This window comes from Dryobates pubescens, chromosome 2 (assembly GCF_014839835.1).
Source record: "Dryobates pubescens isolate bDryPub1 chromosome 2, bDryPub1.pri, whole genome shotgun sequence".
Lineage (NCBI taxonomy): Eukaryota > Metazoa > Chordata > Aves > Piciformes > Picidae > Dryobates > Dryobates pubescens.
Genome location: NC_071613.1, coordinates 14,762,553 through 14,823,500, shown reverse-complemented (window position 1 = coordinate 14,823,500; position 60,948 = coordinate 14,762,553). Strand labels below are relative to the sequence as shown.

Sequence of the window (60,948 nt, the reverse complement as noted above, 5' to 3'; positions counted from 1 at the left end):
TGAGGTCCCTCACAGGCACTCGCCCGTGGGGGGAAGCCCGCGCTGGGATGTGGAGCTGTGCTTGGCTGGGCGCTTCCCGCCCGGTGTGTATCGGCCCTGGACACAGTGTCCAGGAGGCGCTCTGGGCTCTCGTGTTGGTTCAGTTTTGGCGCTCATTTTGGACTGGCTCTGAATCCGTGGTGGCATTGGAGAGCTCAGCACTGGGACCTGGCTTCTTGCCAGGGGTCCTGCCCTGGGCTCCTGCTCCCTGCCTGCCGTGACCCTGCGGCTGTTGGCTGGCACCGGCTGGGGCTTCATGGTATGGAGGAGGTAGGTAGCTGGGCAGGCCTTGAGGCAGGGTGGCTGTGTGCTGGGCATGGAGGACAGGATTGGCTCTGGTTTGGTTTCTGCCCACCCATGGGATATAAGCACTGCAGCAGGGAGCAAAACCCCACCAGGCAGCAGGAGCTGATGGCTGTGGGCTGCAGTGACATGCAAGGGACCACGAAGTCCCAGTATAGCACAGGGAAATGTGCTCGAGGTTTACTCCCCACAGCCCACCATCACTCATGACAGCGTTGCAGAACTCTGAAGGTTTGAGTTTTTAAAGGCACAAGAGGCTGTGCCTTGCCCAGCAGGGCTGCAGGCACCCCAGGACAGCTGTAACCTGTCCTCTGTGAATGCCACCTGAGCTAGAAATGGGGTGAGGGCTGCAGCCATTGCTTCCCGAGGGGCTGGGAGGGGGAGCAGGAGATCTCTTGCACACAGGACAGTTAGTGTTAGGCAAGCTCCTTGTGAAAACCCATGTTTTAAAGGAGCCTCCAACAGAGGTGAGGCATCTAAGCAGGGCCAGGTGAAGCTTGGCAGCATGCAAACTGCCTGTGTGCCAGTGTTTGGGGATCCTTGATAGGAATGAGCAGGTGCTTAGAGACTGTAGAGACCTGCTTGTCTCAAATGACCAAAGTAAGCCTTGACAAGTCCAGCTGGGATCTCCCTTGTGTTTCTCCACTTGCAGTGACTCTGTGGAGGGAGCAGAGCAGTGGCACTTTGTGGCATTGTATGCTGCAGGAGAAGCAGAGAGCATGAAGTACGGATGGTGAGGATGTGTGGATGCATTTTGACAGGCTGTCAACCATTGCAGCAGAGCTGCCTTCCATGGGAAGTCTCCCCTGTGATGCCTCTGCCACCTCCCAAGGTCTGCTCCACTTGGGTGTGTGTGGCTGAGGCCTTGGCAGCACAGGGGCTGCTCTCACACAAGAAGCAAGGATCATGTGTCTGGAGTCATTTTAAAATGTTACAGCTGCAAAGAAAACCCAGGTGAGAAGGACTGCTGAGAGCCGTGTGCACAGGGGAATGGCAGGGTAGCTTTTCCCCCTCTCTTGTCCCCACTTCAGAGGTACAGATAAGGTTCTTCACCAGTCTTCTGTTCCCCTCTAAGGCTCTCAGTTGTTAATTCCTTAAGAAAGCTGTGCCCTGACCCCTGCTTCCTCCATCAGGTGATGTGGGTTGGTGTCTCCTGGATGATCTCCACCACCCAGCTTGTGGGAGGAGGAAGACCAATTTCAATCCAGTGCTGATGAGGGCTTCTCCAGGCTACAGAAAGAGACTGTGTTTCATTCCAGCTGTCCAGCAATAGAATATATTTAACTTTAAAAAAAAACCAAACAAAACACAAAAGATCCACAGTATCAAAACACAGCAAGTCACAATCCAACAATATAAACAGGCATACAAATGGTCACCTGTAACCTCCCAGTTTGGCATCATGAGAACAAAAGGTGGGCTCACCACTGGAGTGCAAATGGCATAGGTGGGCATGCACCCATTCCCCCCCTTCCTAGGGTGGAAAAACCTGATCTACCCAAGCATGGCCAAACCCAAGGAAAACATGGACCTGACCCAGCAGCAAACGACTTTTCCCCTCTCCTGGCCTGTGGAGCAGTGCCTGTGTCTTTGTGTGTGGCAGGTGGAAAGTGGGGATGTAGTTCAGGGTGGGATCGTTGGCATTTGGGAAGAGTGCTGCCATCACCTCCAAGAAGGATTGGTGGAGGCAAGCCTCTGTTTTGATCCCAGACTCAGCTGTGTCATTGCTTTTGACCTGCCTGCTGGAAGATGGATTGAGCTACTCTGATCTTGTCAGTCCTGGAGTCTATGTAATGCCTTCACATCACTGCACTATCTCAGTGGAAGTGGGGGGGGCAGTGTCACTTCCCACTGCCTGGGGGTGGTGCAAAAGAGCAGGGCTGAGTTTTAACCTGACTGTAGTTATGCATATGGATGACAAAAGGAAGGCTGGCTTGTGGATGGGATGGACTGCTGTGGGATTTGCTGGAGAGCTGGGCAGGGAGAAATTTAATGAAGTTCACCAAGGGCAAGTGTAGAGTCTTGCAGCTGGGAAAGAGCAACCCCATGGACCAGGATAGATTGAGGACTGACCTGCTGGAGAGCAGTGAAGGGGAAAAGCACCTGAGGGTCCTCATGGATGTGAGGTTGACCCTGAGCCAGCAATGTGCTCTTGTGGCCAAGAAGGCCAATGGTATCCTGGGGTGGATTAGAAGGGGTGTGGTTAGTAGGTCCAGAGGTTCTCCTCCCCCTCTACTCTGCACTGGTGAGGCTGCACTGGGATATTGTGTCCAGTTCTGGGCCCCTCAGTTTGAGAAGGACCTCAGGGAACTGCTTGAGAGAGTCTAGCACAGAGCCACAAAAATGATTAAGGGAGTGGAACATCTTCCTTATGAGGAGAGACTGAGGGAGCTGAGGCTCTTTAGCTTGGAGAGGAGGAGACTGAGAGGAGATCTCATTCATGTTTATAAACATGTAAAGGGTGAGTGCCAAGAGGCTGGAGCCAGGCTCTGCTCAGTGATGCCCAATGACAGGACAAGGGGCAGTGGGTGGAAGTTGAGTCATGGGAAGTTACATGGAAACAGGAGGAAGAATTATTTCCTTGAGGGTGACAGAATACTGGAACAGGCTGCCCAGGGGGGTTGTGGAGTCTTCTTCTCTGGAGATATTCAAGACCTGCCTGGATGAGTTCCCATGTGATCTGGCAGTGGGGTTGGATTAGATGATCTCTTGAGGTCCCTTCCAGCCCCTAACATTCTGTGATTCATCCTGGCTCAGGTAGTGCCACACTTGCCTAGGGTTGGTCCTCTGTGGGGATGGAAATGCTGAGTGCCAGTTTGGAAGATCAGTAGCAGTGCTGCCTGGAAAGTGCATCGTGTGTGCACGTGAAGTCAGCTAGAAAACACGGGGGTGTTAGCATGCTGCGGTTAGCAAGCACGTGGGAGAAGCCACTGCTTTGGACTGGGAGAAATGTCAGGTCTAGCCAAGCTTACAGCTCTTCTTGTGTCTGGGCTTTAAATGGAAATGAACTTCTGGTGGTGTCTCAAAGGATGCAGTTTGGGCTGGCTAGTAATAAAATGCACTCCAGATGGAGTGGATGGATGCATGTGAATCGTAGAATCAACCAGGCTGGAAAAGACCTCAAGAGATCATCAAGTCCAACCTATTACCTAATACCCAACACCTCTTGACAACTAAACCATGGCTCCAAGTGCCACATCCAAACCTTTTTTGAACCTCCAGGGACAGTGGCTCCACCACCTCCTTGGGCAGTATATTTCAGTGGCCAATTACTCTTTCTGTGAAGAACTTTCTCCTCACCTTGAGCCTAAACTTCCCCTGGTGCAGTTTGAGACTGTGTCCTCTTGTTCTGTTGCTGGTTGCCTCGGAGAACACTGCAGGGGCATCCCAAAACAAGCAGGAGGCAAAGCAAGGGGTGCTGGTGCTGGTCTCTTCTCACAGGTAATTAGTGATAGAACAAGAGGGAATGGCCTCAAGCTACAACTGGGTAGGTTTAGACTGGACATGAGGAAAAAATCTTTTCCCAGCAAGAGTGGTCAGGCATTGGAATGTGCTGCCCAGGGAGGTGGTTGAGTCACCCATCCTGGATGTGTTTGAAGGTTGTTTGGATGTGGTGCTTGGGGATATGGTTTGGGGGTGAACCTTATAGAGTAGGGTTGTTGGTTGGACTTGGTGATCCTGAGGGTCTTTTCCAACCTGAATGTTTTTGTGAGTCTCTGAAAGCCCTTTTTTGTTTGTTGTTGTTGTTGCTTTGTAAATACTGTGTTGCTGGCAGATGAGGGGGTGAAGCAATTGCATTTATTCTTCATTACTGTTGCTCTTTAGCTGCAAATCTTGCATCTAAAACATCTATTTTTATAAAGCAGATGCTGTTGGCATAGCCTGGTGCCATGAGCCTTCCAGCAGATCAAGTGTCCTCCAACTGCAGCAGCGAGGAGGCAGGGCTCTGTTTGCAGCAGCGGTGCAGCACGGCTCTCACAAGCAGAGGGGTGAGTTATCAATCCCTGGTGTCAGTGGGTGTCACAGAGTGGGGGGGTTTCCCTCTGTGGCACTCTGGAAAGAGGCATAAAAAAAAGAAAGCAGGGTGATAATTTGGCCCTAAAGAGAATGACAAGCATGGCTGAGGTTTGTGTGTGTGGGAAGCTCCAAATTACCGTTTGTTCCTTCACTGATGAAGTTCTTCTCACTGCTGTATGAACTGTGGGCACCTTGCACACAGCTCTGGTTTGTTGCCAGCTTCCCCACCACAGACTCCCCAGAGGGGATGGGCTTTGCCCAGCCTGTCCCTGACACAAAGCTCTGCTCTGAGAGGAGTTAAAACCAAGTTATGATGGGGGGGTGGGGGGGTGGGGGTGTGATATTAAAGATGGGCGTGAGCAGACTTCTTTCCTCACCCCACCTCTGCCTTGTGACCACTAAAATTTGAAATCCCATCTGTCATCTGCCCTGCAGCTCATCTTCTGAGCTCACTGCAGCACATTTTCATAGACCCATAGAATGGGTTGGGTTGGAAGGAATCTTAAAGATCACCTAGTTCCACCCTCCCCTGCCACAGGCAGGAATACCTTCCACTAGATCAGGTTGCTCGAGGCCTCATCCAGCCTGGCCATGAGCATCTATCTCCAGGGAGGGGGACACCCATGACCTCCCTGGGCAACCTGTTCCAGTGTCTCAACACCCTCACTGTAAAGAAGTTCTTCCTAATGTCCTCAAGCTTCAGTCTGTTCCTTCTTGTCCTATCACTTGTAAAAAGTCCCTCCACAGCTTTCTTGTATGTCCTCTTCAGGTACTGGAAGGCCACTATAAGGTCTCCTTGGAGCCTTCTCTTCTCCAGGCTGAAGAACCCCAACTCTCACAGTCTGTCCCTGTGGGGGAGGTGCTCCAGCCCTCTGATCATCTTTGTGGCCTCCTCTGGACTCACTGCAACAATTTGATATCCTTCTTGTGTTGGGGGCACCAGAACTGGATGCAGTACTCCAGGTACCACATTAGCTGCCACAGGGGACCCTGAAACCAGGCTCAGCAGTTCACCATTGCCCAAGAGCTTGCTGCTGTCCACTTCTGGGCTAGTGGGAGCTTGGAGGTGCTGGTTTTAATCAGGACTATTGGAAAAATCAGAGGCTTTTATCATTGTTACTATTACAGCAGGGTAATTTTGGAGGAAATACAGTTTGGTGCTTGTTCCCTCCTAGTACAACCTGTTGGGTGCTAATGAGAATCATTTAAGCACACATCAACAGGCAGAATGAAGCTCTTTTGGCCTGGGATGTCCAGTCGATGGATTCCAGAGCCTCCCAAGTGGTGCACTGGCTCTTTTCTTGGCTTCATCAAGTTGATAGGTCAAAAGTAAGAAGAAGAATTCTAAGGCAAAACCTGAATGCAAATGACAAATCCTGCACCTCTCTTGCATAGTGCTGCTGGTGCCAAACACATTCCACACAGACCTAACTGAAGTGATGCCCTTGGGAGCGGTCCTGGGGAGCACAGCGATTCCATACAAGCCTTTCCCCAGCTAATCCAATTCTGTCATCACAAGAGCACCGGGACAGATAGCACCAAATGTGGCCCAAAAGGCCAGCAAAACCCTGGTGATGCTGACAGCTATTCCCTATCACTTTTTGTTCCCAGGGGACTTTTTGTACGGGTGCTGGGTCTCTAGGATGGGGCATCTGCTACCAGTCTGACATCTGATGCCACAGCAGAGATGCCTTCTGGTAGTTTAGTGCCCAGTGGAAATGTCAGCTTCTTTAAACCTCCTCAGATTGAGACTTTCTGCACTGGCTGTCCACTGAGTGTTTAAATCAAACCATATCCTGGGCTGCATCAAAAGCAGTGTGACCAGCAGGACAAGGGAGGTGACTCTCCCTCTCTACTCTGCTCTTGTGAGACCCCACCTGAGTATTGTGTCCAGTTCTGAAGCCCTCAACATAAGAAGGACATGGAACTGTTGGAGTGGGTCCAAAGGAGACCACAACAATGAGAGAGGGCTGGAGCACCTCCCCCATGAGGACAGGCTGTGAGAGTTGGGGCTGTTCAGTCTGGAGAAGATAAGATTCTGGGGAGCCTTCCAGTACTTGAAGTGGGTGTACAAGAAAGCTGGGGAGGGACTTTTGACAAGGGCTTGTAGTGATAGGATGAGGGGGGATAGATTGAAGCTGGAAAAGGGGAGATTTAGACTGGATATTAGGAAGAAATTCTTTACACTGAGGGTGGTGAGACACTGGAACAGGTTGCCCAGGGAGGCTGTGGATGTCCCCTCTCAGGAGCTGTTCAAGGCCAGGCTGGACAGGGCCTTGAGCAACCTGATCTGGTGGAAGGTGTCCCTGCCCATGGACACCTTCCAAGTATTTAAAAGATGGGGGTTGGAACTAGGTATCTTTTAAGGTTCCTTCCAACCCAAACCATTCTATGATATTCACAGGCATCAGAACAAGTTGTTCTTCAGCCACACTTTGCTACTTTTCTTCCAGAGCTTCTGCATCCAAAAGCTTTGCCTGGTTCAAGACCTCTGCCAGGTGCAGTGAAACCTGTCAGTCATGTTGGCAGAGGCCACAGTGCAACCAGCTCACTGCTCAAACAGGATTTAGAGTTTGCAGTGGAATGAATTGGCTGTTCTGTTTTGGCAGATGTGAGGGGCCACCTTTGCTCTTTGTGACTGTACTCACTGCAGCTGAGCTGGTGACTTGGTTGGGTGACTTAATCATTAGTCAAACCTCTAAAAAGAGTCCCCACTGATCACAGAAGCAGCTTTTGAGGGCCTTTTCCAGCTGTGCTACTCATTCTGTGTTTGCTGCTAGTCAGAATGTTATTTACCCTTTACTTTCCCAGGTGGGAAATGAGGACACAGAGCTTCTCTAACAGTAAATGCTGAAGCTCAATTCTGTAACATCCACACAGTCCTGCAAGCCACTACAGCACAGGTCACTAAAAAGCCACCCTCTTAATTGATCTTTTTTGGTATAAACAGTTAATACACTTGAAATTGTTGAACATTATGAGCAGTAATCCTTGTGGTGTTTGCTGTGGCCAAAACATGAGGAATTTCTTTAAGGGTGATGGAGCACTGGAACAGGCTGCCCAGAAAGGTGGTGGAGTCTCCCATCTCTGGGCACATTCAAAATCCACCTGGATATGATCCTATGTGACCTTCTCTAGGTGAACCTGCCTTGGCAGGGAGGTTGGATTTGATCTCCAGAGGTCCCTTTCAATCCCTACCATTCTGTGTAATGGTAATCTGGAGGAGCTCATCCCTTGATTTGCATATAAGGTAGTTACTAAATACCCATGTCTGGCTGGCCACCACAGCATTGTGAGGCAAGAGAAATGCAGCCTGAGTTATTCCTGTGGTTCTGCCATGGGTTCTCTTTGGAGCCTGGTCATTTAACCTGTGTTCCTCAGCTGTACAGCAGGGATAGTGATGTCTGTCATCTTCAGGTATTTGGCCAGGACCTGTCAAATACAGTTTAAATTTAATCTGAAGGGTCTTCTCCAACTCCATTTCATGTTGATTTGTTTCACCTCCTCTTGCTAACCATGTGCCAGAGAGCCAGGTTAAACATGACTCCTCTAGACACTGCAGGACATGGGCTCTGCAGTTTTGCAGGTGTTTAGCTGAGCACTTTGGCTCTGGCACATCACACTCAAACTCCAGGCAGTATATTTACATGCACAGAGGGAAGGTCTGCTCTGGCCAAAGTCTGGCTTGGTAAAATATGAGTGTTACAAAGGTCCATCCTTAGTGTATGGGTTCCATATGCTCTATGGATGAAGGCTGCTGAGAATGGGGGAAGTGCTTGGGCCAGCAGCCTCCCAGCTTGCGGTGGAGACTGGTGCTCTCAAGTTTCCTAGCTCTCTGCCCTTTTCTTCTGTTTAGGTAGCCCAAAGCTTTTTCTAGTTCACAGCTGGAGATTAGGAAAAACTTCTTTTCTGCAGGAGTGGTCAGGCATTGGAACAGGCTGCCCAGGGAAGTGGTGGAGTCACCATCCCTGGAGGTGTTCAAGAAATGTGTGGACATGGCACTGTGGGATGTGGTTTAATGGCCATGGTGGTGTTAGGTTGACAGTTGGACTTAAGGGCCTTAGAGATCTTTTCCAACCAAAATAACTCTGATTCTTGGTGGTGTAAACACTAAAGGAGCTTCATACCCCATCTGCTCCCTGGGGGGATCACAGACAGTTGCCCTGCCCAGTGCAGGGCTGCTCTCCATCCTTGACAAGTGGCTGTCCTCCTCAGCATCCTCCTCCAGTGCCTCTGAGGGTTAAACACAAAGCACATGGAGAACAGGCAGGTGGTCTGCACTTTCTACCTGTAAATGACCAGGCAATGAGATAGGTATGCTCAAGGTCACTCACTGCTGTTTGACACTTCAGCTTTCTTTGCAGCAAGAGGTATTGGAACTGACAGGATCTGCTCTGTGTGACAGGTGAAAAGCTGCCTTACAGGTGAACCACTGTGCTAGGAGAGGCTGGGAGCTTGTAGAGCAGCAGGGTTTACTGCTGTCCCCTTGCCTCTCCACAGGAGCGATGAGCTGGAAGCAGGCTTCAGCTCTGTCACACTCCAGTGCCTCCCACTTTTGGCAGTAGGTTTGTGTGAAGCCCTTTTTGCTGGAAGGATCCTCCTGGGGTGAGAGCAGCAGCTGTTTTGCTCTCTTTTGGCAGGGCTCCTCCCACCACCTGGAAATGTGATGCCACCAGGTCCTTCATGGTGGAACTGATCTCACCCAGCTGTCACAGCAGCCAGGATCCGAGGGGTCACACTGCTTGGATGCCCAATTCAGCCAGAAAAACAAAGCCCTACCCCATTTGGCCATGGGCCTTCCAATCCTGACTGCTATCAAACATCTGGTTAGCATCAGGTCGCAATCCTCAAGCTTTAGGCACTTACCCTGGGGAAGTGGAGCAAGGATGCTGTTTCAGCCATGCTGTGCTGTAAGGGATCCGTTCCCAAAGCATGGACACACTGCTGGGAAGTCCTTATGGGGGAGGGGGGGAAGAAAAAGTCTCCTTTTAGGGTTGGGTATAGGGGAGGCTCTCCCAGCATTGTTTTACTCTCAAAGCTTTTGGCAGCACCACCCTAGAGGCAAGGTGCTGCAGGACACTGGTCCTTCGCTAGGTAAAGTCTCCCCAGGGTCCAGGGGGAGGTGTGGTCTTCACATGGTGCCAGCAGATGGATTCAGGGGACATCTCAAATCGGATCAGCAGTACAATACCATTCACAGCAAGCACGTTTCTAAAGACATCTGCAAGGACAGAGCTTCACTGAGCATCATGAACACAAACAGCAGAGCAGGCTGGGCTGAGCCCTCCACTACTGCAAAGCCATCAAGGATGGACCCTGGAGGTGGCTGGGCTGAGCCCTCCACTACTGCAAAGCCATTAAGGATGGACCCTGGAGGTGGCTGGGCTGAGCCCTCCACTACTGCAAAGCCATTAAGGATGGACCCTGGAGGTGGCTGGGCTGAGCCCTCCACTACTGCAAAGCCATCAAGGATGGACCCTGGAGGTGGCTGGGCTGAGCCCTCCACTACTGCAAAGCCATTAAGGATGGACCCTGGAGGTGGCTGGGCTGAGCCCTCCACTACTGCAAAGCCATCAAGGATGGACTCTGGAGGTGTGGGGAAGAAGAACCACTGGTTTGCTTTTACATACTGTACACATATCTATTGATAGCTCCTTGGCATTTGACCTTCATAGCTGGTTTCCTTTGACAGTGAGTGTAAAAAGGAAGCAAAATGTCTTCAGCTACTCCCCCCTGGGAGGAGAGAGAAAGCAGAATCTGCTCTCCTGGCTCAGCTGCCTTCCCAGGTGCCACCTTTGCCAGGGATGTCTCCTTCTCCTGGCTGCCCACCACATGCTGACCAGGGCCAGTCCTAAGCCACGCTGTGCTTGCCCCATCTCGGCTGCTCAGGGGGATCAGTGCAAGTCTCCGTCGGCGGCTCTGCACCTCCGCTCCGCTGGACCAGCAGGGGAACCAGGTTCAAACAGAAGGACACAAAACAAAAGGGAGAAGAAAGACAAAGGGTAATGAAAAGGTCCGTGGCCCACAGCTGCCAAAGGAAATCTCTCGCCGTGTGTCTCTGACCACACTTGTCCCAGCCACTACAGCTGCTGTGGGATCCCCTGTTCCTTGTAGCCTGTGAGGAGGGAGGGGAAGGGAACATGATTAGTGTTAATTCTTAATGAGGATCCCTAAGCGAGGCTCAAGCAAGCCATGAGCCTCATTTACCAGGAGTGCCAAACCACGTGGGAAGTGTGAGGACTGCCACATTGCCCTCTTTTTGCAGCCAGGCTGTGCTGGGGCAGGCTCAGCCCAGCATGCCACTCTGTCTTGCTTTTAGTCAACACAAGCCCAGTGCAACCCTGGGGTGCAGCCAGCTTCCTGGGCACGGTGATGTGGCTGCCTGGCACTTCAGTGCCTGTCTGCCACCAGCCCCAGTGTGGACACAGGCCATGTCTGCTTGAAGAGGTCATAAAGGCCTCTCTCTGCCTTGTTATGCACTTGCTTTACCCCAGACCAGAAGAATTCAGATGGTTTTGTTGGGGCACAGTAGCCTGGAGAAGATGGAGCTTTCCAGCAGCAAAACCAATTGCACTGGGAAACTGAAGGATCCCTCCTCCTCCACTCCTTCTCTTCTTTTCCTGGCCATGGGGCCCTAACCAAAGCAGCAAAGCCCCTGGGGGGGACTCTCTGTTGGCTCATGCTTGGCCCCAACTGACACCAGGGCCCTGTTGCATTGGAGCCACATGAGCACTGCAAGGCCAAAACAACTTTGAGCATCACAGTTCCTCAGGGGACTAGGGTCCTACTTCATTTGCCATCTTGTATGTAGTGGTTATGGGAAGTCTACAGATCCCATGGGGTAAGGCTCCTTTTCCCCAAGGGGTCTAGGGCAAGGAAGGAGAAGAACAATTGTAGCTCTTGTGCTGATAGAGGATAATGAGAAAAATACTGGATTTTAAAACACACTTTCCTAGGTTGTTGGAATAACTGTACCAGAAGCTTTCCCTGCTTTCTTTTGCAAGGAAGCTGGGATTGTCCTGATGACAGTATCAGTGCCAAAGATCTCCTTTTTAAAGCAGGAGCAAAACTGTCCTTACCTGCACTGTCTTCAGTAGTGAAGAGCTTTCAACTATAACACTCAAACATCTGGAGGTTTGGAGAGTTTTTTGTTTGTGTATTTGTTTTTTCTTTAATTAATGCAAGTAGCCTCTCACTTCTCTATTTTGAATGTCAAATGAGTCTGAAATTTCACATCTCAGAAGAATGATTAACTCTTCATGAAGTTCAACAAGGCCAAGTGCAAGGTCCTGCATCTGGCTCAGGGCAATCTCAAGCACAAATAAAGGCTGGGTGAGGAGTGGTTTCAGAGCACTCTGGAGGAGATAGACTTGGGGCTGTCAGATGATGAAAAACCCAATGTGAGCTGGCAGTGTGCACTGGCAGCCCAGAAGGCAACTGGGTGCTGGGCTGCATCAAAAGCAGTGCGACCACCAGGATGAGGGAGGTAGATTCTCCCTCTGTACTCTGCTCTCATGAGACCCCACCTGGAGTACTGTGTCCACTTCTGAGGCTCCCAACATAAGAAGTGTTGCAGTTTGAGCTGGGTGCCCCCCTGGTGGAGTGGGGCCAAAGGAGACCACAACAATGATAGAGGGCTGAAGCACCTCCTCCATGGAGACAGGCTGTGAGAGATGGGGGTGTTCAGTCTGGAGAACAGAAGGCTCTGGGGAGACTATAGCAGGCTTCTGCTGAATGGGGCCAACAAGAAAGCTGAGGAGGGACTTTCGACAAGGGCTTGTAGTGATAGGATGAGGGGGAAGGGACTGAAGCTTGAGGAGGGGAGATTTAAACTGGAGATTAGGAAGAACTTCTTCACACTGAGGGTGGTGAGACACTGGAACGGGTTGTCAGTGAAGTGCATGTCCCCTCCCTGGAGGTGTTCAAGGCCAGGGGCCCTGAGCAACCTGATCTAGTGAAAGGTGTCCCTGCTCATGGCAGGGGGTTGGAACTAGATGATTTTTCATATCCCTTTTCACCCAAACCATTCTGTGATTCTATGAAGATAAGCCAAAAGCTGACCTGCTTTATGCTAAGGACTTTAATAACTAACTTTATGAAATATTTTCTCCATGAAAACAGTTCCTGCATCTCTGGCACAAGAACAGCTTTTCTATAGGAAGCAGCTTTACATCAGTGTGCCTGCAACACAACTAAAATGCAGTTCTGCAGAGCAGACAGCTCTGGGATCAAGATTAAGGAGGTCTGAGTATTTGCACACAAAATCATTGATTTCCTCAAGCTTGCTTGAAACTGCATATAGAACTGAGGCAAAAAGAAACCAGTCTGCACAACTGCTCCCACCAGGACTGGGGTCATAGCAGAAGGTGGCCTCCCAGTGGTCTTCAGGTTGAAACCAGGCCCCTGCCCTGCTCTGAGGGCGTCCTTGGGGTAGTCCAAAGGGCATTTCAACACAGGGCAGAGAACATGTTCCCAGGGCTGTGCAGCCACAGAACAGACACACAGACAGGCAGACACACAAAGGTACAGGCACATGGTGGACTTGGGCTGGGAGTTGGCAGCACCAGCCAAAGTGAGTCCCAAATTTGGTTGTCCCAGCCAAGCACTCACTGCTGTCTGTGAGGAGCTGCCATGGGACATGAGGAGGAGGAGGAAGACAAACAGAAACAAACTTACCTTGTGAAACTTTGATGGTGAACAAAAGGAGGCAAAGGAACATGAAAGAAAGAGAGAGGGAGAAATGTAACTGTAGATGATATATCCAAAACACACAAAGAACCAGAAAAGAACAAGTAAGTTGGGTCTGCAGAGTAAACAGAGCACAGCTACTTCACCACCAGACATTCATACCAGGCCTAAACATTCTCCAACATCCTTCTACTTCAACTGGGTTGTTTCCTTTGGGGCTCTTAGGGGAATCCTCATCTGCTTTCCAGCTCACTGGCCTCAGTTATTAAACACTGGAACAGGCTTCCCCTGGAGGTGGTTGAATCTCCATCCCTGGAGGTGTTTTAAAAGGCTGAAGAGATGTGGTGCTGAGGGACAAGGTTTTAGCAGCAGAATTGGTAAAGTTAGAGAGTGGTTGGACTCAATGATCTTTGGTTAGATCTTTCATTACAGTACAGTTAAAGTGCAGGTAGATCATCATCATCATCAATCATCATCACCATGATGATGATGATCTACCTGCACTTTAACTTATTGCAGGGAGAACTACACCTGACAGCTTTTTTTTTTTCAGTTTTCTGTGAGCTTGTGCTCACAGGTCACTCACAACTGTGGTGTGCCTCAGCCTGCTGCAAACCCTGGGTATACTTAACATTTCTACAGTATTTTAAGAACTTACCCTGCTGCAGCATTTGCTAGGAAACTGCAAAATGCATAGTTGGGGGGACAGCTGTCTTTAGATTTTTTAAAAGCCATCACAGGTCTAGGTGGGCAATTTGTCCTCAAAAGTTTCTTCATCTCATGGAAGGTTACCAGCTGGTTTAGGGTAGTTTCTTCCAAGTCACTCAAGTGCTTTCTGGTCTCTTCTCCCTGGTATCAAGTGATAGGATGAGAGGAAATAGCCTGAAACTGTGCCAGGGGAGGTTTAGATTGGATATTAGGAAAAATTTCTTCACTGCAAGAGTGGGCAGGCTGTGGAACAGGCTGCCCAGGGAGGTGGTGGAGTCATCATCCCTGGAGGTGTGGCCGTGGCACTTTGGGACATGTTTTAATGGCCATGGTGGTGTTAGGTTGATGGTTGGACTTGATGATCTTAGAGGTCTTTTCCAACCACAACTATTCTATGATTCTGCTCTCTTCCCTTCTCAGGGCAAGCTGCACTACCTGTCCTAGAAGGGACCCTGCAGAGAAGAGAGGCTTTCCAAAGTCTGTCAGTGCCCAAGCATACAGTAACCTTGCAGTCATCTGCTGCTGCCTTTGGCACGGTCACGGTCTGAGCACTGTAATCAGCAAAGGAGTGACAAGTGGACAGTGTGATTACAGGCAATTTCTTATTACTGTCTGGTTATCAACCCCAGAGAGTCAGCTGCCCACTGCAGAAGCAGGGACTGCATCAGGAGTCCCCACCCTGTGAAACCACAAGTGATGGCTCCACTGCTTGTTCACAGGCACAGCCACCCAAGTTGCTAATTCAGAGGCCAGCAGCTGAGCAGAAGCTTCCTCCAGAAACAAGGCTTGGCTTCTTGGCTGCATTCATTAGAGGCAGAACAATGCCTGGACAAACAGTCCCTGGCTTCTGTCCCTTGTGCCACCTCAGTGTGACATTGCTATATTGATTAATTCTGCAAAGAAATGGCACACAACCTTTTACAGTGAACTCTGAGCAGCTGGGGAGTTCCTGGAAAGGCCATTCCTCTGCATTCATCCTGCACCATGCAGCTAATGAAGACGTGTGCTGTGTGGGCTGGGGACAAGGTGTGCCATTAGCAGAGGGAAACTTGCCCAGAATGCCTTAGGAGGCTCTTTTTCTGGTTGGCCTTGGCTAGCTAATTAGTTCTGGTTTGCCTCAGCTCCATGCCTCATCCCCTCAGTAGTGAGCAGGGGGTTGAGGAGAGCACAGCACAACAGTGCTGCCCAGCCAGCAGCTGGAGGACAGCTGGATGTTTGCAGCAGCAAGGGGTGAGACCAGATTATTTTTACTGCAAAAGGCATTAAGTGCTTCCTTTTACTCTGCCTTTGTCTTCAGACAGCAGGTAAATTGAGGGATGCTGGCTAAAGCCATATGGCTGCTTAAAGAAGGTATCTGTGGCTTTTAATGGAGCCAGATGGCAATTCATTTAAATTAGCAGAGAAAATGCCCCATGCCATTGTGCTGCCAAAAGTAATTAAGTGTGGCAGTAAAACTGCATTTAATTAATCATCCTTCTGGGATATATCCTACTAAAGGGCACCTTACAGGAATCCCTGAGGTCAATCAGTCTCTTCCCATGTTCCATCTTGTTCCTGACAGACATAGGTCTACCCACTCTTGGGAGCGTCCAGTGAGAGAGAAGCCAGATCTTGCCATTTACAGGACACCAGGCCTGCTGGCAACATATGGGATACACCTGTCTTGAAGGAGGAAAAGGATCCTAGCACAGGAGCTGGCAGGGCTCATGGATAGAGCTTTACACTAAATTTGAAAGGGGCAGGGCATAAAACTGGGCTTGCTAGAAAGCAATCCTGAGGGCAGCACACCAACATTTGAAGGATGGTGTGGTAGCAAGGTGTGTCAGCCTGCTGTGTCAGGGGAGGCAGGGAGTGGAGACCCACGGGGCAGCAAAGGGGCACTGATGAATTCGCAACCACAGGAGCATTTTTGAGCAGAGAGGCAGGAATTGGGACTTCTCCCTACAAAACGGTGGCAAGACCCTGAGACCAACTGAAGGGCATCTATACTAATGCACACAGCGTGGGCTCCATGCATTAGTGCACAATGGCTTCTAGTTCCTCCTGCTTATCAGGAAAATTATGTTGTAGTGGCTAGCACTGAAACATGGTGGGGTGCCTCACATGGCTGGAGTGCCACAATGAATGGCTACAAACACCTCAGAGAGGATAGGCAAGGAAGAAGAGGCAGTGGTGTGGTCCTGTGTGTCAGGAAGTGTTGATTGTATTGAGGTTAGCAATGGTGATGATGAGGTTGGTAATGGATAAGAATCAGGGGAAAGGCCATGGAGGCAGATATCCTGGTGGGAGTCTGTTGGAGACCTTAGCTATTAGCTATTAAACTTAAGACTTAGCTATTTAATTTAAACTTAAACCTTAGCTATTAAACTTAAACTGTAGCCATTTAACTTAAACTGAAACCTTAGCTATTTAATTTAAACCTTAGCTATTTAATTTAACCTGAAACCTTAGCTATTTAATGAGCTGGCAAGGAAATGCCAAGGGTTGCAACTTGTGAGATGATACCTAGTTGGTTAACATTAGAGACATGGACTTCTCTACTGCCACCAGAGAGGCCAGGATAAAATACTGTTGCTGTGGTCAGGGACCTATTGGTCTGAGAATCCCCACCCCATGTTGCTTGCCCACCCTCTGATTCCCAAGCTGGTGGAGTCCAACCTGGTGCAGGAACAGCTCTGGAGTGATTCTTCCAACATGGTTTTCCCCAGCAACCAAACTGGGAAACCTTCCCACCTTAATGAGTCTATGAAACCCAGAAAGACCCTCCTGAGCCCCAGCCTCTCCACCTGGAGGACAGACAGGAACAGGACTATGGATAAAAGCAAGCCAAGGTTTCAGCTCTTTATTTGCATAGATACTTACCTGCCTCTCCCCACAACTGCAGAACTGGGTCCTGCCAGCCAGCAAACTGCACAGAGGGATTGTCCAGCAGAGGCATATCATAGAATCATGTCATCATTTGGGTTGGAAAAGACCCCCTGGGATCATCAAGTCCAACCAAGCCCAACCAAGCAGGGACACCTCACACTACATCAGGTTGCTCAGAGCCACATTCAGCCTGGCCTTAAAAACCTCCAGGGATGAGGCTTCCACCACCTCCCTGGGCAACCTGTTCCAGTGTCTCAGCAGCCTCATAGGGAAGAAGAACTTCTTCCTAAAATCCAATCTGACTCTACCCTTTTCTAGTTTTGTTCCATTCCCCCCAGGCCTATCACTCCCTGACACCCTCAAAAGTCCCTCCCCAGCTTTCCTGTAGGCCCCCTTAAGATACTGGAAGGCCACAATAAGGTCTCCTTGGAGCCTTCTGTCCTCCAGACTGAACAGCCACAACTCCTTCAGTCTGTCTGCCTCTGATCATCCTTGTGGCTCTTCTCTGGACATGCTCCAGCACCTCCAGAGCCTTCCTGTAGTGGAGGCTCCAGAACTGGACACAGTACGCCAGGTGGGGTCTCACCAGTGCAGAGTAGAGGGGGAGAATCATCTCCCTTGACCTGCTGGCTCTCTATCTCCTTATCAAGATCATCAATAAAGATGTTAAACAGAAGTGGCCCCAATGCTGAGCCCTGAGGAACACCACTTGTGACCAGCTGCCAGCTGAATTGAACTCCACTGACCACCCCTAAGCCGAAGAGAGGGTGATTATGAACATGTAAATTATGAGATCACACACAAATTGGGCAGGTGCTTCAAGACGTGGCACATACACACTGATTCACACCTTATGCCCAGAAATAGCTTGAGCTACCACAGCTCTGCAGGTACATCTGAGAGCAAACTTGGTTTGCAGGGGGGAAAAAAAAAAAGTACTGCTGCTTTCATCCTGAGGAAAGCCTTTTTCCTCACTCATGTTCGGGTTTCTAATACCCAGCGTCTGCTGCATCTCTGTCTGGGGACTGCCCTGAATTCAGCCTGTAAATTGAAGCAGAGGGTTTGGTGGGAGGGTTTAGCCCATGGGTTTGGCAGCTGAAGGTGTGCACTGATTTCCTGCCCTTTTAAAACACTTCATCTTTAGGCAGGTTCCTGGCAATTTTCTGAGACTTTTTTTCTCTCCTCCTCTGCCTTGCAGCCACAGATATCATGAGATGACAAAGTGGAGACTTGTTTCCTAAGATTCTCTCCTCCTTTGCCACGCAGCCACAGATGTCATGAGATGACAAAGTAAAGCCCCGTCAGACTAAGAAGTAAAAGCTGCTGGTAAGACATTTCTCTGGGAGAAGCGTGTGCTTTGTGAACTGCCTGCCCTGCCAGCCTTAAGGATCTCGGTTCTGTTTGGTTTGGGGCAATACCTCCTGGCCTCTGTGAGCCTTTGGAAAGCGAGTGGGATCTTAGGGATGCAACCAGCACCCCGAGTTGTGGGCTGCTTCTAGCTTTGGAGGGCAGGTGAGGCGGTCCACTTCATTCACTGCAGTATGATATGATGCAGCTAGGTTACAACTTTTACATCAGTAAGAGTCTTTAACAGAAAAAATTACAGAGGCTGTATTCCAGACTGGTAAGATTTACCAACTGGGTGGTCTGATGCTTCTCTTCTTCCTCTAGCCTAATGTTTAGGAGGTTCCTTAAAAACTGTGTGGGAAATTCTTCTAGAAGTAGCTCAACAGCCCTGATCAGTCCAAGAACTTTCTCTGAAAAGTGAAAAAAAGCCTTTGGGTAAATATACTCTGGGAAGGGGAGAGCTCAAGAGAGTCCCCAGGGCTTTTGTGGTGACAGCTGGCTCTGCTCTCCTCTGGAGCACAACTGGTCTCACAGGAAGGTGTCACTAACCAGAGGGATGCAGCTGTTCCAAGAGAGAAAGGGCTTTCTTGATGTGACCAGGGCAGAAGGGGCTCCAGACCACTGTCTGCTGTGGAGCCTCACCCCTTCCTCCACTTTTCATTTTATAAAGGAGGAAGGAAGACCCTGGCCCACGTGATGGACTGGTAGACTCTTCCAAAAGTGTCATAAATCCATCCCAGGTGCCTCCCAGCAACTCCTCTCATGAACTCGCAGAGCCCATCTTGTGGCTCTTCTTCCCTACAGCACACTCCAGTGGCTTGCAGTGGTGTTAGCTGGGACCCGGCAACGAGGGGCCATGGAGGGGAGAAGTGGAGGGATGAGCATGCTGTACTTACTTGCAAGAATGACCATGTCCATCCCCCAAAATATACTCATAATCCAGCCAACCATCACAATCGCTGTCAGGATCTGAATCAGGGCAGCAGCAATGTTCAGCCAGAAGACACAACACATGTGCCTGTCGGGCAGGTCAGTCCGGGCTCCGCACAGCACCGTGAAAGCTGAGACAAATGTTCCTAGGGAGAGAGCAGCAACAAAGCACCCAGTAACAGCCACAGCTTTAGGCCAAGTTCAGCCCTTAGATCCATGCTGTCTCATAGCAGCCCACTTTCTGTGCTCCCACTGCGGTGCTGAAAAAGCTCCATTTTATCCAGGAGGATAAATGGAGGCACAGCCACGTCTCACTTGAGCAGGCTGCTGTATGCTGTTGAATAACACTGGGAAATATAATAATAACTGGGAAACCAGGACAGGAAAAACAGCCTTTGGGGTTGGGCACAGAATCACAGAATGCATCAGGCTGGAAGGGACCCTCAAAGGTTTTCTTGTCCAACCCCCCTGCAGTGAGCAGGAACATGTCCAACTAGATCAGGTTGCTCAGGGACCCATCAAGTTTGACCTTGAATGTCTCCAGGGATGGAGTCTCAACCACATCTCTGGGCAACCTGTTCCAGTATTTTACCACTCTCATTGTGAAGAACTTGCTTAAATCTACCCTGCTCTAGTTTCAAACCATTGACACTCATCCTATTGCTACAGGCTCTTCTAAACAGCCCCTCCCCAACCTTCCTCTGGGATATTGAAATGCAGCTGAACCCAGTACAGGTGTGGCCCCACTAATGCTGAGTACAGGTAGACAATCACTTCCCTATTCTGCTGGCCACACTATTCTGGATCCAGGCCAGGATGCTGGTAGCCTTCTTGGCCACCTGAGCACACTGCTGGCTCGTGTTCAGCCAGCTGTCAACCAGCACCCCCAGGTCCTTTTCTGCCAAGCAACTTTCCACCCACTCTGTCCTATTAATTCCATATCTTGAGTTACAAACCCTGCAGCACACTATCAAGGGGCTTTCCAAAAAACATTCCCTCTTTCCTATCAAAGGATGGGAGCCTGCAAACTCCCTGTAAGATATGAATGAAGGAGCTCATCTTCAATGCCTGAAACTTGGGGGAAGGAGGGAGTCCCTCAGTTTGACTGAAGACAGGGAGGAAGCACTCAATTTACATCCTTCCTGAAGTCATCACCAGAGAGAGCAGAAGGATCTGGTTAGAAGCAAAATATCATTTCATCCTGCACTGTCAGTGGGGTGGAAGAGAATCTCTTTACATTGCTGCCTTTTCAGTGGCTCACACAGGCAGTTAAGATGCTGAAAAGCTGGAGAAGTCTGACTACAGCCTATTTTTAATCTCTCCATCCTTTGCAGCCTTCAGCTCCAGCATCTTCCTAACATTCCACTATCTCCTAAAACCCAGCTCATCTTCCTACTGCTGGCTGGACCTGATTTTGTACTCCCACCCACCCTTCCCTGTGCAGCATGGTGGAGGGGAGCAGGTGAGTGATGCTGGAATGGTAGGAGGCAGCCCTATGGCAGGGCATTGCTGGCAAGGAGAGAGGCAGCATCTTCTCAACCTTCAAGCAACCTTCTTGACAGGTTACCCAGAGGTGTGGTTGAGGCCCTATCCCTGGAGACATTCAAGGTCAAAGTTAATGGAGCCCTGAGCAACCTGATCTAGTTGGACATGTCCCTGCTCACTGCAGGGGAGTTGGAAAAGATGACCTTTGAGGGTCCCTTCCAATCTGATGCATTCTGTGATTCTTGTCTGTGAGATATCCCCCCTGGACTAGGGTGTCAGGTAGTGATAGGACATGGGGGAATGGAAAAAAAAAGGAAATGGGTAGATTAAGATTGGATGTTAGGAAGAAGTTCTTCACCATGAGGGTGGTGAGAGACTGGAAGAGGTTGCCCAGGGAGGTGGTGGAAGCCTCATTCCTGGAGGTTTTTAAGTTCAGGCTGGATGTGCCTGTGAGCAACCTGATCTAGTGTGGGGTACCCCTACCCATGGCAGGGGGGTTGGAACTAGATGATCCTTGAGGTCCCTTCCAACCCTAACAATTCTATGATTCTATGACTTTGTCCTCTGACTGCTTGGCTTTTACAGGCAGGGTTTCATCCCCTTATCCACCAAACCAAAAAAGTTTGCACAGAGGAAAAGGGAAAATTGTTTTAATCCCAAAGGATGGCACATTGCTTGTTACAGAAAGGCTGTCTCTTGCTCTGTGGCTTTCTTTCCATGTCTTCTGTGTCATCCATGTGGGATTACATGAAATCTCTGCCCTGCTTCACCTGCTGGCCTCAAGCTGTGCCAGGGGAGGTTCAGTTTGGATATTAGAAAAAAATTTCCTTACTGAAGGAGTGGACAAGCACTGGAACAGGCTGCCCAGGGAGGTGGTGGAGTCACCTTCCCTGAAGGTGTTCAAAAACCATGTAGACAGGGCACTTCCAGACATGTTTTAGGGTTGATGGTTGGATATAATGATCTTAGAGGTCTTTTCCAACCTTAATGATGCTATAATTCCTTTATAGTGTTTCCAAAGCAGAAGGAAGCCTGGAATATTCCTCTCTGCTTCCTGAAACTGCTGTCTGCAAAGTTCCACCACAGCACTCTCTGAGATTAAATGTGGATTGAGGCAAGATCAGAGACTGGGGGTTTAGCTTTTCCCATCAGGATGCAAAATCTTGCCAAATGGAAGTGCTTCTCTCTTCCCCTGCATTGGACAGTTTTAAGACTCATCTTGACAGGGTGCTGGGGCCATCTCATTTCAACTACACTACTGTCTAGAAAGGTTGGACCAGATGATCCTTGGGGTTCCTTCCAACCAGGCACTCTGTGATTCATCTTCAAATGAAAATACTCCACTCTTGCCTCACCTTTAACTCTTCTAAGATGTGTGGCAAAAAAATGGTGTAAATGAGCACCAATTCTTTAGCTACAATTTCATCTCCTTCCAGCTGAGCTTTTAAGATTTTTTTTCACATCATCAGAGTGATGTGCTGAGTTAGCTAAATAATGCCCTGGACACCACAGTGACTAAGCTAATGTCTAGTGCCATTCAGAAAGGAACAAAGCAACCAAAGCAGATCTGTCCTTTTCTCAAGGAATTGATGCAGAAACTAGGATGAAAAATCTCAGGACCCTTCCCTTCTGATTCTCTCTTCAGGCTACTTTTGTACACAGAGGAGCAAATTAATTTTCCATTGCCAGTGCATTTTCTTCATTAGTTATGATTAGCTAATTTGGGGAGGCCGTTGGCACTTTTAAATGCAAGATTTGAGACATGCCAGCAGGCATAAGGTCACACAATCACAGAACTGTTTCAGCAGGAAAAGACCTCTAAGATCATCAAGTCCAACCATCAACCTAACCCCACCATGGCCATTAAACCACATCCTGAAGTGCCATGGCCACACACTTGCTGAACAGCTCCAGGGACGGTGACTCCACCACCTCCCTGGGCAGCCTGTTCCAGTGCCTGACCACTCTTGCAGGAAAGACTTTTTTTTCCTAGTGTCCAACCTAAACTTCTCCTGGCACAATTTCAGGTGGAAGTATTTTTCCTCTAGTCCACATATGCTTCAAAATGTGAAGCAGAAAAAAGTCTTAACTGTACTTGCCAAAGCAGATGTTTTCCCCTTGAGAAGCCACTGCAGTTACACATTGCCAAATATGGAAGTGTTTGCATCTGGAAGCAGAGAGGTAGAAAGGAGGAGGAGGAGGAAGGCAAGTGAGTGCTATCTGCTGCTATCACCTGGCTGGCACCAGAGCTGGGACACCAAACCATTCTCCTTCCTGACCAAGTGTTTAGACACTTGAATGCCTCCATAGCCAAGCAATCATAAACTTGGCACACAGACTGAGCTGGGATGATGTTAGCCAAATAAATCAGCTGCTCAGAAAGGTTTCAGGCTGTGAGTGTAACTAGCAAACAAAAACTGCTAACTTCACAAGCAGACACAAACTAAAATCCCCTGCAGCTATGCCAGTGTAACAGCAGGTTGTCATATCAAGCTTTTCCTTTAGCTTCCCAAAGGAAAATCACACAATCACAGAATTGCCTAGATTGGAAAAGACCTCTAAGACCATTGAGTCCAACCATCAACCTAAGACCACCATGGCTGTTAAACCACGTCCCAAAGTGGCATGGCCACAGGTTTCTTGAACACTTCCAGGGATGGTCACTCCACCACCTCCCTGGGCAGCCTGTTCCAATACCTGACCACTCTTGCAGTGAAGAAATTTTTCCTGATCTCCAACCTAAACCTCCTTTGGTGCAAGCTGAGGTCATTCCCTCTTGTCCTGTCACTTGCTCCTTGATTGAACAGACTGACCCCCACCTCTCTACAACCTCCTTGCAGGTAGCTGTAGAGAGTGAGGAGGTCTCCCCTCAGCTTCCTGTTCTCCAGATTAAACAACCTAAGCTCTCTCAGTGGCTCCTCATAAGCTTTGTTCTTCAGACCCTTCACCAGCTTTGTTGCCTTATATATACCCAAACCACGGCAAAATCTGGGATTATTAGAAACAGTGAATTAATACAGCCTCTCTGGGGACAGGAGGAGGGTGGTGAATGTCCTACACCACTTAACAAGTTTGTTCTTTTAGCCTCATGGGCCATTAGGGTCCGCTGCAATCACCCGGCTGAGCCATACAGCCCACCTGGCACCAGCTGGTACCAGACACTAGGGAGGGAGGCCTGGGAGCTGAGGTTAGCCCTTCTGGAACAGCTAGGGGACAGAGGGTGGAGGTGCCATGCACAGCAAGGCTGGGAAAGGATGGGAAGTTTGCTCTTTCAACTCATGTCATCTCACTTTGGGCAGTGTCAGCCAGCTGGAGCACCAAGCACTGTTTTCAGCAAGGGAAGAAAGCCCCTGGGAGCCTGTGTTTGCTTTTGCTGTCAGCAGAACTGGAGTATTTTTAGATTACACCAGTAATCTAATGGAAGGCTTTTTGGTTTCAATACTTTAACCCACTGCACACAAAGGGGAGAACACAACTGCAGGAGAGAGAAATGAGGGATTTTTTTCCCCCTTTCTCTCCTCTCTGGTCCACTGCCATGCAAGATCAAGTCTCCAGTGTATGCTGATACCCTGGCAGCCATGGGCTTCCCAAGAGCATCACCTGCTGGTTCTTGGCCTCAGAGAGTACACTGCAATAGTAAGGGAGAGGAATGGTTTTTCATCTCTTATAGGAAAAATTCACACCCTGGAGAGGGGTCTCTTTGCTTATTACTGTTTGGGTCACTCATCTGGAGTGGAGGAAGACATGAGGTCAAGTCCATAGTCTTGCCTGTGTCCAATTGAATGCAGCAGGGACTGTGGTATTCACCTTAAGCTGCATGAAAGGACTTTTTCTCTCCTGTTTTTGCAAACACAGAACTTGGCACATTCCATGTGGAGGACCTGGCTGTGAGCAATCTTCTCATGGCACCTTCCCAGAAACATCAGAAGTGGGATCCTGTTTGGAGCTACAGTGCAAACCAGGGCAAGACAACACGCTGATTGCCACAGTGTAAGTAATTTGAGCACAACTTGTTAGTGGGCTTCCCCCTGACTAGCAGATACCTGAAATGTCCCAACAGAAAGCATCTGTTCTGTAAGCTGATGAGCTGCCCTGTTACAGGTGGAGGAACAGCTGACACCCAAATTACTGCAGTCAGGGGCAGTATGTGGAGCAGCTGCTGGTCATGGTCTCCTCTACAAAAGCCTGGAGCCAGGGAGGAACTGGAGATGCCTCTTCCTTCTCCCACAAAGCTGGAGGTTATCTAAGATGTTACCCTATAAGACTGGGAGTAAATAAGGCAGTGGGATGCTGCCTCCTTTTCTGCTACCACAGACAAAAATGGGACCACATCACCAGAGTCATCCAATTGTTTTGGTTGGAAAAGACCTCTGAGAACATTGAGTCCAGCCATCCACCTAAGAGCATCACAGCCATGATACTGAAGCACAGCTGCAGGTAAGCACAAGCAAAGCTGGGAAGGAGAGGGAAATGAGATTGGAGGTGTCTGTAGGAACAGCAAAGGCTGCTGAATCAGTGGTGGGAGATGCAGTTAATGAGTGTGTGTTTTTTGTGGATGAGATGTACCTGTAGAAGCTGTATTGTGTCAGGGGAGTGCTGTGTGTAGGGACATGTCTGATGTACCTTTGGATGTGTTAAGTAAAATGATGATTAGCTGTCATTAAACAGTGCTGGCAGATCTAGAAGGCAGGTGTCAGCGACGTGCTGAAAATCCATGAGATGTACAGGCTCTTGCTTTTGGGTGAGCAGAGGAAGGAGGGTTGCACTTCTTTCCTTTGTATTACAGTGAATGTGGTAGCTTTGGGTTTATGCTCTAGTTTGAACTGTAAGGAGTTGGTTCAGTTGTGGAGGCCTCTTGCTTGTGATGCTAAGCTGTAGTCCTTGGGATTACAACGAGGAAAAGAGAACTACTGAAACTTTCCCAAGAAAGGGCTCTGTTGGCATCTGCTGAATCATAGCACTGTTTGGTTGGAAGAGACCTTTGAGGTTACCAAGTGCAGCTGCTCACCTATTGCTCACACTCCCACCACTACTGCTAGAACAGCACCATGAAAACATGTCCCTAAGCACCATGTCTATGTGTCTTTTAAATATCTCCAGGGATGGTGACTCCACCACCTCCCTGGGCAGCCTGTTCCAATGCCTGAGAACCCTTTTTGGGAGGAAATTCTTCCTAATACCCAAACTAAACCTCCCCTGATACAGCTTGAGGCCATTTTCTCTTGTCCTCTCATTAGTTACTTGGGAGAAGAGGCCAGTATCAGCCTCACTCAACAGCTACCCGAAAAGAGGTTGTAGACAGTAGTGTGGGCAGGACCCGGGCAAGAGCAGTGGGAGCTGAAGGATTGGAGAAGGAGGAAGAGAAAGGGAAGGAGGAGAGAGTGGAGGCAGCAAACGTGACAGAATCTAGATGTTGCCATGGAGAGTAGCTCATGAATTTCCCTTTGTGGCCTGCTATTAAAAATGCTTTGTTTAGCTTCTGCCAGCACATTGTTTTTATTTTCCCCTTCCATATCAGAAGGATGTTCAAGGTGAATTCTGGCTCTGGTCATTTTGGCCTTGCAATGGACAAAAATATACAGTTACTGACAAGTGAGAGGTGGTGCTTGCAAGTCTTGTGTCCACAGGATTTGTTGAGTCTGCAGAAGGCAGGCTGTACATAGGATTAGCTTTCTGGTTTCTCTACATACCTGAAAAATGTCTAGCATGTCTCACAGCATTGTGTCATGGAATGGTAACAAGCAAAGCCACATCTGCTGTGGTGTCACCATGTCCCTCCCTGCCACACTCCCAGGGAAGGCACTGAAGCCTCTCTGGTGGAGAAGGTCTTGCACTCCTAGAATGGCAGGGGTTAGAAGGAAACTCTGGGTATGAAGTCCAACCCCCCTGCCAAAGCAGGATCACCTGGGCAGGTCACATAGGAATGCATCCAGGCAGGTTCTGAAAGTCTCCAGAGAAGAGGACTCCACAACCTCTCTAGACAGCCTGCTCCACAGCATCCTCACAGGAAAGACTTTTTTTCTTCATGTTGAAGTGAAAATTCCTGGGTTCCAGATTGTATCCATTGCCCCTTGTCCTACCACAGGACACCATGGAGAAAAGATTGTCCCCTTCTTCTGGACATCCACACTTGGGATATTTGTAAACATCCACAGGATTTCCTCAGTTTTCTCTTCTCCAGGCTAAACAGCCCCAGGTCTCTCAGCCTTTCCTCGTAAGACAGAAGTTTCAGTCCCTTCTTCATCCTTGTAGCCTGTGGTGAGCACTCTAGTATATGTGTGGCCATGACTCCTCAACTGATGGCAGTGCCTCAGTGCATCACCACCCAGCACTGAGCTCTGCATCTCTGTCATTAGCAGGTTTGTGTTGTCAGAACAGACTTGGCAGTGTTTATGTGGCATCTACAGAAGATGGCCTATGTGTAAGTAAGACAGTACTGCCTTTGCATCAAAAATGAGCTGCTGCTTCTATTTAATGCTTTAGGAAAAAAGTTAACTCTTCTGAAAATGCAGAGGTTTTTTAACACAAACTCCAGAACTTGACTGCAACAAACTTTCAGACTTCCAAACTTTCAGACTGCAACAGACTTCAAGTCTAAAAATACCCAGAAAAATCTTAAATTACTTGGGGGGGAGAGGGGGGCTGCAGGAAGGTGAAGTGATTTACTAAAGCTTTAATTATACACTAAGCCATCAGCATTATTTTTACTCTGCAGCACTGCAATGTTTTGAACACTTACAAGCAGCCACCCATAAATAGTGTGATTGCAGTACAGCTTGTTCCATTGCCAGACATTCCACAGTCCTTGGATGAAGTTTTCCAATATAGTCCTATCCTTTAATTCTGTTGACTTGATGCTTGAAGTTAAGGGGCTGCTTGAAGTATTTGAGATTAAAGAGTTTCTGCTGAAGGGAGATGGAGGAACCCACTGCATAACCCTTGGTGGTGGAACTGACCTCAGACTTCTGCCAGGACTTGCTGTTGCTGAATCATTTTTCCAGGTTGTTACCTGCCTGATTCCTGAACTAATTTATTTTCTTTCCTCCTCCTTGTATAAAAGATGTGGTTCAAGAATTGCCATGGCCATTTTGCAATAGGCTTTATGGTAGTATGAACCACTGCAAAGAACTTGTACTTTCCCAGAAGTAAAAGGGATAAAAATATTGCTACACAGAAACTTAGACATAGGAAATGGGAAGGGTGCACCAAAAAATGCCTACAGTTACAGGATCACAGAATGGTAGGGGTTGGAAGGAGCCTCTAGAGATTGAGTCTGGCCCCTTGCCAAAGCAGGATCAAAAAGGAAGACATCCAGACTGGTTTTGAAAGCCTCCAGAGAAGGAGACTCCACAACCTCTGTGGGCAGCCTGTTCCAGTGCTCTGGTACCCTCACAGTAAAGAGGCTTTTCCTCATGGTGAGGTGGAACTTCCAGTGTTCCAGTTTGTATCCATTGCCCCTTGTCCTGTCACAGGACACCACTGAACAGGGACTGGCCCCTTCCTGACAGCCACCCTTCAGATCTTTATAAACATTAATAAGATCTCCTCTCAGACTTCTCCAGGCTAAACAGCCCCAGGTCTCTCGGCCTTTCCCCCTCACAGAGCTGCTCTAGTCCCCTCAGCATCTTCAAAGCCTCCACTGGACTCCCCCAATAGTTCCCTATCTGTCTTGAACCGGGGAGCCCAGAACTGGACTCAACACTCAAAATGTGGCCTCACTAGGGCAGAGCAGAGTGGGAGAAGAACCTTCCTTGACCTGCTGGCCACACTCTTGTTAATGCACCCCAGGATGTCATTTGCCCTCTTGGCCACAGGGGCACGTTCAACAGGAAATGAATGGCTTGAGATAAGCCCATCTAGACCAGAAGTATGGTCTTCTGCAGTACCTCCGAGATGGCATCATGCCACAAGGAGAAATTCTTTGCCACTTATCACAGTACCTTAGCTGATAGGTAGGTCATCTCTCTGAACACCACAGCAAGCTGTTGCTTAATCCCAGCTTCCTTCCAATGCAGTGCTGCTACCTCACTAACAGACATCTTTCTTCCCAAACTGTTCTGACTCCTGTTTGGGTCACTCAAGAACCTTGCCTGTCCAAGTTTCACCTCCGCTGCAAAGACAGCCTTAGGGAGCTCAGGTTATTCAGCCTGGATAACAGAAGGCTCCAGGGAGACCTTATGGCAGCCTTCCAGTACTTGAAAAGGGCCTACAAAAAAGCTGGGGAGAGACTGTTTACAAGGATATTTAGCAATAGGACAAGGGGCAATGGTTTTAAACTAGAGCAGGATAGACTTAGATTGGACATTAAGAAGAAGCTCTTTACCATGAGGGTGGTAGAACAGGTTGCCCAGGGAGGTGGTGGAGGCCCCATCCCTGGAGACATTTAAGGTTAGGCTTAATGGGGCTCTGAGCAATCTGATCTAGCTGGGGATGCCCCTGCTTACTGGAGTGGGGTTGAACTAGATGACCATTAAACATCCTTCCCGACCCAGTCCATTCTATGATTCTATAGCTGTTCAGGATGCTGTCCTGCTGACTGCAGTGACAGGCAGAGCTGCTTTGTTGGATGAAAAGAAGCCATCCTTTGGGCTGTCCAGCAGCTTGGGCTCTGCAGAGGCTAGTCTGACTTGCTTCTTGCCCATAGCTTGACTGGCTTGGGTAAAGCCAGTACAGTTCCCCAGCTGTACTCTGTAGTCTGTAAGGCAGATGATTGCTATGAAGCTGCCTGTGTGCTGGAGAGTCAGGGAGGCTAAATGACACGTCCCTTGTTCTGCTGCTATGAAAGAACCAAGACACTGCAGCCTTCTGCTTAATGCTTATTTTTATTTTTTCCCTTTGCTAATGGAGTGAGGAGAGAAATTAAATGAATTTGCATCCTTATGAAGTATGCCATCATTGGGAGAAATAATGTAATTGACTTCCAATTATAACAAATATAAATGAGAACAAAAGGCATGACCATTGATTACAGCACAGGGCTCTTGGTTAGAAACTCATCTGCCCTAAGTTCCTGTTGCTCTAATTTATTTATCAGCAACTTTAAAACTCTGCGTGGCAGGAGACAGCAGAGAGAAACCAGCAAGTAGAGCTGTTTCCACGGAACAGACTTCCTGGATTCACACTATCTGCTATTAAACCAGATGCTTATCCCACATCTCATACTTCTCTCTCTTACTACCAGCTAGCCAGGAACACCAGCTTAGGGTGTTCCTATTTTTCCATGGTAATCTTAGTCCCAGGTTGTTCTGCACCCACTTACTGCAGAAGCTCAGGATCCAAGTGACAGAAGAACCAAGGAGACAGAAACAGCTTTCTGCTAAAACCTCTCTTATTTTTAAGACTGTGATCCTAACTCTCAATTCTGGAGCACCTCCAGAAATCAGTTGTCTCTTTTCTTGATGTACACCCAGACTCTGAGCCATTCTATCTTATGCTGCTGATACTGTAACAATTTGGATGTGACTTTTCATCAAGACTTGACAAGACTGGAAGCATCAATAGCAGAATGTCTGGAGAGAGCCCCTCCCCATTTCAGAGTGGCCATGAGACCGAACACTGCTGGAAATAAGAGCTGTGTTCATAGTGGAAACAGAACGAGGAAAAGGCTACAGATTCTCAAGTGCTTTCACAAAAGTTCTTGCCCATTATACAGTGATGAACAGAAATAGGGATTGGTGTCCCCTCCCTAGTATCAGGTGACAGAATGAGAGTTGTGAAGTTGTGCCTGGAAAAGTTTAGGTTGGTATTGGGAAAAAGTTACTCACTGCTGGAGTGGTCAGGCATGAGAACAGATTGCCCCAGGAGGTGGTGGAGTCACCATCCCTGGAGGCATTTGAGAACTGTGTGGACATGGAACTTTGGGACATGGTTTAATGGCCATAGTGGACTTAGGTTGATGACTGGACTTGATGAACTTAGAATTGCTTCAGTTGGAAAAGACCTCTGTGATTCTATATTCTTAGTTGTCTGTACTAGGCAAGGTACTTTTTGTCAGGCACAAAGCTCGAGGTGGGCAGGCATGACCTTCCAGTCCCCACTTCTATGCTAGTACAAGGACTCAGAATGGCACACTCTGTTTTACTGTGTGAAGCCAGATCAAATGCACACTTATTTTCCTGCCTCTGCCCTCCCAGAGGTTAATGAAGTGCCATTACTGCCCATCCCAGGGTGCTCTAATTCAGCAGAAGGAAAGAAGCAGCCTGAAGGCAGTGTTAAAGGTGGATCTCTCCTGCCCTGTCTGCATTTGGCCAAGCAGCCACAGCTCAAGGAGAGGTCTGCAGCTGTGCTGTCTCCTCATCTGTGTTTCTCATCATTGTCTTGCAATGCATTTAGCCTTTCAAAGCTACATAACCACATTAGCTCTGCTTGTGGAAGGACAGATTAACTACTACTAAGATTCACTGAGCAGTGAATCTGAGCTTGCTGTGATACCCTGGAGTCCCTAACTGTGAAGACAAATCACGTTAATTAGAGACTACCAAGACATAAGACAGAATTAATCTTATTAGAGAGTTAGATGGGGTTGCAGAGCAATTAGAGGTTTTGCTACAGATCAAGACAACTGAAATGAAAGTGTAATAAAGTGTGCCAGCCTCCAAAATCACCCCAGAGGACAAAGCTATCTTTTAAGTGTTGGGATGTAAAACAAAACTGTGACAGAAATGTTCAGGGATCTGCAGTGATAAGCATCCAAGAGAATAACAAAATGACCTTTTTTTTCCAATCCAGAAAACTCAGTGCATGCATTTTATGAGCCAAAGCATCTCAAACAGAGAATTAAAGGGGACATGATAGAGTTACACTGTGTAGCTTGAAGGTGTGGTGCTGCACTGGGGAGTCTGGAATGTGACTGGGGAGACCAGAACTCAGTCCTGATGTTACAGCCACTTGTTAAATCATTCTGAAGCTGTAACTTTTAGCGGTACTCCAGCATTACAAGATCTAGCAGTACAGGCTAGGGGTTGGCCTGCTGGAAAGCAGCTCTGTGGAGAAGGACCTGGAGGTCCTGGTAGACAAGTTCACCATGAGCCAACAATGTGGTCCCGTGGTGAAGAAGGAAGGCCAATAGTATTCTGGGGAGTGTTAAGAAGAGTGTGGCCAGCAGGTCGAGGGAGGTTCTCCTCCTCTTCTATTCTGCTGTGGTGAGGCTACACTTGGGAGCATTGTGTCCAGTTCTGGGCTCCCCAGTTCAAGAGGGATGGGGAATTGCTGGACAGAGTCCAGCAGAGAGCCGCAAAGATAAGGGAACCCAAGCTTCTCAGGCAGAGAGACCTGGTGCTGTTTAACTTGGAAAAGAGAAGACTGACAGGGGATCTTATCAATGCTTATCAGTGTCTACAGGGTAGATGTCAACAGGGTGGGGCTCAGCTCAGTTTACCACCTTTCATGCACCTAGCATCTCTGTTGCTCCATTCAGTGCTACTCTAAGTGAAAGCAAGATGAGGCCTTGCTTTTAAAAGCCAGTTTTCACAACAGGACTATACTTGGATGAAAAGTAAAGCACTATACCTAGTAAAAGCCACTGCAAAGCTGCTGGTTTACTCATAACATCTGAAATACTTAGGAGATGATGCTTTAAATGCTAAGTTTGGCTTTGGTATCTTCAGGTGATTCAGACTCTCATTTCATGATGGTTTACTTAATGGAGGACACCATGCTGTCTTGTCTTATTCAGCAAAACCACTGGGGACACTTTTTTTTTTTTGCAGCTTAATTTGTATCCATTTAAACTGAAATTTCCCACACTTCACATCCCTGAACAGCAGCTTCAAACATGACCAACTCTGTAGATGAGCAGTGTGGGATGTGGAGAACAAGGATCCACATGGAGCTGGGCTGCAGCCAACCCACACTGTTTTCAGTGAGAAGAGCAAGAGCTGTAATTGTAGAGGTGAAGCACATAGCCAGAGTGAGCCTCTGCACATGACCTCCTGTCTACAGTCTTGCTCCTGTGGGGAAGATGAGGAGAAGATCTGGAGTCTCCCAGAGCCTCTTTGGCTCCCCATGGAAGGACCTCAGGCAGACCAACAAAAGCAAGTTTGTGTTGGCAGCGCAGAAATGAGCTGTGATACCACGTGCCTGACATCACCCCAGTGCAGGCTCCATAAATAGAGCAGGCCCATGACTGTGTTTCTGTGAACACGAGCACCAGCCAAGAGAAATGAATTCAGCCCATCTAGCAGGGCTTTCTAAAAGGAAGGTTTCTTATTAGGGTGGAGAACATGTGGAGATGACAGAGCCTCCTGCACTCTATCCACATCAGCAGCTATCCTGTGGTCTTTGTGGTCAACTGAGCAACTTGCTCTAGCTTAACCCATTTGGAGGAAGGCCTCTTGGAGGTCTCTTCCACCTGGTTGATTCTGTGAGTTGGGGCTGTTCAGTCTCCAAGGAGACCTTTTTGTGGCCTTCCTGTACCTTAAGGGGGCCTACAAGAAAGCTGGGGAGGGACTTCTTAGGATGTCAGATAGTGATAGGACTAGGAGGAATGGAGCAAAACTAGAAATTAGTAGATTCAGATTGGATGTTAAGAAGAAGTTGTTCCCCATGGGGGTGGTGAGAGACTGGCAGAGGTTGCCCAGGGAGGTGGTAGAAGCTTCATCCCTGGAGGTTTTTATGGTCAGGCTGGATGTGGCTCTGAGCAACCTGATCTAGTGTGAGGTGTCCCTGCCCATGGCAGGGGAGTTGGAACTAGATGATCCTTGAGGTCCCTTCCAACCCTGACAATTCTATGATTAAAAGTAATATCAACTTGGGTAAAATCATCTAGGTATAGTTCTTGTGACTGAAAGCAAAACTAAGGGAAACACCACAGCTTAGTTGAGCAGATTAGAAACACAGACAGATATTAAGTCCTTTTCAGGAACTGGGGTAACCACAAAGCTAATGCCACTTGGCCAGCCAAGATGTGTCCAGCAATGCCTGGGCCCCTGCAGAGTCATGTAAGTGTAGGAATTTGTGTGGTCTTTTCATCTGGACACGGAATCACAGAATTGCCAGGACTTCAAGTATCATCTAGTTCCAATCCCCCTGCCAATGGGCAGGGACAAATCACTCTAGATCAGGTTGCTCAGAGCTACATCCAACCTGGCCTTAAAAACCTCCAGGGATGAGGCTTCTACCACCTCCCTGGGCAACCTGTTCCAGTCTCTCGCCACCCTCATGGTGAAGAATGTCTTCCTAACGTCCAATCTGAATCTACCCATTTCTATTTTTGCTCCCTCTTTTGATCTGTGCACCTCAATCTCTAGGAGTCCTTGTGTTCCCAATTAGCAGAGAGTAGCATCTGATTTACACTTTTATCTCCATTACAGGACAGATTTTCCCCTTCACCAAGTAATTTCCCAGTATCTTCTGTCTACCTATTAGTCAGCATTAGCTAAAAATGCCCATGCATTTGTTTGGAGACCACAAAGAGCCAAGTTCCCAACATCAAATTATAGCACATCATTATTCTCAGCAAACTATGAGGAGTAATACATCTGTTCTGCAATGATTCAAGGGCACCATTCTTCAGAGGTTAGAGAAGATTTTCTGTGGAATGAGATGTACCAGAGCAAGTGCTCTACAAAGAGAAACTGTCAAGTTCCATAGTTTTGTCCTGCCTGACATTCTTTTTTTTTTTCAGAATTCTCATGTTGAATAGGTTACAATAAGGTTAGGGACAATGGTAAAATGGTTCAACTCTCCTCTGCAAGTCTGCTGGAAGCACTTCTCTAAATGTTAAAGGGTGCAGCTGAGCTGAGATTCAGACTTCTCAATGTACTGTCCTGCTTTATGGAGAAGCTGTCAGACTGGAAGCAGGGGATCAGCGCTGACATTGCAACGTAAGACTTGACAGCCTAAACAAAGAGAATGTTTCACTGCTTCTGTGTGTCCTCCAGTCTGGCAAACTGGAATTCATGACACTTAGCTTTCCATGGTGTTCTCCACACAGGCCTCTAGTCCTGCAGAGGAAAGGGAATTCATGTTTGCCTGTGCCAAGGGAGGTTTAGGTTAAAAATTTCTAGGCTGCAAGAGCAGCCTAGTGCAAGGGCACTGGAACAGGCTGCTCAGGGAGGCAGTGGAGTCTTCATCCCTGGAGCTGTTCAAGAAGCCTGTGGATGTGGCACTTTGGGACCTGGTTTTTAGTGGGCATGGTGGTCTTAGGTTGACTGTTGGACTTGATGATTTTAGAAGTCTCTTCCAAGTGAAACAATTCTATGCCAGTCAGGACCAGCATCTCCTTGTGGTAGATAATGTATGAACCCCAGAAGATTCTCCCTGTCCCGAAGAGCTTATGTTGGAGTTCTTGAATATCCCCAAAGCTACTATTGCCATATCTTCTTGGGAACTGTTATGTACTGTCTCTCAAGAGCCTGTAGGTCTCTGGAGCAGCTCAAAAATCTCTACAACACCCAGCCCACTGAGGACTGCTATGTGTACCTTGTATGGCTCCTGTGGCACAGGTCTCTGCAGCAGGGAAAGCAGAGGAATGCATCTGCTTGTCAAAGAGAGGTAGATGTAGAGGGAAAACACTTCTTGAGAGGTGATCTCAGCTGAGGGAACATCCATTTAACCTTTACTCTTTCCTGTATCAGTGTTCTTTTCCTACTGCCAAAAAATACATCTATATTGGGCCCAGGTTCCTCTCTGATCTAAATCCATTGACTGCTGCAGAGTTACACTTGGGATTAATTTGGCTCATTTGGTCTAACCTGATCTTGGCAGCAATTCAGCAGTGCAAACAGCAGCAAGAGTTCTTTTAAATAATCTGAACAGGCTGTGGCAAACATAGAAGCCTTCCAGTAGCTGAAGGGGGCCTACAAGAAAGCTGGGGAGGGACTTTTTAGAATGGTTTCTAGTGATAGGAGGAGAGGGAATGCATTGAAGCTGGAAGAGGGGAGATTTAGACTGGATATTAGGAAGAAATTCTTTCCAGTGAGGGTGGTGAGACACTGGAACAGGTTGCCCAGAGAGGTTGTTGATGTCCCCTCCCTGGAAGTGATCAAGGCAAGGAGAGGGCCTTGAGCAACCTGGTCTAGCAGAAGGTGTCCCTGCCCATGGTGAGGGCAGGTGGAACTAGGTGATCTTTAAGGTCCCTTCCAACCCAAACCATTCTATGATGATTATATGCCCACTGTGCTATGTGAGGCTGGTAAAGCTAATCCCAACATGTAGATGAGATTCATGTGCCATCTCCATGTCAGTGACTCAAACTCCTGCATCTCTTTAGTACACTTCTCCTGTGTTCTGCTCAGTCTTTGATATCTCAGCTTGAACATCCTCTCTTCTTAACTTGAAGACAGCAAAGTCAAACTCCATTTCATTGCATAATGAATGTTTTTCACTGATGACACTGCCAACCACCACCTTTCCATCAATCAGGCTTGCAAGTGAAGATAAAAGTAGGAGAATTATACATCTAATGCCATGCATTCAGAATGCACCCTAAATACATAAAATTCAATGTTTTTCTTCCCTTGCACTCACTCAAATCTCTATAGCCTACTCTCCATTCAGAGTTCTCCTTCAAACACCATATCAAATGCTTTCCACTCTTAAGACTTTCCTTTTGGAGCATCTGTTGAGCATCTGAACAGCTGTTATTATCTGTATATAATATAAACATAACCACACTACCCTTGAATTAAGGACCTGGGTGACACCAAAGTAACCTGTTGCAGCCACAGTTTCTTTCAGTAATTAACAAATATCTCTATTCTCATTAAGAATTTACAAAGGGTAAATCACTCTTGTGGCATTTTTATTTTCTGAAAAGGTCAGTAAGGACCAGTGCAGAGTCCTGCCAGTGGATAAAGTCTTGAACTTCTCTCCTATGAAGAAAGACTGAGAGGCCTGGGGCTGTTTAGTCTTGAGAAGACTAAGAGAGGATCTTACTAATGCCTATAAATATCTGAGGGGTGGATGTCAAGGAGAAGGTGAAAGTCTCTCTTTAGTGGTGCCCAGTAATAGGACAAGAAAAAAACTGGTGTAAGCTGGAACACAGGAGGCTCCACCTCAACATCAGGAGGCACTTCTTTATGGTGATCAGATGTGGTAGACATTAGGAAACAGTATGGAGGAGTTCTTATAAGGACAAGAAGAGATCCAGAAAGTTGCGTGGTCAATGCATGACGTGTTTTGAAACTCTTAAAGCAAATGCCTTGTTTTGCAAACCAGTTAATGAGTAGCTTTCATCTGACCCAACTTCAGCTATCTGTAAGTGAGGTGCCTCAATCTGAGGCAGCTACCCTTTGCAAAAAAAATTAATTAAAAAAGAGAGAGAGATGGAGGCCCCCAGAGAGTGTGATTCACTTAACCTATTTTAGGGAAGAGATGAGGATGAGTCAAACACTGGTAGTGCTTAATTCCTCCCCACAGATTATAATGGCTCCCAACTGAGATGCACAGGTAGATGAATCTCATCTACCATGTCCAATAAAAAGAACATTTGCCATTAAGCTCTTTTGACTAAATACACCAAAGCAGGAGGTGATTTATTAGCAGGATCAGCTAGATAACCAACTGCTTTAGGAGGAGCTTTTGCAACAGGCAAGTTATTGCATTCAACTCCCTTACAGTTCACTCCTCTGAAACATCTTTTACTGGAGGCAATATGTGGTACAACAGAGCAAGAACTCATTCTGCAGGACTCCTATGTCCTCAGTGTAGAATACAGCCATAAAGATGGAAGACAGGACCTAACCTATGGTTTATGGTATCCCTTTAATGCCAGTGCATGCATCTTTAAATATTATTTTTGTCATTCTTCCCTGTTGAGAAAGAGAAGTAAAGATGATTTCTGTCTTCTGATCGTTCCAGTTTATCAAAATGACCTCAGTCTTTGCCTGAAGGCTTTCCAATACTGATGAAATACTTCTGCAACAGCAGGAAGACATCCAAATTTGATGTTTCTAGCTCCTTTCATGTTGCCTTGCTGCTTCTTGAGGGTATCTTTTTTCCAACATGACAGTGTTTGCATGGCTCAGATGAGCCCTGTTGCTAAGAAACGAGCCCCAACTGTGCCTTTAAAACTCTGCCTTTAAACACACAACTCAAGGAAATATTTTCCTTTTCATTACACTGCATTGTGTGGGTTTTATTAAGCCTTCTTTTAACTCTGATCTAACTCTTAGGGTTATGTTTATATCACAGTCTTCTGGGATAGGACCCATTCTCTTTCCATTGTCTGTACAGTGCCACGGTTACCTACACAGTTTGTATAAATAATATCTTTTAAACTAGAACATCTTAAGGCCACAGCAAGGCCAACTGCACATAATTGTGGTGTAAACAAGAAGGAATACAGTGGAGCCTACTTACTGCACCTATCTGTTAATACTGAGCTACAAAGCAGAGTACAAATTGGTGTTCTTTCAACTCTAGGGTGCACCTGTGCTTGCTTGGCTTTGGGGTTTTGTTTGGTTTGGGTTTTTTGCCAGATATTACCTCAAACAAGCTGAGGTGCCCCACTGTGTGCACAAGAACAGTGTGTAGCTTTCACAGGCATAAAGCAGATAACAGGATGGACAAGTGGCTGAATATGAGCAAGCAATGTGCCTAGGTGGCAAAAAAAGCCAGTGCCATTCTGGCTTGTATCAGCAATAGTGTGTCCAGCAGGAGTAGGGAAGTGATTGTCCCTCTTTGCTCAGCATTGGTGAGGCCACACCTTGAGCACTGTGTTCAGTTTTGGGCACCTCAATACAAGGAACACACTGAGATGCTGCAGCAGATGCAAAGAAGGGCAATTAAGCTGGTGAAGGGCCTAGAGAATGAGTCTATTAAAGAGCAGCTGAGGGAACTGGGACTGTTTAGTCTATCTAATTCTGCACTCCTCACACCAGCAAATTGTAGACTTTTGAAAAGACTTAAGTCATGGTCACTGGAACAAGGGCTCATGTCATTTAGAATCACAGCATGCATTGGGTTGGAAAGGATCTTCAAAGGTCACCTTGTCCAATCCTCCTGCAGTGAGCAGGAGCATCTCCAACTACATCAGGGACCCATGAAGTTTGATCTTAGATGCCACTAAGGATGGGGCCTCAACCACATCTCTGGGCAACCTGTTCCAGGATTTCACCACTCTCATCATGAAGAACTTCCTCATTATGTCCAACCTAAATCTCCCTGCTCCAGTTTAATACCACTGCCCCTCATCCTACCACCACAAGCCCTTCTAATCAGTCCCTCCACAGCCTTCCTGTAGGTCCCCTTCAGATCTTGAAATGCAGCTATAAGGTCTCCTAGAGCCTTCTCTTCCTCAAGTTGAACATCCCTAATTCTCTCAGTCTGTCTTCATAGCAGAGGTGCTCCAGCCCTCTGATCATCTTTGCAGTGCTCCTCTGGACCTGCTGGAGCAGGTTCATGTCCTTCTTGTGTTGGGAGCACCAGAGCTGGACACTGTACTCCAGGTCCAGGTGAGGACTCCCCAGGGCAGCAGAATCTCTTCTCTCAACCTGCTGGCCATGCTTCCCTTGATTGCAGCCCACAATGCAACTGGCTTTCTGGGCTACAAGTATGCATTGTAAGCTTGTGTCCAGCATCTCATCTACCAATACCCCCCAGTCCCGCTCTGCAGGGCACAGATTTGATTTATGTATCTTTCCTTTTGCAAAACATGCCTTGTCTGGCAGTGTATGATGTAAGGGGATAGCTCTCAAGGCACAAAAAGGTCACCAGCTACAACTGACCAACATAAACAAGATGAAAATTAGATCACCTCAGAGAATCAGCTTCAAAGGACTGTGAGGAGAATCTATTTCAGTGTTGGTTTTTTGTGGGCTGTGTGGGAGGAGCAGAAGACTGAGTGAAATAAGTACTCAAGTGCAAGTCAAGGTATAAAATTACCTTCTGGCTTTTAAGAGATGGCATTTTTATACTTACAGCTGCCACTGATTGTAGTTCCTGTGCTCTTTCCTCTCTTTTCCATGACACCATCCCACCAGCTCTCTATAGCCACAATGAAATTTCAGTAGGAGGGAAAAAATCTCGTGGTGTTGAGTCTAAAACACTGGTTTGGTTGTGTGTGTGGTTTTTTTTTTTTAATGTAGTATTTGTTTTCTAACCCCCCTGCTAAGCTTTCCCTGGCATTGATCAATTTGTCAGGTGCAGAGCTAAAGAACAGAGACATGCAGCAAAGAACACTTATCATCCTTGCAATGCACACACAAAGATTTGGCAGTGCTTTCACAATTAAATAGATGGAGAGAGCGCATTTAATGTCCCAGTCCAGAGAATCTGCACTAATTAAAATGTCTAACTACATCAACACCAACTTGCTCTTTCAGTGGATCAGTTGATGATCAGTCTGGTGCAGATGAGCATGGAAACAGGTCTGATTTATTACAATTGTGTCACAAAGACAGAATCATAGAGTGGTAAGGGTTGGAAGGGATCTCCAGGGTTCACTGAGTCCAACCTCCCTGCCAAGGCAGGATCACCCAGGGCAGGTCACATGGGAATGTATCCAGACAGGTCTTCAAAGTCTCCAGAGAAGGAGACTCCACAACCTCTCTGGGCAGCTTGATCCAGGGCTCCATCACCCTCACAGTATAGAAGTTTTTCTTCGTGTTATGTTCCAGCTTATACTCCTTATTCCTTATCCTGTTACTGGGCATCACCAAAAAGAGACTGGCACCCTCATCTTGAATCACAGAATTGTTTTAGTTGGAAAAGACCTCTAAGATCATGAAGTCCAATCATCAGCCTAACACCACTGTGGCCATTTACCAGGCCAAGCCCATGGCCAGAAAGGAATTTTCTCCTGGCTACACCTTGTATGTTTGTGACTGGTCCTAAATCCTTTGTGAACCTGTGAAGCTCTCCCACTAGGACAGTGACTTGCAGAGTAGGCAATGAGTAATTGTACGTCCTTAGGACTGCTTTATGTGTGTAGATCCAAGGACTTCCATCTCTACTTTTAGCTAGGACTTAGTCTTCACACTCTTATTTTCAGTGAAGAGGAAACATGAGGCTTCCTGACTCCAAAACAGCATTTGCAAGAAAACATGGAGGGGAAAAAAAAATCTCTTATAGGGAATATAAGTAGGAAACTGCTTGAAAGAGTCCTGTGCAGAACCACAAAGATGGTTAAGGGAGTGGAAAATCTCCCTTATGAAGAAAGGCTGAGGGAGCTGGGGCTCTTCAGCTTGGAGGAGACTGAGAGGTGACCTCATTCATGTTTATAAAGATGTGAAGGGCAGTGTCAGGAGATGAAGCCAGGACAAGGGGCAGTGGATGCAAGCTAGAGCAGAGGAGGTGAACATAAGGAAAAGGGTTTTCCCTGTGAGGGTGACAGAGCACTGGAACAGGCTCCCCAGAGAGGTTTTGGAGTGTCCTTCTCTGGAGATGTTCAAGACCTGCCGGGATGTGTTCCTGTTTGACTTACTCCAGGTGATCCTGCTCTGGCAGGGGGGTTGGACCTGATGATCTCCAGAGGTCCCTTCCATCCCCTAGTGTTCTGTGATTATGTGGTAAGTACATAAACCTTCATCCAAGAGATTACTTTAGGTTCCTTCTAGTAAGGTAGTCCTGACCACTACCAGTGAAAGAGCCCTGCCTGCATGGGCTCTCCCTGTAGTCATTTCTATGGTGCCAAGTTGCCATCTCCTTTCCCCAGCACAGCTTAATAAATGCAATGTTGGATATTCACACAGAGGAAAAGTCATGTTTATGGAAATAAAATTGTCATGGCAACAGAGGAGGTCTTGCAAGTGTTTTTATAAAAATAGCAAATTAACAAAACCCATTTATGAAATCTAAGATCCATTCCTTTATGAATGCACTTAAAACCCAGACACAACAAATGGACTCCTTGGCTCATTTAGAGCCAAGATCTCACCTCGCAGATCTGTTACTACACTGAATCACTAAGGCTGGAAAAGACCTCCTAAGATCATCAAGTCCAGCTGTAACTCAACTACCCTGACCACTAAACTATGTGCTGAAGCACCAAATATCCATGCTTCTTGAATACCTCCAGGGATGTTGACTCTACCACTTCCCTGGGCAGCCTGTTCCAAAATGTCACAACTCTCAGTAAACAAATTCTTTCCTAATGTCCAACCTAATCCTCTCCTGGCACAACTTCAGCCCATTCCCTCTCATCCTATCACTGGTTACTTATAGAATCCTAGAATTGTCAGGCTTGGAAGGGACCTCAAGGATCATCTAGTTCCAACCCCCTGCCATGGGCAGGGACACCTCACACTAGAGCAGGTTGCTCACAGCCACATCCAGCCTGGCCTTGGGAGAAGAGACCAACAGCAGCCCCCCTCCAACCTCCTTTCAGGGAGTTGTAGACAGCAATGAGGTCTTCCCCCTCAGCCTTCTCTTCTCCAGACTGAACAACCTCAACATGTACCAGATGAATGCATCATTTAAACTTAAATCAGCAGAAATGCTTCAGCTTGGACACAATTACACTAATGTGCTCACTGGGCTTATTGGTTTCAGGTAAAATATTTTCATGTAAGCAATATGACTCAACTTTGTAACACAGTAAACTTGTAACAATGGCTCACTATAACCTAATTAATCTTCATTTAAAATCTCAGCTCTTCAAGGTGCTTATAACACTTGGCTAAAAAAGTGGCAACATTTGGTTTTAAACCAGCATTCTTATTTATAAAGCCCTGCACCTGGGAAGGACAGCACAGGTTGGGGGCTGAACTGTTGGACAGCAGCTCTGGAGACAAGGACCTGTGAGTCCTGGTGGACAACAGGATGGCCATGAGCTGGCAATGTGTCCTAGTGGCCAGGGTCATGGGTATCTGGGGGTGCATCAATAAGAATGTGGCCAGCAGGTTGAGGGAGGTTCTCCTTCCCCTCTACTCTGCCCTGATGAGGCTACATCTGGAATACTCTGTCCAGTTCTGGGCTTCCCGGTTCAATAAGGACAGGGTCTTGCTGGAGAGGGTACAGGAAAGGGCTGTAAACATGCTGAGGGGACTGGAACAGCTCTCTTAGGAGGAAAGATTGAGAGAATTGGGTTTTTCTAGTCTGGAAAAGAGAAGACTGAGAGGGGATCTCATCAGTGCTTAGAAATACTAAAAGGGTGGGTGTCAGGAGGATGGGACCAGTCATTTCTAGTGCTGTCCAGTGACAGAACAAGGGGTAACAGGCACAAACTTGAACAGGAGTTCCATCTAAATATGAGGGGGAACTTCTTTAAGGATGGCAGAGCACTGGAACAGGCTGCCCAGAGAGGTGTTGGAGCCTCCATCTCTGGAGACATTCAAAACTCCCCTGGATGTGTTCCTGTGTGACCTTCTTTAGGTGAGCCTGCCTTGACAGAAGAGTTGGACTTGACAATCTCCAGAGGTCCTGTCCAATCTCTGCCATTCTGTGATGCTCTGACTTGGTTCCACTGAATTTTTGTCCAACACAATTTCAAGATTAATGTGACCATTCAGCCTTTGAGTGCTTTACAAACTTGCTTGTGTTATAACTGATATTCCACAACCTCAGAGCGTTTGTCACTTTTGCATGGGTATTCATCAACAGGGCAATGGGAAATGGCAACAAGTTGCACCAGGGGAGGTCTAGGTTGGATATTAGGAGACATTTCTTGACTACAAGAGTGTTCAGGCATTGGAATAGGCTGCCCAGGGAGGTGGTGGAGTCACCATCCCTGGCGGCATTCAAGAAACCTGTGGCCATGGCACTTTGGGACATTGTTTAATGGTGTTGGGTAGAGGGCTTAGACTTGAAGGTCTAATGATTCTATGAACACTTGTGATACACTGGGAGTTTCTCTTGGATAAATGACATGCTGGTGAGATGCTGGATAATGCTCTGTGCTGTACCTAAATTCATATTCCCAGAGGTGGCAGCCTTGGTCCCCTGCACAGCTCCTTGTATAATCATCATTTTCTGAAGTTAGAAATGTGGTACAGGTCAAACCCCTGCAGCAAACATGATTTTCGTTTCCAAGAGTTCCTCTCCTGGATACATTCACTCTTTCTGCTGTCAAGATCTGTCCATGTGTCCTGTGGGTATGCTTATACCAGAACCTTTAATTAAAGATAGTGTATTCCAAATCAGTTTTCCATCAACCATCTCATTTAGGTTTATTAGTGTGGGTAGTTCATGATCATATGCTCAAAGACATGACCAGCCATGGTTTTGTCTAGGCTGGCAGTGTTGTAATAGGTTTTTCATTTATTTATGGCAGTGTTGCAAAGTAGTCAGTAATGGTTTATTTCTTTATTTACTTATTTAAAAGCTCAGCAGAATATTGCCATCTTCCAGGGCTGAACAATCATGCATCAGGATATCCAAAACTAAGATGTCATTGTTTTTTTACAACACAATTCATTCTTTCTTCCCCACATCAACCCCCCTTACACTTTCTATTGCTTATCTCCAAGTCCTGCTCCCAAGCCATGAAAGTTAAACTTTTGTTCTATTTTAGAAAGCAGAGATTCTCATCTAATCAAAAGCCTCAGGGGATAGGGCTCTGAGGGAACAACAAATACTATGAGAGTTGTGATTATATTGCTAGACCTTTTGAGGGGCTGTCAAGCAGTTGGAAATTGTTTGGCCTGTAACCCCCTTGGAATGGAACAACTGAGCTTTGAACTGTCATCATAATGAGGTCTCCATTGCTGGAGGAAGGAGAGAGCAGCTTTCAAGTGGTAAGACAGAGGGAAAACAATCTGAGGAAATGTGTATTTGAAATCAAATATTCAAGTTCTATTTGCCTATTTTTTCCTTGATACTACACACAATGAAACTTGCTAAGTTTAATAACATCAGAAATCAACAAGTGAAACATGCCTGGGTAGAATGGCACCTGATTTTTCTCAGGCTCTTACAGTATTTTCATCTGGGGGCTCCTAGATACCATATGTGCCCCAAAACCTTGGGAAGAGCAGAAAGAGGAAGAAGGATGAGCACCTTCACTTAATGAAGAAACTCCCAGTCTTCAGCAGAACCAGAAAAACCCAGGTTTCACATTCCTGGAAACTTCAAAGCAAGCTCAGTAAACCCAAACTTTCCTTTCTCATAGAATCATTGAATTGTTTTGGTGGGAGAAGACCTCTGAGATCACCTAGTTCAATCATCAACTCAAGACTGCCATGGCCATTAAAACATGTCCCGTTAAGCAACTGCCATACCCACCCATTTCTTGAACAGTTCCAAGGATGGTGACTCCACCACCTCCCTGGGCAGCCTGTTCCAATGCCTGACCACTCTTGCATGAAAGAAATTTCTCCTGAGACCCAACCTAAAATTCTCCTGGCACAATTTCAGGCCATTTCCTCTTGCTCTATCACCTCACACTAAAAAGAACAGACCAACCCCTTCCTTACTCCAACCTCTTTTCAGGGAGTTCTAGAGACCAATGAGGTCTCTCTTCAACATCCTCTTCTCCAGACTAAACAACCCCAGTTCCCTCACTGGCTCCTCACCAGACCTGCTCTCTAGACTCTTCACCAGTTTTACTGCTCTTCTCCAAACATGCTTCAGCACCTCAATGTCTTTTCTGTAGCAAGAGGTCCAAAACTGAACTCAGTATTCAAAGCATGGCCTCACCAGTGCAGTGCCAAGTACAGGGGCATAATTGCTTCCCTGCTCCTGGCCACACCATTCCTGACACAGGCCAGGATGCTGGTGGCCTTCCTGGCCACCTGAGCACACTGCTGGATCCTGCTCAGATGACTATGAGGAGGACAGGTTCATGCTGATGTCATGTCATGTCCTGGGTTTGACACATTGTCAGTGACGTCTAAGGTGGTTGTGTGATGCTGGTTCCAGCTCCCTGCTGAGGTATATTGCTGCCACACCAGCCTCCTCACATGTGAATCGCACAACTGCTCCAGTTCACAGGCCAGTATCTGAAAGGTAAATGAGCTCTAACTGCAGTTTCAGATAAGATGCTGGAGTGTGAACATGAGTAGCTGAAGCAGAGGTGGGCATTTCCTTCTCCCCCTGGCTGCTGGAGCAGTAACTTCCAGCACAAGTTGTGTAGAGCGCAGATAATGTTTCTAATTATCGCCAGCAAGGTCTGCTAGATGCCAGAACCATTGTACTAGTTAAATCCCAAGTATTTGACATAAATACAACACTAAAGTGCTTCAGTTATGGCTGGAAGGCATGCTCTGTGAGGAGAAGCTGAGGACTCTGGGCTCATCTAGTTTGGAGAAAAGGAGGCTCTGGTCTTGTGAGACCTCACCTGGAGTATTCCATCCATGTCTGGAGCCCTCAATATGGGAAGGATGTGGACCAGATGGAGTGGGTCCAGAGGAGGGCCATGAAAATGATCAGGGGTTTGGAACACCTCTGCTATGAAGACAGGCTGAGGGAGATCGGAGTGTTCAGCCTGGAGAAAAGATGGCTCTAGGGAGACCTAGTAGCGACTTTCCAGTACCTGAAGGGGGGCTACAAGAAGGACAGGGAGAAACTGTATGAAGGCCTGCAATGAAAGCATGAGGGGCAGTGGTTTCAAGCTGGAGGAGAACAGATTTAGACTGGATTTTAGGAACAGATTCTTTACCATGAGCATAGTGGAACACTGGAACAGGTTTCCCAGAGAGGTGCTTGGGGCCTCATCCCCAGAGATATTCAAAGTGGGGCTCGACAGTGCTCTGGGCAACCTGATCTAGTTGAGGATGTCCCTGCTGACTGCAGAGGGGGTTGGACTAGATCACCTTCAGAGGTCCCTTCTAACCCAGACCATTCTGTGATTCTATGATTATGAAACATTTCCAAGAAGGTTGTCAAATGCTGCAATAGGCTTCTTGGAGAGGTGGTTGATGCCTCAAGCCTGTCAGTGTTTAAGATACATCAGGACAATGCCCTTAACAATGTGCTTTAACTGTTCGTCAGCTCTAAAGTGGCCAGGAAGTTGGACTAGATAATCGATGTAGGTCCTTTCCAACTGAAATAGCCTCTTCTGTTCTATCTTTATCAACCAGCATGTTTGCACAGTGCTACAACCAAGTCCACATACATTCACTATAGTGCTGCAGATGTATATCTTTACAACTTTAAAGCCCTACAATGAAGACAAGTCCAAAGAGAGAAGAAAAAATGCTTTGTGTCACACTTTGTCTCATAGGAAACAAGAACAGAGCTCCTTTCCTTTTTCTCCTTTCCAAGCTACCTCTGAATGAAGCTTTGCATAGATGAGCTGCAAACTCCAGTCAAGGGATTATTTTGGAATCCCTCTACTACCCAATCACTTGTTTCTCCACAAAATTCATCACTGTACAGATCCTAGTCTTCACCTTTCTGCTTTGTGCCAACTGCTGCCACCTGCAGGTGTGTTCGAGTTCAGGGTGCTGTGCCTGATTAGATGTGTAAGAAGGAGCCTGAAGAACCTGGTTTCTGCTTTCTACTTCTCCCTTGACTATGCTTAACAGCTCCACACACTCTTGATGCTCCTTTTAGGGTGCAACAGAGGTAAAATGGTAGCGAGCTGCTGCAGGAAGTGGTGTTTCCTGAGTCTGTAAATCTCTCCAACACCCACTGACCCAAAGCAGGGGGAAAATTCACCTCCATGCTGCAATCCAGACTAGCCAAAATTCACCCATCAAAAGCACTTTCCTTATGCAAGTTATTTCTGTCTCCCAATGCTTTCACTCCTTGCCTTTCTTGCTGCAAGAAGCTCCAGTTCTTTGTCCTTCTCACCGAATCTCTGTGAATGTACTTTCTCCTTCTGGGCTTCATTCTCTGTTTTTCTCCACATCGCACCCTTCGCCTGGAACTGCTTTCCAGACTCCTTAAAATTCAGTTGATTTACTTGGCCATTTAACAGCTCTTCTCTGCTGTCTGCTCCCACCTTCACTCTTCATCTTCAAGTACATCTGTCCAAGCTGCATTAAATGATAAAACGAGACTGCAAGGGGCTGAGCAAAGCCTTCCCTGCCTTAGATGTTCGCTAAGTAATGAGTACCACTGCAGGGCTGCTTACGACAGCAGCAAACAACAATGTCACTGGCTACTTTTTTTGTCTTCTATTTGGATGGAAACAGAAGGCAAGAGGGAGGAGAGAGAAACCTGTTTGCATTTAAGTTGGTCTGGTGCTGACAGCAATCCAAAGGCAGCAGCACTAGGTTAGCACACAGCTTGACAGGGAAATGAACCAAAAAGTTGTTATAAACACAAGCAGAGCTCAACAGCTGACTTCTAGCAACTAAAAGGAGTGAAGAGCAAAAACTGACCAAAGGACATAAACAGCACTAAATGTTTGGACTGTGACAGAGGCTGGAGTAAAGGACAAGGTGTTGCTGTGCTTCTATTCTGCAGGCCCATAGCTGTTTGTAAAGCAAGGGCCATGGGAGGATGATGAATGAGAAGGCATCTATGCATGTGACCATTATGGCTTAAGTGGATAAACTCAAGGAAGGAATTCAGTGTGCAAGCAAAGGAGGAAGAAGAATATACTAAATATTTGGGCAAGTATGGGCTAATAGAATACAGCCACAAAGCACTAGGCAGCTTTCTTCCTAAAATAAAAGCAGGGCATGCCACTGGACACTGGATTAAAACTGAGGGGCCATGGCAGATTCCTCAGCAGAGATAAAATCCTAATTATTTATTATTAATTTCCCTGATCAGATACATAGGCTGGCGTTGTCTCAGCTAAGGAGCTACAAACTTGGAAGTAATTTGGTATTTATTCTGACCACAAATTGTCCATGAACCACCTCTGTGTTTTCCAAGGTTCTTTGTCATTCTAGATGGTCCAGGCACAAAAATATTCCAGACTACCCTGTGCTGGCAAGATTGCTGAGTAACTATTCAGTGTGATCAGCCAAGTGAGTTATGTAAGATTTCAATGTCTCACTTAAATCTCTGTTAAATAAATATCCAGAAAAAAATATATATCAATAGCTTTCTCTATACTGATGAGAGCAGGACCTGCAGGAGTAGAGATCTGTACATTCAGTAGATCTTGTGCCCAACTTTAACTCACCATGACCAATGTCAGTAGCACAGATGACACCACTGCTGCCAGCAATGGAGCAGTAACCTGGCAGCACACATTTTAGCACAGGTCTTTTCCACCTTGCAGAAGCAGAGGCAGGATCACAGCATGTTAGATGTTGGAAGGAACCTCTGGAGATCATAGAGTCCAACTCCCTGCCAGAGCAGGACCATATAACCAAACAATGTAGTGCAGGTTGAACAGGAATGCATCCAGTCAGGTCTTGAAAGTCTCCAGAGAAGACTCCACAACCTCTCTCAGCGGCCTGTTCCAGTACTCTGTGACCCTCACAGTAAAGAAGTTCCTCCTTATGTTGAGGTGGAACATCTGTGCTATAGTTTATATCCACTGTCCCTTGCCCTATCACAGGGTGCAAGTGAGCAGAAACTGTCCCTTCCTTCTTGACACACAGCCCTCAGATATTTATATACATTCATTAGATACCCTCTCAATTTCCTGTCCAGACTAACCAGCCCCAGGTCTCTCAGCCTTTCCTCATGAGGCAGTGCTCCAGTCCCTTAATCATCCCTGTAGCCCTCCATTGGACTCTCTCAAGTAGATCCCTGTCCCTCCTGAACTGGAGTGCCCAGAACTGGATGCAATATTCTAGGTGAGGTCTCACTAGAGCAGAGTGGAGGGGATGGAGAACCTCCCTGGATCTGTTGGACACACTCCTCTTAATGCAGCCCAGGATCCCATTGGCCTCCTTGGCCACAAGGGCACATTGCTGACCCATGGATCACTATCTCCTTCTCCACAGGGCTGCTCTCCAATAATTACAATAAAGAACCCCAAGAGAGTGAACTCTACTGACAACAGCTTTGGTTTGTTTCATGATGTTCTCATGAACAAATAGTTTCTGCAGAACACCAGTGGTTTATACTTCACAGGCTGAAGGCTAAAGAATTCCAGCAGTAAAGTTCACAAATTCACACAAACACTTGGAAAAAAAAAGCCTTTTGTTTTCCACTACTGACCTTGTAAATCAATGAAGCACTCAGATTCACTGATTTGCATGTCTGGGGTGGGGAACACAATAAACTACTAAAAAGGATCATAAATGCCAAAGCAGGTCTGAGATTTTAATGCTCCAGTGTCTGAAAGCCCCAACTTCTTCTCTGAAGCATTTGTCCTATTGTAGAGAAGAGGAGGATTTTTTCTTCCTTTGAAATTCCTCTGTTTCAATAATGAAGGTGATGGTTGTTTGCTTGAGACAGCTATTTACCATTCCATCAACCCAAACAAACCGGGTATTGACGATGCCATGCAGATCTCAGCCCTGCAACTTTCACCTTTCCCTCTCTCTCTCGCTGGAGAGCTCATTCTGCTGAAGAGAGCTGTAGCTTCTCATGAGAGCTTTCTGCAGATGCATGGCTTCCACCAATTGAGCCATTTTTACACAGCTGAGGGTCTAGCCTTTGAATTCTATCAAAACTGAAGCAGAACAAACAGATGGCAGAAGACTCGTGACAGGGAGCTGACACACCCAGGAACAGGAGAGCTGTACACCGGGGAAGGAAAAAAAGTTTAGTGGGCTGAGAATCCTCCTTCCTTTCCCTAGCTGCCTGTGAAAGGCTGTCACTCATGAGCCCCACTGGCTACTTCATGGCACATGGGTGGCTCCTCTCCCATCCTGCACTGTCTTTATCTTACATCTTTCAGTTATTCCCTGCATAAAAATAGTAGACGTGCATGTTTCAGGATGTGATCCAAAAGCCCACCCCCTTGCTGACAGGAGGGATTAGTCTTGGAGAATACCTCATACTTTCAGATACTTCCACTCACTTCTCACATTTCCCTCATTTTCTCCCCCTTCGTTTCCCCCCCCTCCCACACACGTGATGTCGAGGGAAGGAAAAACGGGTAGGAAAGAGGGCAAGATTCCCATCTATCGGCTCAGGGGATGACAGGGAGCCAGATCTTCTCCCACGCTGACTGGCACACAGCAGCTCCAAGGGAACACAGTCTGCCAGCTAAAGGGCATGGCCAGCCCCTTCTCTCAGCTGCCATCTGCAGCACATACCGGCTGGAGGTACACACTGCTCATTCCTGCGGGAACTGAAAACGGGAGGACACAGCCCCGTTTACCTCTGCTGCTGCCAGCCTCTTCTGTTCTCCAGAGCTCATCATGGTATGGTTTGGCCCCAAGTCTGCTCCAGAATCATAGAATTGTCAGGGTTGGAAGGGACCTCAAGGATCATCCAGTTCCAACCCCGCTGCCATGGGCAGGGACACCTCACACTACAGCAGGTTGCTCACAGCCACATCCAGCCTGGTCTTAAAAACCTCCAGGGATGAGGCTTCTACCACCTTCCTGGGTAACCTGTTCCAGTGTCTCACCACCCTCATGGGGAACAACTTCTTCCTAACATCCAATCTGAATCTACCCATTTCTAGTTTTGCTCCATTCCCCCCAGTCCTATCACTCCCTGATACCCTAAAAAGTCCTCCCCAGCTTTCTTGTAGGCCCCCTTCAGATACTGGTATGCCACAATAAGGTTTCCTCAGAGCCTTCTCTTCTCCAGACTGAACAGCCCCAGCTCCCTCAGTCTGTCCTTACAGGAGAGGAGCTCCAGCCCTCTGATCATCCCTGTGGCCCTTCTCTGGACACCTTCCAGCACCTCCAGATGCTTCCTGTAATAGAGGCTCCAGAACTGGACGCAGTACTCCATGTGGGGTCTCACCAGAGTGGACCAGAGGGGGAGAATCACCTCCCTTGACCTGCTGGCTCTGCTTCTCTTGATGCAGCCCAGGATGTGATTGGCTTTCTGGGCTGCCAGTGCACACTGTTGGCTCATGTTGAGCTTATCCACCCGCAATCCCCAAGTCCTTTTCAAGTCAGTCACTGCCCAGCCTATATCGGTGCTATTGGTGCCATCAGAAGCCCTAATCCAAACTAGAGGTTGTAGTGTCTATGGCACAGGGTGCCTGTGGTAGAGCTGAAAGGCTGGTAACTAACAGCATGATGGCTTTTGCTACAGCGCTCGCTGAGAACACTGACTCTTTCTTCTCCTTTCATGCTATCTGCTCCTCTTATGAACCTGAGCTAAGGACACCTTCATTACAGCTCAGCCCTGTCAGATGCAGATGAGGAAGATCACACTGGATCATGGAAAATCCTGATCCATGACATCTCCAAGTGGTCATGTCTATAGATTCATAGATCCTTAGATGCATAGAATGGTTCAGGTTGGAAGGGACCTTAAAGATCATCTAGTTCCAACCCCGCTGCCATGGGCAGGGACACCTTCCACTGGACCAGGTCGCTCAAGGTGTCATCTAACCTGGCCTTGAACACTTCCAGGGAGGGGGAATCCACAACCTCCCTGGGCAACCTGTTCCAGTGTCTCACTGTAAAGAACTTCTTCCTAATCTCCAGGCTAAATCTCCTCTCCTCAAGCTTTAATCCATTCCCCCTCATCCTATCACAACAAGCCCTTGTAAAAAGTCCCTCCTCAGCTTGCTTGCAGGCCTCCTTCAGGTACTGGAAGGCTTCATAAGGTCTCTCTGGAGCCTTCTTTTCTCTAGGCATCAAAGTGAATGGAAACAGTGTGTAATTTTAAGGCTGTTCTACAAAACTGATTACAAGCAGACAGAGTAATTAAGTTTTTTATTTTGTATTGGGTCTGAATTTCAAGTTTTGGCAAGGCAAAAGTTATCATACCCCCTGGGTACGGAAATTTTCCTGGGAGTATTTTTGTACCATATAGGCAAAGAGTAACTAAACCCCAGTTTACAATGCATCTGAAACCCTGCAGTCCTGGGTTACTACATAAAACTCTGAAAATTAACCAACTGAAAAAACCCAACCAACAAACCAAACTGACTATAAACAAAGAGAAAGTGTTACTTCTCCTGTCCAAATAGAGTACTACTGCAAAACATAAATAGCAGAAAGGCAAAATAAACTGGATGCTTAAGACTCTCAGCTTTTACCCTCATAGATGACCTAAAGATACATTGACTAAAACAACACAAGAGGCTTTCAGCTGCTGAGGGACTGAGTATGTGGTAGCCTGAATGGGAGCACTGGCTCAATTTGGACACCCCTGGTTTGAGTTACTGGGCTCTAATAAACACCTCAAATGCAGTGGTTTCCAGTGGAACACTTGGTATATTCAGTGTTGCCCATTTGATTGTCTAATCTGGTGGCTACTGACCCTTCATTGCAATTGCACTGCAGAGTCTACAGATGAGTAACAAATAATGTGCAAAACGGATGAGGAATGAATTCAGGGACTGAGAAACAGAGATCTTCCATTACCGCCTCAACACAGTCCCACTCTCCAACTAAGCAGGCACAACACACAGCAAGCCTGTGGGACACCATTTTAACATGTTATAAATCTGGACTACAGAAATCAGATGGGAATTTTGCCATTTCACAGGCACACAGGATGTTAGGGGTTGAAATGGACCTCCAGAGATCACCAAGTCCAACCCTCCTGCCAGAGCAGGGCCATATAACTATTTACTTCACTGGGCAGAGATTCACACTGTAAATGTGAATACTTCACACCACTGCAAGTATTATTTCCTTTGTGAACACTTCACACCATTGCAAATATTATTTCTTTTGTGAGTATTTCACACCACTGCAAATCTTATTCCTTTTACAAGTGTTCATCAGGATGGTTGAAGTGTGACAGTGACCTGAGCTCTCTTTCCACCCTGACTATCCCCACCAGTAGGTTTGTTTCCTCCTGTCTTCCCCTTGTGTGTGGGCTATGTGAGATACAACAGGAGGTGGCTGAGATTGCAAACAGCTGTATTTCAGTAGAGCATATTATCTTGGAGTGAATTTTCTCTCAAAATGCAGAAGATATTAGCAGCTGAATTTACAGCATGGTTTGTTTACGGAGGGACTAAGTCAGAATACAGAATGAACCAGGTTGGAAAAGACCTTCGAGTCAAGTCCAACCTATCACCCAATACCATCTGATCAACTAAACCATGGCACTGAGTGCCTCATCCAGTCTTATTTTAAACACTACCAGTGATGGTGACTCCATCACCTCCCTGGGCAGCCCAATCCAATGGCCAATCTCTTTTTCTGTGTGCTCAGCAGACAGAGTTTGGGGTACATCTCCAAAGCAGTGCTTTTGGCCACATGGAAGGATTTGTCTGCTGTTTGCTTTGCCACTTTTGCAACAGAAGATTGGGAGGGACAGTGGTGTAGAAAAGAAGAAAGTATCATTGAAATCAGCACCTTGAATAGAAAACAAGTTTCTAAAAAAGTACAAATCTTTGCTAAACCAAGTTTTGAAATAAAATAAAATAAAAAATAAATCTTTACCTGTTAAATAAAAAAGGAAGCCAAAAATATAATTGAAACCATTTGGGGCTGGTCTAGCCAGTCAGTGATAATGTCACCAATGTGGCTGCAAGTCCAGATTCAACACTCCAGCTTTCAAACCAGCATGGACTGCAAGCCCTATCCACTTGCCTGCAGAAAGGGAGTGCTCTCTGCTGTCCTCCCTTACTGACATCTTCCCTGTGGGGAAAGGCACACACCAGCGGTTGCCTCCAGCATCCTGGAAGCAGCAGCAGCCAGAGAAGAGCTCCAGGCAGACAGCTATACCTCAGCCCAGTTCTGGCATGAGGATAGCTTATGAAGATCTGTCTTCCTAGGATGAAGGGAGAATACTGGGGGTTTTCCAGTGTACTTTGAAAAGCAACACAGTGTGAAGTGTTAAGATCATCCAAGAGAGGAAAAGGGCATGGTAATTGTGTCTGTTCTTGAACATCTACAGTGAGGATGTAGTGTCTTCAACACCAATGGAAAACTACATTCACTTTGAAAGCTTTGCCTTTGAACACCTCCCTCTGAAGACAGTGGTGGGGAGAAAAAAAGTGTTAAATAACAGTAACCTAAAGCCCCATGAAAGCATTCAACAGGACAGTTTCTTTCTGATTCATCTCTTCAGATTCTTCAAGGGGCCACACACAGGGGCTGTGCAAACAGCACACCTGAGCACGCAGCATTACATGTGGAATGCTAATACCAAAGCCATTCTTTCCACAGGAAAATTCAGAGGTGTTTCAAAAGGTGGAAGTTTTCTTCTGGAGCAAAGAGTGGAATAGCAAAGGCTTGTAGATGTTGCAGACAGTATACCACTCAGGCTTAGGTCATGCTTTAATCAGAAGAACTTTGAGATTAATTAAAGAATTAAGTCACCTGAAACATATGAAGCAATCAGGGGCAGGCTTGAAGATCTTTACAAGCAAGCCAAGCTGAGAGACCCTCTCCTAACACAAGGCTTCACAGTGGCTGCAGTAGCAGAAGTGGTGGCCAGGAACTGAGTGCATAAGGTTCAAGGTATGGACTACTGGGGTTTGGTGTTTTTTTGGACTACTGGGGTTTGGTGTTTTTTATAAACGTGTTTGTTTTGCCTGCAGCTGGAATACTTGTATGCAGCCTTGTGTTCCAGGTGCCTCTGCAGTGTTCAAACTCTATGCTCTAGTTGCAGTAAGCAAGTATTTCCTAATTAAAAAAGGAGGAAAGAAGGTTGTAGTGAGGTAGGGGTTGGTCTTGTCTCTCTAGTAGCAAGTGGTAAGACAAAAGGGAAATGACCTGAAATTGTACCAGGGGAGGTTTAGGTTGGATACTAGGAAAAAATTTTTTTGCTGCAAGAGTGGTCAGGCTTTGGAACAGGCTGCCCAGGGAGGTGGTGGAGTCACCATCCCTGGAGCTGTTCAAGAAACCTGTGGATATGGCATTTGACAATATGGTTTAATGGCTACAGTGGTGTCAGTTCCAATGTTTGGACTTAATGATCTAAGAGTTCTTTTCCAACTGGAACAATTCTATTATTGTATAAAAGGAAGATACAGAAGAGATTACAGCCACGGTTTAGGGATGCTCTTCCCGAGTCATTCACTAGGGACTTCATACCAAGCAACTGTGACTCCCCAGTTTCTCCAGGCATAGGTTTCTTAAAGAGTGAGAGTACAGGACCAACATTTTTCGGGAGTCCCCTTAGGAAACTCGGGCAGACGGGCTCTGAGCGCTGGGCTTTGTTGGTGGGGGATGCGGTCACTGCGCTTTGACCCTCGCACTAAAATTACCGTTCGCAAGAGCCCTGACAGCTGAAGCTCTTCCCCTTAAACCACACGATTCCCAGCCACGCTCCGCCTGAAGGGAACGGACGGGTTGGAGCCCAGCCTCGCTGAGTCACACCGCGAAGCCCTGCGGGGCTCGCAGTGGGGCCACCCGGGTGCCCCTCGCACCGGTTATCGGTGCCTGCCTGCTGCCCGTGGAAAACGCGTCCGCTCCTCTCGTCGCCGCTCCCGGGAAGCGCAACGGCCGCGGCGGAGCGCGCACCTCCTGCTCCCGATCCACTGATGCCCTGAGGGCTGGCCGGCCGCTGGCCCAAGGCAGTTCGGCCAAGCCGCTCCCTCGGGGACCCTGCAGAGCCGGCGACCGCCACCGCCGCCGCAAAAGTTTCGCCGGGGCGGAGAAGCGATCTCGCTCCCTCCCTCCCTTCCCTGCCGCGGCGCCGTCGGGGAATCTTGCGGCCGTGGCGGGGTCCAGCTCCCCGGGCGACCCCGCACAGACGCGTACCGCCCTCGGTCAAGGAGCAGTAGGTGGCGGACGGCAGGTGGGGGACAGCAGCGCAACCCCTAGCCCCGGTTGCACCCTCCCGCGCGCCCGGGGCTGTTTCAGCTCCTTACCCAGCCCCGGCACGAAGGTGTTGAGGAAAAGGCAGATGACAGCCACGGGGAACGGCATGTAGGGGATGGCGGCGCGCAGGGGACCCTTCTTCTCCCGGACCTGCACCACCACCCCGCTGGAGGGGGCAGCGCCCCGGCTGGGCTCCCCGGCTGCCGCGCTCTCGCCGTCTTTGGGCAAAGGATCCATGGCCGGGCACGGCGCAGCACGGCCAACGCTGGCGGTGCCCCGGCGGGCTCCCAATTGCCGCCGCTGCGCGCTCCCGCCGCCGCGCGCTCCCGCCTGCGTGCCCCCCCGCCTCCCCGGACCCCTCCCCTCCTGCCGCCGCCGTCGTTACTGTTTCCGCCCCGCCGGGCGCCGTTCGCCCTAACCCTCCTCAGGCCACCCTGCTGGGGCCTCCCTCCTCAGCGTACCCCGCGGAGAGACGCCTGAGGGAGGCGCAGCCTCCCACAGCTTCACAGAATCGTTTAGAAAATGTAGACAAGACCTTCAAGATCGTCGAGTCCAACCCATTAACCCTACTCTGCCAAGTCCTCCGCTCAGCCATTTCCGCAAGCACCACATCGACATGACTTTTAAATATACCCAGGGATGGTGACCCAGCTACCTCCCAGGGCAGCCTGTTCCAATGCCTGACAACCCTTTCCGTGAAAACATTTTCCCTAATGTCCAACCTAAACCTCCCCTGGTGCAGCTGGAGGATGTTTCCTCTCGTTCCATCACTTGTTATTTGGGAGATGTGACCAACCCCCCACCTTATTCCAATCTCTGTTCAGGTATCTGTAGAGTATGAGAATGTCTCCCCTGACCCTCTTCTTTAGTCTAACCAGCCCCAGTTCCCCTGATACAGGCTAGGATGCCATTGGCTCTTCTGGGCACACTGCTGGCTCATGTCCTCAGGACTTGTGTCCTAAAGCATGTCTCCTTCATGAGTGTTGAGGCACATGTGGCTCTATACGAGACACGATCATATTTGTGTGTGTGTGCGCATGCTGACGGGAGAGCAAGCGGCTACCAAAGGGTACGGGTGAGCCCAGTGGCCTCACAACTTCCATGTATCTGGGCTACATATGTATTTTTGTGCATTTACCTGAAATTGAGATGCAGTTTCCTCTGGAGGAGTAGCAACCAGAGAGCAAACTTCTCTGTTGCTTTAGCAAAGGAACTTAGGGGAACTCTTCCCCATGACCATGTGCTCCAGGCTCTTCACAAGCCTCATTGCCTTTCTCTGGACATGCTCCAGAACCCTCAACAGGCCTGAGTGGGACATTGGGGTGAGGCAAGGCTGGGAGCACAGTTGTTCAGTATTTGGCAAGAGGAAAAGCCGTTTGGGTACAAGAGATTGTAAAAGCAGCAAAAAAACAATGTGTTTTTAAAAATAGCTGCACTCTGAAGGTGTAAGAAAAGGTGTAAATTAAACCCACACTCGTTTATTGTCTGAGAAACCCTGTTGTAAGGGAGGAGAGGAGGAAAAGGGAGGAGAGCCATGAGAATTAGAAGGAAGAGAAGAGAAAAATAAGCCCCTTGAAAGCTAATTGCTGTTTGGGACAGCGTGGAAGATGTATCTCAATTGACACTGGTGAATTGGATTAAATACCTTCTTGTAGGGCTGGTAATTATTGCTCAGTACACAGCTTAATGGATGAGATGGTAATAGAACTCGAACGTGTCTGTAGTTCAAAATGATGGGAGGGCTGGGCATTGAAGATAGGCTTCAGCAGAGAAAGCAGAGTAAATATTAAAGGCATTAATCCTGATACACAGCATAAGTGTGATACACAAAGGGAGAGGGCAGCCTGTGCCTTGCTGTGCATTTCAAAGCTGTGTTTTCGCTGAGGAGCTCCTGCTAGGGATTTCTACCCCAGCATAATATCTGGAAGTACTTTATATGTGCTACTGGAATGCCACCTGACAAATTGTGTAATGAATATTGCAGAATCACAGAACAGTAGGGGTTGGAAGGGGCCTCTGGAGATCATCAAGTCTACCCCCTCTACCACCCCCTAAGGCAGATTCACCTAAAGAAAGCCACGCAGGAACATCTTCAGGCAGGTTTTGAATGTCTCCAGAGATGGAGACTCCTCCACCTCTCTGGGCAGCCTGTTCCAGTGCTCTATGACCCTTAAATTTAAAAAGTTTCTCCTCATGTTTAGATGGAACTTCTTATGTTCAAGGTTGTGCCTGTTACTCCTTGTCCTGTCACTGGGCACCACTGAGAAAAAGCCTGGTCCCATCCTCCTGACACCCACCCTGTCAGTATTTGTAAGCATTGATGATTTCAGTACCAATTAATTACTTAAAAAGTTAGATAAGCTAAATGACACAGATATAGAATCCTCTTCCTAGGTTATGTATATTTTTATTCTAGGAGCTGGTTTCTCAATGTTAAGAACATAGGAGATCCTATGTAAAATCTCTTCTTTCTTTTTTGGCTTCTGGGTGCCTTTCAGCCAGAAAATCTTCTGACTTGTTTTTCATTAAACACCCAGCATAGACTTGTTTCTGGAGCATATCAGCCAACCTGACCTGGGTTTTGGGGTGGGCTTTTTTTGTCTTGTTGTTGTTTACTACTGTTGTTGTTATTAATAATGTGTTTTACTTTTCTAACAAAATGTTTCATGACAGTATTATATATCCTAGACAGAAAGCTATTGCAGGGCTCCACCCTTCTCTTGGAAAGATCTGAGCAACCCTTATGAGGACAGACTGAGGGAGCTGGGACTCTTTAGCTTGGAGAAGGGGAGACTAAGAGGTGACCTCATGCATGTTTATAAACATGTACAGGGTGATTGCCAAGAGGATGGAATCAGACTCTTCTCAGGCATGCCCAATGACAGGACAAGGGGCAGTGGGTGGAAGCTGAGGCATAGGAAGTTCCATGGAGACATGAGGAAAACTTTTTTTTTCCCTGTGAGGGTGACAGAACACTGGAACAGGCTGCCCAGGGGGGTTGTGGAATCTCCTTCTCTGGAGATATTCAAAACCTGCCTGGATGTGTTCCTGTGTCAACTGGTATAGGTGATCCTGCTTTGGCAGGTGGTTTGGACTGGATGATCTTTTGAGGTCCCTTCCAGCCCCTAACATTCTGTGATTCTGTGAACCTGGTTGTTCTGTGATTCTAACTGACAGAAATTCTCTTTATATGTTGTTTGATTAAAATGTCAGATGAGAAATCTTTGTTATGAATATTCATAGAATGGTTTGGGTTGGAAGGGACCTCTGAAGGGCCTCTAGTGCAACCCCCTCTGCAGTCAGCAGGGACTTCCTCAACTAGATCAAGCTGCCCAGAGCACTGTTGAGCTCCACTTTGAATATCTCCAAGGATGGTGCCCTGAGCACCTCTCTGGGCAACCTGTTCCAGTGTTCCACTACCCTCATGGTAAAGAACTTCTTCCTAACATCTAATCTAAATCTGCTCTTCTCTAGGTTGAAGCCATTGCTCCTCATCATATCACTACAGGCCTTTGCCAAACACTCTCATCCTTCTTGCAGGTCCCCTTCAGGTACTGGAAGGTCACTATTAGGTCTCCCCAAAGCCTTCTCTTCTCCAGGCTGAACACCCCTAGCTCCCTCAGGCTGTCTTCATAGCAGAGGTTCTCCAACCTCCTGATCATTTTTGTGGCCCCTCTCTGGACTTGCTCCATCAGGTCCATGTCCTTCCTATCTTGAGGGCACCAGACCTGTACACAGTACTCCAGGTGAGGTCCCACCAGAGCAGAGCAAAGTGGCAGAATCATCTCTCTGGCTCTGCTGTCCACACATCTTTTGCTGCAGCCCAGGATGCAATTGTCCTTCTGGGCTGCAAGCTCACACTGCCTGCTCATGTCCAGCTTCTCATCCATCAGCACCCCCAAGTCCTTTTCCACAGGGCTGCCTTCTATCACCTCACCCCCAATACAAGTCTGTATTGCTAACAAGGGTTGTTCCTGCCCAGGTGCAGAACCCTGCACTTGCATTTGCGTTAGCTCATTTCCTGCTGTAAGATTAGTTGGCAATACCTGAGGCTCCCTCTGCCCTCCGTTAAAACGCAGCTGCTTCTAGCCCAGAGCGCGTCGTTAATTCTGTGCTGCCGGGGGGCGTGGAAGTTCTCCGGCGCCTCAGGCGAAAGTTCTGACTGATGCAGAGTGTGTTAGAGCTGTCTTCGTGTAGCAAGTTGTGACTTTCCCAAGCGTTTCTAAACAAGCGAGGCGGTGGCAACATCATCCTGCTCTGCTCACTCCACGCTCTCCAAGCGGCGCGTGATAACCGTGCAAGCCGTCTCATACCCAGCAGCCCTGTGCTGCCTGCTCTGCCGTTGCTCAGCAGACACCAGGGTGTGTTCTGGAGAGCTGAAGCGAGGAAGGACAGTCAGTAGTTAAAAAATGTGTGCTGAGACCTAGGTGAGGGGAAAAAAAAAAGTGACCTGAATTTTTTGTTAGGAAAATAAGGTTGTGCTTTATAAAAAGCACTGATGTTAAGAATACTTAGATTCCTTCAGATTTCTCAGAATCCCAGAATGGAGTGGGTTGGGAGGGACCTTCAAAGGTCATCTTGTCCAACCCCGCTTTAGTCAGCAGAGACATCTCCAGATAGTTCAGGTTGCTCAGGGACCCATCAAGTTTGACCTTGAATGGCTGCAGTGAAGGGACCTTCACCACATCCCTGGGTGACCTGTTTCATCACCCTCATTTATGAAGAACTTCCTCCTTATGTCCAACCTAAATCTCCTCCTCCCATTGCTACAAGCCTTTCTAAATAGTCCCTTCCCAGCCTTCTTGTAGGTCCTCTTCAGATACTGAAATGCAGCTACAAGGTCTCCCTGGAGACTTCTTTTCTCCAGGCTGAACAGCCCCAACTCTCTCAGCCTGTCCTGGTAGGAGAGGTGCTCCAGCTCTCTGATCATCTTTGTGGACCTCCTCTACACCCACTCCAGCTGGTCCATGTCCTTCTTGTGTTGGGGGATCCAGAGCTGGACACAGTACTCCAAGTGAGGTCTCAC

At 47.6% G+C, this 60,948-nt stretch overlaps 1 protein-coding gene across 3 annotated transcripts; it reads right to left on the bottom strand.

Moving 5' to 3' along the window:
• Positions 1-3,587: 3,587 nt before the first annotated feature.
• Positions 3,588-56,224, bottom strand: STUM (stum, mechanosensory transduction mediator homolog). Of its 3 annotated transcripts, none has more exons than XM_054170604.1 (3): positions 55,973-56,224; positions 18,867-19,046; positions 3,588-4,395 (listed from the first exon to the last, which is right to left on the bottom strand). In XM_054170604.1, exons 1-3 carry the CDS (start codon positions 56,157-56,159, stop codon positions 4,340-4,342), a joined length of 423 nt encoding a protein of 140 aa, XP_054026579.1. In that variant the 5' UTR covers positions 56,160-56,224; the 3' UTR covers positions 3,588-4,339. The 3 variants fall into 3 exon arrangements, with proteins under 3 accessions (XP_054026579.1, XP_054026586.1, XP_054026592.1); XM_054170611.1 differs by lacking the exon at positions 3,588-4,395 and adding an exon at positions 9,331-10,294 and having other exon boundaries at positions 55,973-56,222; XM_054170617.1 differs by lacking the exon at positions 3,588-4,395 and adding an exon at positions 9,331-10,474 and having other exon boundaries at positions 55,973-56,221.
• Between the last annotated feature and the right edge of the window lie 4,724 nt (positions 56,225-60,948).

Excerpts from the sequence above, each read along its gene's own strand:
- STUM (XM_054170604.1), bottom strand. The coding sequence starts at position 56,159 with ATGGATCCTTTGCCCAAAGACGGCGAGAGCGCGGCAGCCGGGGAGCCC. Across the intron at positions 19,047-55,972 it reads CACCTTCGTGCCGGGGCTGG|GAACATTTGTCTCAGCTTTC; the intron begins GTAAGGAGCTGA and ends CTCTCTCCCTAG. Across the intron at positions 4,396-18,866 it reads GGACATGGTCATTCTTGCAA|AGTGCCACAGAGGGAAACCC; the intron begins GTAAGTACAGCA and ends GCCTCTTTCCAG.